This window comes from Tamandua tetradactyla, chromosome 6 (assembly GCF_023851605.1).
Source record: "Tamandua tetradactyla isolate mTamTet1 chromosome 6, mTamTet1.pri, whole genome shotgun sequence".
Lineage (NCBI taxonomy): Eukaryota > Metazoa > Chordata > Mammalia > Pilosa > Myrmecophagidae > Tamandua > Tamandua tetradactyla.
The window spans coordinates 173,851,284-173,916,420 of NC_135332.1; the positions used below are offsets into that span (position 1 = coordinate 173,851,284).

The following is a 65,137-nucleotide window of genomic DNA, read 5'->3' on the forward strand; positions in this document are numbered from 1 at the left end:
TTAAATATCATAGAAACTGATCAGTGACTGGCGTGTCAGAAGGTGCTTGGATAAAGTTTTTTGGCTAAATCAGTCAATGAGAAAATAAACCAATTAAGTAAAATGCTTCCCATTTTATGGGTGAGAAATGAGATTCTGAGAGGTAAGTAGCTAGCAATCGTCAGCATCTTCATTTAAACTCAAGTCTTTGATTTCAAACTGTATCCTCTTCCCATCCCTCCAACTTCCCTCCCTTGTCCAGTAAAAGTTCTGCCAACTAACTCTTCAGATCACCTGGCTCTCTTGTAATCTATATGAAACACTGGCTGAGGGCCGCAGAACCTGAAGGTTCCAGCTAGCAGGCGACATGAGCTGCACCCACATGCTTTTGGACCCGTCCTTTGAGCCGTATGCTCGTCAGGAATTATCAGCATATTTTTCTCAAACCAGTTTATGTCATTGCCGCCCTTCCGAAATGAGAATGACAATACTCCTGGCCTTACAGGCTTTACAGTAACGATTAACATGTGAATTCAGGTCAAGCCCTGAAAACAGTACCTGGCCCAACATCAGCTCTCAGAGTTAGCCAAGTTTACATGTCTACAAATTTAATGCAATAGTCTAGAACCTGTGGAATCTGGGTATAAAAAGAAAAGCATTGTTTCTATGGAAGCGAAGTTGAATTGTTTGGAACATTTTAACAAACGCAAGTTCATTTTAAAGTTTTGTTGTTAAATCAACTGTGGGCAAAACAAACATTGGAGGGAATAATTACAAAATGTCAAAAGTCTGGAATTAAATTGTTTCAAAAGTATCTTTAAACCTCTGATCCACTTTAAAGAAACTAAAACTGGAAACAGGATAATACAGTGTAAGTATATCTTTTGGAAGAAGGATGCAAGCCAATACATAAAGAAATAATCCTTGGATGTATCTTTTTTTTTTTTAATGATTCTTTTCTTTAAGAATTATGTTAAAGGCAGGACTTCTAATACAGATGCTCAAAGCAGTAAATGAGGTAATGAATGAAGGATGAAATGAATGGTTAAATAAATGGGCCGGTTTGGTTCTCTCAATAAATGGCCTATTTTACATCCCAAGGGCCACAGTGCTAATCAAGTATAAAACATTTTATTCTTTTGTTACTGGTCTGATGGCTTGTTAGACCTTGCAAGTAAACATTTGTGGGGACAGCTTCTTTTGGTTTTCTCTTTCTTTTCAAGTTCTCAAAACTCTCTTCTTTTCTCTGCCATCATTTTCCCATTCTCTTCACCTGCCTGAGTAGATGAAAGAACCTTAGTGAAATAAAAAGCTCAATGAGGTGAAAACACATCCCATAAAAACTCCCATTAAGAAATTTACTGAAGGGGCTTGCACTCTCCTAACTTAGATGGCCATATTTTATTCCTCCCAAGGAAACTGGAAACCCTTAATCCAAAAAGCATGCAATGAAAATCAAAGAACAAGCAAGCAGATCAGGTTGCAATCCTTTATTTTCCAAAGACGGTTAGAGGGGAGGGATAAGAAGAAATTTATAACTAGTTATTCCAGAGTCTTGTAAGCATAAAAGTTAAATCATGCCAACTTCTGTTTGGTTTACTCGACCTCAGCCTGATGAACAAAGCCAGATTCTGTTGAACGGGAAATCTGCACAGACTTGAAAATAAAAGAGCTCAAATATAAATAATGAATTTAAAATATAGTTTTATAAGTAATATGTAAATTTGTTGGCAGATTTTTCTCTTCATCAGATGAAGCAAAGTGAGCAAGAGAAGAGAACGTGGGGTTTAGAATTGAACGGAACTGGGTTCAAATCCTGCCTACCAGATGGGCAACAGGGGCTCAGTGGCAGAATTCTCACCTGCTGTGCTGGAGACCCAGATTTGATTCCCGGAGCCTGCCCATGCCAAAAGAAAAAAATATCCTGGCTACTCCAGAGTGCTCCTGTGATCCTGGGCAGGTTATTTAACCTCATTGAGACTTAGTTTCTTCATCTGTTGAATGGAAAATAATAATATCTACTTGGAAAGGTCACAGCATGGATTATGTAAATTATTGAATATAAAAGTACCAATACAGGGTTGGTCTCAAAAAGATACTCAGCAAATGAACTGTTTCTTGGGGAGTCTTCATTTCTTCATTTAAAGCAGGGGTTTTATTTCGGCCATCACCCAGATCCTGGGATTACTGGTGATAACTTTGTATAGGCAGGTCTTTGACCTTGCAAGATGTATTCAGTCCATTTTCTAAAATGTGTCCATATGTACTGTGCTGGGCATTTTCCATTCATTAGCATATTTAATCTTCACAACAACAAATGAGGAACCTGAAGTCTGAGGAGGTTAATTAACTTGCCTAAAGCCAGGCAACCAATGAAAGGTGAAACCAGAGATTGAGAGGAGGTCAGCTCAACTTCCCCATACTTTTCTGGATTCCCCGTCAAAGAGATTGCAATTGAGAAGACGAAGGAAAGAACCTCGTTTTTCTTTTTCCTGACAAGCAGTCATACTTGCATTGGCTGTGCTAGGTTGTGATTTGAATTAGGTCTCTTTGATATTGTTTATCAGGGAACATTACTGCATGTGTTTAGAGAGTCCTGAAAATATTTATACCCTTCGACCCAGTAATTCTTCTTCTAGGAACCAAGAAAAGAAAGGGGGATTTACATACTACAGACATTCATTACACTGCTATTAAAAATTTACAGAAATTGAAACCACCCAAAATTTCCAAAGAGAGGAGAAAGGTTAAATTAATTGTGACATGCCTTTTGAAGTAATATTACTAGCTCTTAAAATAATGATTTCAAAGAACGTTCAATGACACACAAAAACCATACCCATGAATTAATGTTAATATCAAGAATCAATGTATCCTAAGAGTTAAGCACTTTAGAAAAACAGACCTGCATTTAAATTCTAACTCAGCTGTCCACTGCCAGACCTCAGCTTAGTTGTCTTCTCTGAGTATGAGTTTCCTAATCTCTAAAATAAGGACAACAGTAGTCTTTCTCAAGAGTTTTTGTAAGGGCTAAAAGAACTGTGCTTTTTAAACTATTAGCACAGTGTCAGCACAAAATAAGCAGTAGCAAGTAAAATTACTGGAATGACTGGAATAAAGGAAGATATAAAACTATATGCAAGTTGATTTCTTCTATGGGAAAATCCATCTTAACAAACCACATCAAAATTTTTATAGTTATCTTTTGGTATTCAATCGCAGGCAGTTTTTTCCACAATAATTTTCAAAAACGAGTTTTCTAGTTTAAAAAGTTAATCCAGAAATTTGTTAGCCACTTAATTTCATTGGCTGTATCTGAAGTTACAGGAGAACAGGTTCATAAATTCAACCTCGTAAAAATTTTCAATTTCTCCACCACAAAAGTCATCGTGAATAAAAACAAGCAAACAAAAAAACCTGTGGATTCTTGGGGAAATATTTGCAGCACCTGTGTACTAGTTATCTAATGCCGCATAATAAATTATCCCAAAACTGAGCAGCCTAAGACAACAAGTGCCTATTATCTTGTGTTCTAGTTTGCTAGCTGCCAGAATGCAACACACCAGAGATGGATTGGCTTTTAATAAAAGGGGATTTATTTTGTTGGTTCTTCAGAGGAAAGGCAGCTAACTTTCCACTGAGGTTCTTTTTTATGTGGAAGGCACAAGATGGTCTCTGCTGGTCTTCTCTCCAGGCCCCTGGGTTCCAACAACTTTCCCCGGGGTGACTTCTTTCTGCATCTCCAAAGGCCTGGGCTGAGCTGCAGTGCTGAGATGAGGAATGCCAAGCTGCTTGGCTGTGCTACATTGCAATCTCTCATTTAAGCACCAGCCAATTAAGTCAAACGTCACTCATTGCAGCAGACACACCTCCTAGCCGACTGCAGATGTAATTAGCAACAGATGAGGTTCACATACCATTGGCTTGTGTCCGCAGCAACAGAACTAGGTATGCTCACCTGGCCAAGTTGACAACTGAATCTAACTAACACATCTTGGTTCCTGCAGACCAGGGATGTGGGAGCAGCAGAGCTGGATGGGCCTGGCTCAGGGACGTCAGGAGGTTGCTCTCAGCCCGCTGGGGCTGCAGCCATCTGAAGGCCTGACCAGGGTGGAGGGGCCTCGTCCCAGAGGCTCAGGCGCATGGAAGCAGGTGGTGCTGGCTGTGGGCCGGGTGTCCCATCCCTCGCCCTCCGGGGCCTCCTTCTGCACAGTACCTCTCCTGCAGCATAGTCTGGGCTTCTGTGCATGGTGACTGCTCCAACAGAGGACAGCACTGGCAAGAGAGGAAACTGCCCAGGATGGAATCCCATCCCTTTAGAACCTAATATGGGGAAGAGACACCCATTGCTCTAGTGTGCTCTGCTCACTGCAAGGGAGACAACAAGAGGTGAAGAGGACACGAACACAAGGAGATGAGGACCACTGGGCACCGTCACAGAGGAGGCTTATCACAACCAGGGCGAAAAACAAATAAAAACCCTATATAAAATCTGACGAAAAAAATGGGAAAAGGTTGCCAGCACTTCAGAGAAGAATACATGGAAATGGTTAATATGTGTAAAACACTTCTCAACTTCATGCATACTTAAAGAAATGCACATTAAAACAACGATACACCAGTATCCACTTAGCATATCAGCAAATACTAAAAAGTCTAACAATATCCAGCATGGATGCGCAGGTGAGGAGCAGCTATTTCCAGCCACCATTAGAGGCAGCCTCCATGGAGGACGATTTGTCAATATCTTTCAAAAATAATAATGCACATCCCATGCAACTGAACAACTTCACTTCCTGAAGTTGACTCTGCAGATATATTTGCAAAGATGTATGTATAATGCTATTCATCCATGCCACATTTTAATAGAAAATTACTGAAAATAATGGAAGATTCACCAAATAAAATCAGAGAAACCTATGCAGTCATCACATGTGGATCATAAGAGCTTTTTTGTTACATTATGAAATGAAAATGGAAGGGACAAAGATGTATTTTAAAAACAGGTCAGGTTTACGTGCTGACAACATTTCGTACGGGTTACCTAAGAAAAACGTAATAGCAGTTTTTTCTGGAAAATAGGATAATATTCACATTAGCTAATTTTTTTAATCAAATGCATTTATTTATGCTATAATTTTAAATGTTAATTAGGAAACAAATAAAAGTCTCAACTACTAGAGTACATATACTAAAAAAAAAAAAACTCATTTATTCATCGCCCACAGAGCTGCAGGCATTTCTATAAGCTGCCTCTGGACCTCATGTTGCTTTCTGACCACCCATGCAAATCCCCTCCCAGGCCCACTTGGCCTGGCCTGCCCTCCTAAAGTAAAAGAAAATGCTGTAAATTTTTACCCTGAAATTACCACTTTGAGTTTATCCTCTTTCAGCAAATGAATTTTTAAAGTTTTTTTAATGTTTAAAAAAAAAAGAAGGAAAAAGAAATGCCCCATTCCTATTCCAGACCAGGCTGGGGACCCCTGCTTGGCCCCCCACCTCCCAACAGGTGCAGCACGGATGGCCTCGAGTCCCCAAAGGACCGGGAAGCAGTACAAGCCCCCGGGACTCCCTGCTTCTTGGGAAGGAGGCCTGTGCGCCTCCAAGCCGATGGCCATTGCATTTCTACCTGCCTCACTCTATACTGGGAGGCGGCCGCTTGCGGATCCGGGGACTGAATGCAGCAACTCAGATTCTCTCTGTGGAGTCTCAGCAGCTCCTGCTGTGGCTGACAGCGATGGGCACGGGCGGTGCCTTCGATAGACACGTGTTGAAAACAGCAACTGGGCTGGTTTGGCTAAGGGTACCTCTGCGCAGGTGCCAGCCAAAACTTCCCCGTACACAGTGGGACCCAATATGGGTGCTGGAGCAATTGTTCCCATGGGAAGGAGCCTTTAGTTCCTCCCCTGTAATTCCTATCAGCACCCCGCTCCCCAATTCTTTGGTATGGACAATAGTTGGATGGTTTGCAAATTCTGAGTTATGTTAAATTCCCCTGCCTCCTTTAACCCTCTCCAAAACAGATATCGAGATGCCTCTGATCCCGGGCAGGGGGCTGAGGATAGCTAGACCCATTATGCATGCGACAAATTCGAGGTGCCCTCTGGACACCGCAGAGGAGGGCAAGCGAAGGGATCCCCTGGGGGCGCGGGCAGAGGCGGGCGGGGGAGAGGGCGCCCGGGAGCGGGTGGCTGAGGCCTCGGGGCTGGGAGCAGACGCAGCCACGTGGACCCTCACTTTGTAAGGAATGAAAGCGGCAGCTGAGGAGAGCGTGGGCGGGCAAGAGGAGAAGGGTGCCGACGTGAGCCGGAAGGGGCGCCCCCTCCTTCTCCACCAGCAGGCACCAAGGGCCGGCTTGAAGTTGCCCCTGCCGTGGGAACACAGGGGTCTGCATGCGGCCTTCGCCCAACGCCCTTTGCTCCAGCATGGATCCTTGCAGACAATGGCGCGAGCGCGGCTGCAGCGTCCCGGGCAGGGCCGCGTGTGCCCCGGGCCGCCCCCCGCGGCTCTCATCTCCTGCCCCCGCCGGGACGCGCTGGTTTCCCTGGGGGTTTGGCAGACTCCCCTCCTTCAGCTGCCCTGACAGCCTGCGCCGGCCGCCGGCTGGTGCGGAACAACCGTCGTCTTGTGCCGGGGCCGCCCCGCGTCGCGCCCAGGCCGCGGGAGGACACGCGTCTTTGTGGCGGCCGCCCCGCCGCTCTGCGCCTCCCCCGCCCCGCGCGGGCCCTGCGGGCAGCCGGCCGGCGCCTCAATGGCCGCGTTGTTCGCTTCTCTGCGCAGAGCCGCCTTCTAGGCATCCCGAAACGCAGCCGCAGCCCAGGCCGGGCAGTTTGGGGCCAGACCCCTGGGCTAGCTGGCGGCCGCCGTGCCCCGCGCCCCGCACCCCGCACCCCCCTGCATCCCGCACCCCGCGCCTTCCAGCCGGTCCGCAGAGGCCGCCTAGACGCAGCTCCGCAGCCGCACCCAGGACGGCCCTACGCAGCGCCCGGCACAGCCCTCCCCACTTAGCCTTTTAATACCCTCCTAGCACCCTCCACCAGGTGGATCGTTCTGTCCTCTTCGTCCTATCAGATGAGGAAAACGCGTCTCAAAGAGGTAAAACGACTTGCACGCAGCCACCTGGCTAAAATGTTAGAATCTACCCATTGGCACCAGTCCCTTCGGAGATGGTCAGGGTCCCCCGCAAGCCCCCGTATTCTCCGCTAGGCCCCAAGAAGGGACCAGTTTCCACCAACTTAGATGCTGGGCCCCACACCCCACGGCCGGCGGAAAACCAGGAACTCGGCCGACACCCGCAAAGCTGTCCTTCCCACCCTCAATTCAAAGTTCCCTTCAAGTGAAAAATGGAGTTAGTCGCCAGGCTGAGCGCGTAGGGAGTGGAGGACTGAGCAGGACACGGCGGTTTTGCAGCCGCAGCAGCTCCACAAAGCCGAGTGGCCCTGAATGGTGACCCTCCACGTTCAGCCAGCAGGCACCTAACGTTCACGTGTTCTTACCCGCAACAGCACTTTATTCTAGAAACCCTCACAGCTTCCTTGTGTGCAGGGTCGTTGGTGGTGTCAGCAGAGAGGCAAGAAGCGGCCCAGCTGAACTCCCCTGAACAGTACAGAATAGCAACCCGGTGTGGCCAGTTCCCCGTTTATCCACTGGCTATCGGGAGAAGAGGTGTGGGGCCCATAGAAGGGTTTTATTTGGTAGATACAGTTTCATTGGTTTTGTTGTTTGTTTGTTTTTAAGTGAACTAGGATTTAAAAATTGGAAGCATTCATATTAAAAACCCTTCCTTATATATAGCAAATCGCTCCAGCTCTCCACACTCCCCACCACTCCCTGTTGCCTCCCTCAAGACTTCATCACAGTGCCAGTTCTATGATATGATGTTTTATTGTTTGTGTCCTTATAACAGAGAAAATATTTCTCTCCATGTGTATTATTTAAGGTGACCCCAGCCACTGTGATTAGCAAACTGCCAAGGGTCAGGGGCTTAGGGCAATGGAAGTTTTCACCTCGGTCTTGCAATGGCCAGTGGCACTGACCATCCTCCCACACCCTGAGACCCCAGCCCCTTCTGCCTTGGGGACCTGCCTCTCCCCAGGGCCTCCACAGTGCACCTTCAGCCGGAGAATGTGGAAGGAAAGGTGGGGGGTGGGGGGGGACCCAACCTGCTTCTTAGAGTCCTGGCCCAGAAGGAACAGACATGTCACCGGAGAGGACCAGTCCCTGCCACACAAGATGTGAGGTAGGTGGGGGAATGTGGGCTCCAGCTGGATGGATCTCCAGAGTATGGGGAGAGCATTTACCTTTTGTTGCTCACAGTCTCTGCCACACCATAGCACCATGATAAGAATGGGAAAATAAAATATAGACTGCTAAGAGCTATATGATTTTTCCTATGCTCACCTCTTGTACTTCCTGTCCCGCCCTTGTGGGCACTTTACTTTGCAGCACCTGGGCTGCACTCTGTGAACAAAGCAGGTCCTGGTTCCACAGGTGGTGGCTCAGGCCTAGGAGTAGACAGCTGCAGCAGGCTCCCTGGTGCTACCTCTTAACCACCTGGCTCTCCTCCCAAGTTCCCGTCCCCTCCTGTCTGTGTTTCTGTGGTCCTCTCTCTACTGCTCTCATATATCCATAAAATTGTGTATTTTGGTCTGAAATTATGTTTGTTAGTCTGTCTTCCCCAGGAGACTGTGAGTTCCTCAAGGGCAAAGATTGCCTTATTCACATTCAGTAGATGATTGCTGATGAACCACGAATATTTATGGAACACTTAGCTGTATTCTAGGCATATGGTGCTGGATATTTCAGGCTACAGTGATGAGCAATCCGCAAATTCCAAGTAAGTCTTGTGCATCCACCATGTTGAAGCACAGGCTGGGAGCTGCAGATATTTCAGAAGCATTCTGGCCTCAAGGGGCTTTCCATCCAGCTGGGGCAGTGAGACTCAGACCAAACAAAAACTAGTGGAGGACAGGCAGGTGCCAAGCTAAGCTGGGTGCGCTCGCTCAGAGTCCAGTAGAATCTGAAGGAGGCAAAATAAGAGGGAACCATTCTTCTCTACACAGAATCCACCATGGATTTTCACTGCTGCCAATTCCTTCCACCTGCCTATCAACTTCTCTCCGTTCAGTGTCCTCACTCTTCAAGGAAGACAAGGCAAGGGGAGAGCTGGGGAGGAGGGTGTTCCTTAAGCTCCTCTGATGTGATTGTTAACACCTGAGATTGGCAACTTCCTACTTATTCATTCCCCATCATGACCACCTAGGGTAAAAAGTCCTTATTTCCATTTTTGCAGATAGAGTAGCTGAGGTCAGAGAGGTTTAGAACTTCCTCCATCCCAAAGAGACAGAAGTGAAGGAAACCACATTTGGTACCGGGTCCATCTGCCACCAAGCTCTAACTCTCAAGGCTACCCCACAATCCTGTTAAGAAAATAGAAAGGACGAAGGCGCTATGGAAAGTATTTTTAAACACTTTATATCTGAACAGCATTGCAGTTGTTAAAAACAAATGTGATGCTACTGCTGAATAAAGAGAGCATTAGAAAATAGGAAAATAGCATTGAAGGAAGGGGGAAAGCTCTGGCCTCGAGACCCACATTCCAAAACTTATACCCCCAAACAGCCTAAAATGATAGTGAATTTTACTCTTGTTCCTGCTTTTTCCACTCAAGTTGGCTTTGTGAGTTGTTGATTTTATCAGAATTGAGTGAGAGTGTGTTCAACACAATGTTGGATTCACTGGGGAGAAAAAAGCAAAAGCAAAACCTCAGTTCTTCAGTGCCAGGAGCTTACAAAGATATATAAAACATGAGGGGCTCCAAGGAGTTACTCAGAAGCCATTTTGCAAATGCATTTCTTGAACAAAGGCCCAATGTTCCTTTCAGGGACAAGCGCGGCCCCAGTTTCCGGCATTTTTCTTTAAGTCATTAGGACCGTGCCAACAAACAAACATATACTGCTCCCGGGAGAAAGAATCTCATTCAACACAGCTTACAAGAGTTTGATTATTGGGGAGGGGGTGCTTCATGGCACGTGCCTCACCAGCCGGCCCCCAAATGTACAGATCTGATTAAAGGGCTTTATTGATGGCGGCCACAGACAGATAGGGGCTTGTGGAGAGCTGACATCCCATGGCTCACTCAGCTCCCATCTTCACCAACACGGAGACCTACCAGAGAGAGCCGAAAAGTCCGCTCCATTCCTTGGGAAATGTATTTCCTGAACACGTGAAATACAAAAATAAATTCATGTCTAACATAACAATGAAGGGGTTTCAGTGGAACTGGAATGAAATGGCATTGACTGGCAATAGAATGAAATGATGGCTGAAGCTTTAGCCAGATACGTGTTGCAGCTTTTAATGAACTAGAAATATTACAGGGTGAGCCCTGAAAAACACAGGTGACGGATTAAGACAGGCTGTAGTTCAAACTCCAGCTCGGCTGCGTGCTAACTATGTGAACTTTGGTAGGTAGCTTAGCCTCTAAGCTTCAGTATTGTCATCTCCAGAACAAAAATAACAGCACTACCTCCTAAGGTCTATGATACAGTGCCTGGCATAAGGGTAAACCCTTAAAATATGTTACCAATTTTTCCTTTCTTCCAAGGAAATAGTTTCAGTACACAGCATGATTAAAGGAAACCCAGACTAAAGCAGCCTTAGTAATAGTAGCGATTGGAAAGGGATGTGTTATTCTATTCTAGCAACAGCAGCAGTTAGTAAGGAACAGGCTTTCTACTCACACCTTCACTTCTCATTTCATGAATTCATCCAACCACCATTTATTGAGCACCTACTATGTAACAGCCCCTGAACTATAAATGGGACTATGGTGGCCAGCTAGCTCAGTTGCTCTTAGCACCATGAGAGACCCCCTCTCTGGGCCAGGTTTCACCTGTCTGTCCATCCTAATACTAACCACCAGGCAACGCATCTCCTTGGTGGCAAAGGTGACTGAATAAGGTAGAGTGCTGATGAAGCCATGCACACCCCTCCCCACTCCTGACAAAACCATGCAACAATATCATGTCTGCCCTGGGCCAATCACAAGGGCTGGTACAGTTGCAGGGAGGTCCCCAGGGGTGCATAAGAAAGAGCTGGAGGCTCACCCTCTAAAAGCGGTGGTGAATGTGTGGGAAGCTCACCATACTGCCAGCAGAAGGAAGCAGGGCCATAATGGAGGAAGAAGCACTTTGCAAAGAGAAGATTTCTCTGACCAATTCCACCTGCAGGCCTGGGGAAAGGCGTCAAGGACATAGTCTTTGAGTTGAGACTTGAGAGCCTGAGAGACTCAGGTCAGGGGAGAATGTTGAGGAAAGCCCTCTAAGTAGGAGAAAAGACTCAAAAGAGGCAAACATTTAAGGTACTGTGGGATAAAGGACAAATGAGCCATTTGTCTCCTTTGAGAAGCATCTCCACCCCACCCCTAGCTCCTACCTGAGGTAGGTGTCTGTCATTGATGTACCCTGCTTTCACTTCTCTCATAGCACCAATTGACTGCCCAGAACTAGAATTTCTGTTTAATACTCTGGCCCCACTCTCCTGTCCTCCTCCCCGTCTCACACTCACATACCACCTTGAATTGGAAGCTTCATGAAGATTAGGTTTGTTTTCTATGTTCTCTACACCAGCACCAAGGACATTGCTGCTAACTCAAATAAGCACTAAAAAAATTTTTTAAAGACTGCAGAATAAGTGAATCAATACCTACTTTAATGAGTGAATAAATTAGAAAATACTAGGTGCAGAGTGCTGCTGCTATCTGAGATAGAGAATGCAAAAGTAGGGCACTTCAGGAGAGAGCTTCAGGTGCAGAGGGGTCCCTAGGCACTTCTATGAATGGAGTCAGTGGTGTTCAAAGCCAGACCTGGATGCAGGTACAGCTCTGGGACACCAATATAGAAATGGGAATTAAGTCAGGTGAGATATGTATCCAGGAAGGAAAGAAAATAACGAGAGCCAGTACAGGCACCAAAAGAGAGCACAGATTCTAGCAGGAGTTTGCAAAGACCTTTCAGAACACAAAATCCATCATTGGTGAGTCAGGGCATAAATGAGGAAGGAAAGACTGACCAGCCCTGGTCAGGAAACACCAATGGGAAAGCATGCTTGGGAGGAGCCCATGGTCTCCGGGCTCCCCAGTCCTGGTGGAAAATGTTATCTCCATAGAACATACTCTCCCTTGGGCCCTTCTCCGACCCTGGCCTTTCCCCCACTATTTGTGTTGCAGTTGTGGTTTTCCTTTCTGACTCTTCTCATTGGAACTTTGGGAGAAAAGGGGAAGAGGCCAGGATGTCACGGAGGGGCTTGGGTGGGCAGAGGGGAAGGTCCCTAGGTGGTCTCGGGGGAGGCAGCATGGCCCAATGGGAAGACCAAGACTTTTCAGCCTCCCACTTCCTGATGATCTCAGCAATTCCATAACATTTCCTTATCTATCAAGTGGATGAACACACACACACACACACACACACACAATTTCACAATGCTCTCTAGAAGATGCAAAGAGATTATGAACATGAAAAAATGTCATATTATGCCTGGAACATAGTAGATACCCAGTAAATGGAAGCCTTCTTTCCATCGGCTATGCCTAAACCTGTTCTGGGCCTGTTTTTTGTAAGAAAGAAAGGCTAAAAATCAGCCCTATCTCTCTCACATGGCTATTGTATGAATCAAGATAAAAGCTCCAAGTTGTTATACAATGGAGGTGTCACTCAGCCTGAGATGGCTTTTCCCTGCCTAGTTCTCCAAATGGGGAGCAGATGTAAGTAATACTAGTTGGGACATTAGTTCTCTCATCTACTTCAGGCTTACTTTTAAAATAAGAATATGAAGAATAAATGATGGAAGGATCGAAGGATGAATGAATGGATAAAGGGACCAGAATTCATTTCTACAGCTAGAGAAACTTCGGATTCAAGTTGCTTCAGTCTCTGACTATTTCCTAAGAAACAGGGGGTCATGGAAATAGAGGCTTGGTGGACTGAGAACTATGAAAAGACTCCCCCTTATTTCATGTCCCCACAAATTAACCATTCTTCATGAAGTCTTGTTTAGAAACAGTTGTGTGGCCTGAGAAAGTTGGGTTCAACTTGCTGTGCAGAATTTTGTTAATGGAGTTGTATAAACATAGCTCTTTATTAATCTAAATTACCGGCCTTCGGGGTGAGTTTATTTTGTTTGTACATGCAACTTTCAGTCCCTGGGAACCCTGAAGGACAAGTGTGTTCCAGTGAGAACAAGCCTTTTGTGAACCACTTAGAAATGGACTCTCGGGAGGTGCTACATAAACAAAGTGTAATGAATTGTTCCCTCTGTCAAAAACGAACAATTCATAATGTGCCCCTAAATAGAACCAACTGGTCCTCCTGTCAAACACTCTATACTTTGATGTCCACTGCATTGGTTAGAAAAAATAAGAAAGAAACAGTTCTTTTTGGTGATTTTTTTTTCACAGTAAAAAGATAGAATGAACTGTTAGTTCCCAAGCCACAGACTCTCTCCCTGGTGAGCTGCTGGGCAGGCACTTTGGATACATCTGAGTTAGACTTCCTTGACTATGAAAACCTGGATAATGCAATTAAAATTGACAAACTATGGAAAACGTGGCCATTTGGTACAGTGTAAATAATAACGATAGTAATCCCTAACACTTAGACTGTACTTACTACGTGGCAGGCACTGTTCAAAGCACATGCAGTATTAACCAATATAATCTGCACAACAACCTGTAAGGCAGGGGGCTATTGTCAACCCCATTTTGCGAGTGAGAAAACCAAGGCAGAAGGAGACAAGTGACTTGCCCAAAATCACTCCGCTAAATAAGTGGTAGAACCAGGTATTCAAAACAGGGGAGTCTGAGCCTTGGGATCATTCTTGAAACACTCTGCTATGAAGAGCACTAGACTAAGAATGAAAAATATCCTTTTAGTCACTGTATGACCTGGGGCAAGTAACAGGTAGGTCTTAGTTTTCTGATGTCTAAAACAGAAGGCTTTAGTGAGATGATTTCATCATCAGTGGGGGGTCTATGGTTGTAAGCAACTGTCACCCACTTTGGCTAATGTATGTGAAGATGAAGAGGAGGAGGACGAGGAAGAGGAGGAAGAGGAGGAGGAGGAGGAAGAGGAGGAGGAGGGAGAGAAGAAGAGGATGACTGCGAAGAAGAAGGGGAGGGGCAGGGAAAGGAAAGATGAAGAAAAGGAAGGCATTGGTGAAAGAGGTGGGCAGCTCAAAGAACGAGCAGAAGGCTGGAGGCGGTAGAGCCAGGCTTGCAGACAGGAAGCTCTTCAGGACAAGCACATCAGCACGGCATTGCTTGTCTGATTGAAAGCACTACTTAACTGTCTAATGCAGGTGCCACCACACAAGCAAATGAGAGCCCAAAGGTTTCCCTCTTTGTGCCACTCATTTACGTTTCAAAGTCCTAGTGCAGCCCTTGCTTGGCCTGGCTTGAGTCCAGTAACCACCTCCTTGCCAGGGGGAGGGCTACTGATTCAAAATCACACCAAGTCTGCACACTACAAGGTAGGTGACCAAAGAGCATCTGGGTCCTATTAGGAAGCTATAGGTGCTGCACAGTTAATAAAATTTTAGAAATCTACTACTACTATTACTACTTCTTTCACATAAGTCATAGACTTAAAATGACCATGTGTATAAAGTTTGAATTGGGCCAAATTACAGTCAGAGGGTCAAAAATTCTGCAGGTTGTTGTAGGCAGGTGGTGGTGGGGGCTGCAGCCGCTGCTACTTTTTCCACTGTTATCGTTATTCTATACCTAGAAGTAATATGACTTTGTGACGTAGCCAGGACTAAGTCCAGAGAATTGTCTATCAATGCCACTTTCATTTCAGTGGGTGAATGTTCCTCCTTTGTAAGTGCTCCTGCCTCTCAGAAATATTGGTCACACTAAATTGCGTCCTTTGATTTGATTCTTCCTGCTAGGGGAAGAATGGAGAATAAACTAGAAGGTAGACCAGGTAGATGATTTTTACAGTATTTCAGATGAGAGATGATACACGTCTGCACCAGGTCAAAAATAATAGGAATGAGGAAGAGACAGAACCTTTCCAATAGGCACTTTAAAGATTCATTTCACAGGACTTGAAGGCCTGGTAAGTAAAAGGAAAGTTAAAGATGTCCTTGAAGTTTCTGATAACAGATGACCAGGTGGACGGAAAGGTAATTTACTGCAGAAATACAGGAACAGGTAGCAGTTTAAAAGAGAAGATAATGGACATAGTTTTGGACATGTTGGATTTGAAGTCCTTGGACACATTCCCAGAGGAAACATCTAGAAGTCAGTTGGGTATTGGAATCTGAGGCCCAAAATTAAGTTTTAGAAGGAATTGGGCAATAATCAATAGTAATTAATAGCAGCATTCGTTTGTCATAGGTTTGTTTAAACTAAGAAGAGTTTATAAGGTGATAATGGGGTTATGGGGAGGGGGAGGAACTGAGGATAGATCCCTAAAATATAAGAGGAAGGGAGAAGAGAAGCCCACAAACGAGTTGGAAAGGAGACATGAAAAGAAAACAAGGAGCGAATGTCTTAATGGCCAAGACATGAAGAGAGCCCACTAACACTAAGAGCTGAAACTCAGAATACAAGGGGAGCAATGAAGGTAGAAGAAACGTCTTTGTAAAGGCCCTTGTGGGAGAATGGGGCACTGCATAATCAATGGCTGGTGAATCTAAAGCACAAAGGGCTAGAGCAATCACAGAGAGATGAGGCTGGAGACAGACAAGGCCAAACCCTGCTAAGAGACTCTGGGTGTTTCAAGCAAGAGAATGATACAATCAGAATGTTCTTGAACAAGCTGCAGGGTGGAGAAGTTTCCTGGATCGTCAAGAGTGGACACAGGGGGAAACTCTTGCATAAACGTTGGAGAGGTAGAGAATGTAGCTGATAAAAGTATGAGCTCTTAAGTGAGAGTCGAGATTTTATCCCAAGCTCTCTTACAGGTAGTAGGCAAATTACCTAACTTCCTGGTGCCTCCGTTTTTACAGCGGAGATGGATATACAGATACTTCCTATCTCCTAAGACTGTTATTAAGATTAAATGCAAAAAAAAAATTTAAAAAAAAATGAAAAAAAAAGATTAAATGCAATGATACATGTAAAGGCTGAAGACAGTGCTGGCACATAGTGTGCGCTCAATACATCTCCCGCTATTGCACCATTGCAGTGATAAATGATGGTTATTGAAATTGCAGCAGAAAAGTGGAGCAAAATGGGTGGATTAAAGACACATTTTTTTAGGGGACAAGAGCACAGAACTTGGCAATCCAAAGGTCAGATAATATCATGGAATTTGTCTCATTTGTAAGAAAGTAGTAGAAAATAATATTGACATGACTGCTTGTAAAAGATGGTAGTTTCTGAATAGAGTAGCTTCTTAGATAGTGTTACAAATTCAGATTTTGTATAATGAACATGAAAGTGGAAGCCCAGATAAATAAACAGGCAATGGGAAGGTTTGCATTTCTTGGGATGGATGTGAGAAGCAAATTGTAACCACATCTGTAAAAAGGTCCATTATGTGTGAAGCATTACCAATTGTTATGCCTGGATTTTTGGAGAGATTTCCCACAACAACTGCAAAAGATACGAGTGATGAAACAAAAAAGCTTTCAAAGCCAGCAGCAATATCTCATTCTTCTCTTGACATTCAGGTCCAAGAATCTGGGATATTTTATTAGGGAAGATTAAAAAAATATATGTGAAAGCACATAGCACAGTCCCTAGCTCATAGAGGCTGAATAAATATTGTTTTATTTCATTACATTCGATGACAATAGTTACTTCTTTGTTGGTCAGTTAAAGTTTCACACCACTAAGGAACAAACTGGGGCACTGAGAATTGCATTAGCTAGAAGTATTCAAAATACGTCACTTTACTAGAGAATATAATAACTCATTACTTACCACATTCATTGTCATGGGAATGGACTTGATTAACAATAAAAGTTATATGGGCTGCATACTTGGTTTTGAACTTCTTTTTTTACTGTCAAGTTGTAAAAGTAGGGAAGGAGGAATACAGAGAGGAAATGAACTACTATCAAGCATGCCACATCCCAAGTGCCACATGTGCTAAGTGCTCTCATCCAATATGAATCTCTTGATTATCTTGTATGGTAAGAATTATGGTCCCATTTTACAGAAAAAAATTATTATGTCCCAAGGAGGATAGGGATTGAGGTAGCATAACTAGAGGATGGCAAAGGAGGGGGTTCAAACTCAGGTCCATCTAACTCTTAACTGCTTTCCCCTTCCACTGCAGTGGTGTCCCCTACAACTCTTGTGGCTCTTGAAGTGTGCAGAAAACATTCCCCCCTAAGAAAAAGGAAGAAAAAACTTATGTTACCAAATCTGAGTTTCTATTAAGTAAAACCATAGCTTTCACTTTCCTAGCAATAGTAGAATCAAAAACGCCCTGCTTAAGCAGTAGTTCTGGCCACCATGAAGTTGAGAAATTATTTAGAAAGCATCAACGTTCTCCTGGTCCTCATCATGTGTTAAGATGGCCCCAGGTCCACATGAAACTAAATGATTCAGTTATTAATTTTGCAGGATGATTTCGTTCTTCATTAGGTTTGGGGAAGCTTCTCTCTTGGAAGAAAGGAGTAGAGTGCATGGTGACCTCAGTAAGTAGGAGAAATACAGTGATCAGAAAGAGGATGAAGAATAAGAGACAATTTGAGAGTATTTAGACAAAAAAGCAAGTAGGAAATAGAAATTAACAACACTTGAGAAAAGCACAATGATTTGGAATTTAAGGAAGTAGCTGATGTCAAAGACTTCTTTATTATGTTACCAAAAATGAATTGCATGACCGTTCATCACCCATGTATTTGTCTCTCTCACTTCATTTTTAATTCCTTGATATTAGCCTTTTGTTTATCCTTGTATCTTAGCACCTGGCACAGTGATTGACACATGATATATATTTAAAATACGTTTTTGATGGCATGAATGGATAGACGAAAGAATGAAGAAGGAAAGCAATAGATCAAACAAGTATTTTAATAGATTGCTGAGATTCAAATACCAAGACAACTGGACATAACCTGATGGTGGAAATTGGTCTGGGCTGCCTACCCCTGTCTTTCCTAACAGACTGACTTCCATCAGCTGTCCAGTAGCAGGCTCACAATTTAGGCCATGCCGATCAGCAGTCCTCCCATCCAGAGAGTTGGTTCAGGGAAGGTCTGTGACATTAGCAAATTCAGAATGAATTTCAGGATTTAAAAGGAGAAATCTCTGGGAAATTTCATGCCTGCTGGATGAGACAAAGGATGTTACTCTGGGATTTGTCTGTATCCATCTTAGGAACAAAGAGAGAAGCAGACAGTGTGTAAAGGCAGGCAGGGAGATGGGGGTAAACAATAGGTCTTTGGGATGGAGCTATCTCAGACTCAACCTTTTTCTCTGAATGTTTCCGTTTGTTTGTTTGCTTTTATTTTGTTTGTGATATAACACATTTTAACTAATACTCTCACTCATGAAAGGAAATCAGACCTGGAGCAAGAGGAGTGGAGAATGGTCCCGAGTGATTTCCTCAACTCAGGTGGTGTTCACACTTCCTATATTATGGGCTGGTAGGTAACTGATAGTATACATCTACTTAAAGAATCAGGAAGGTAAAATGGAAGATAAGATGTAGGTATAAGCAAGCTGTCAAGAACTTCCATGGCCACTAAATTGTTCTTGTCCATCTTTGGGGAATCTGGCTGGCTTTGGTGCAGCCCTCCCCTGCAACCTAACTTTGCGGCTTACTGAAGAAGACAATTACCTGCTCTGAATGGTCAGATCTAGCTGACTCTCCTACTCCCCAGGTTTTTTCTAAAAACGACCCTTATTGCTAAAACAGCCTATGTAATTTCAGCTGTGCCAGTGTTAATTTTGACAGAATGGACCGAAAAATGTGGAATCGAGGAATTGAGGAAATGAACTGAGCGCTTAAGTGTACCATTTAAAAAGGGGGGTGGGGAGAGGGTAGAGCATTACAGGGGCTGGGGGTGGGAGAGGATTGAGCAACAGCTGCCAGCTGAAAATCTGATCTAGGGTAATGTAATCAACTTGGATTTGCGAAGTCCATGTGGTTTCCAGCCAGGATAGAACCTACAGAGCCCATAACACCCCAGTTCAGAAACATGCTGTCTCCCAGCCAGGAACCGAGGATTCCAACTCCAGCTACTTCATGCAATGAGCTCTGACATGTACCTGACTTTTCAAGGAGTTTCTGAGATGGGTCAGAGCAGGCAGCACATCCCCCATAGCGGATGCTGCGCCCCTCTTCTAGCTCCTACTATGCGATCAGCCTAGGAAAGCATAGGGATGACGCAATGAATTCCAACAGGAAGGGGTAGGAGCAGGAAAGGACAGCACTCAAAAAACCCCAAATCTTTTCTAAGTCACTACAACAACTGGAGGGTTTAAATTGAAATTCCTATCTGTGGGACGGTGGCCAAGCCAGGAGACAGCATAATTGCAGGAGATAAGACTTGGAGAAGGATAAATGAGAAATAAGGCCCCAAAGCTACAGATTTGAGAGGAAATAAAGATGACATACACACAGTGACATTTCTTTGATCAAGAATATATGTCAGGATTAAAGTATGTATATTTGTAAGGAGCTATATTCATATATATTAAAATTTATATAAATTTATCAATACAAAAATATATTCAATCTCTCTATTTAATTCAACAAACATGTTGGCTGAGCCTCCTACATACCAGGCACTGAGCTAGGCACTGAAAATAGAATAGGGTTACTCAACCTCAGCACCATTGGCATTTGGGGCTGGATAATTCTTTGTTGTGGGTGCTGTCATGTGCATTGTAGGATATTTCACATCACCCTTGGCCTCTACCCACGAAGTGACAGCAGCAAGCCACCCCCCACCAGGTGGGACAACCAAAAATGTCTGCAGGCATTGCTAAATGATACCTGGGGAGAGAGCAGAGAAATTGTTCCTGGTTGAGAACCCCTGGAATAGAGCAATAATTAAGACCAAATTATCCCAGTCCAATGCATGTGCTCTTGTGTTAAATTATCCGTGTTTGGATCCTGGCTCTGCCATTTTTTGACGTGTAACCTTGGGAAAGTTATGTAAATATATCTAACTTCAGTAACCTCATCCATGAAATGGAAATAACAAGATAGAATACTCTCCAGAATTATTGTAAGATTTAAATGAGAACTATATAATATATTTGACACAGTCACTGGCCTAAATTAGAAATGCAATAAATGTTTAGCTGCTATTTCCAAGGAGCTCACGGTATAATGCAAAGCAGTAATAGCAAGTACACAATTAATTATCATAGGTTTCCCTAGCGTTGTACTGAATATTTCTCCCAGATTTCCAAAATCCCATTCCACATCGTATTCATTTAGGTGGTTTCCTCCACCATGCCCCATGAATTACACTTGTCATAAATTAGACTTGAGATGTTGTACCAAGCCTCTAGTCTCAATCATCCTTCTCTAATGCATCCTCCATCCTGCCTTCAGAGTTTATTTCCTGAAGGTACATTTTCCTCACTAAAATCATCATTGGCTCCACATTGCTTTCCTGGCATTCAAAGTCTTCTACAATTTGGATTCCCCATCCTTGGGCAAAGGATATGAGTGGACATTTTTCCAAAAAGTAAATATAAATGGCTTAAAAGCACATGAACAGATGCTCATCGTCAGTAGCTATAAGGGAAATGTAAACCAAAACTACAATGAGATACTACCTCACTCCTATAAGAATGGCTACTATTAAACAAACAGAAAATTACAAATGTCCCTCCAGAGTTAGTTCAACTGCAACCTCCTCCAAAAAGCTTTACTAGATCTTCCCAGGTAGAATTTACTTCTTCATCAGCCACACTTCCCTTGTATGTTCATGCAACTGTAAATTATTTTCTCACAATCTACCTTGTTTAAAATTTCTTCATGCCTGTATGTCTCCTTCGATAGTAGAAGAGCTCCTTGGGAATAGAGACCAATCTTTAATCATTTCTGTATTCTCCATGCCCAGTCTGCCACGGTAAAGTAATGACATGCTACACATAAAAGAAATAAATAGAAGTTTAACAATACAAGGTAAAATGGAGTCCAGACAAGATCAGCTCATTATAGCCAGCATTTTGTCGGCCATTGGTTCTCAGCCCATTAGACCCATCACTTAATCAGCCTCTCTTGAGGGAAGGGATGCCAAGTATCAATAATTTATTTTTTTAATTCCTGAGGTGAGTTCAATTGAAAAGAACTACAGTTGTAAGTACTATCTGAGGATAGTTTCCCCACCTGGGATGGCCAAGTTTCATTAGTTAAGCCAAATCCAATTAATTGGTAGTGGCTTCCTGGAGCACTGCCTTGAGAAGGATTTTTAGGTTCCCTTGGGTCTCAGCAGAAGAGAGGATAGTGATTGATTGGCAATATGTGCCAAGCATAACTAATCAGAGAGCTGCAGCAGTCATACCATTAACTGACATCTCTGTGATTGATGCTTTAATGAGAAGGAACTGGATGAACCTAATGACTATCATTTATAGATAGATGATGGAGAGAGAGGTGATAGAGACAGAGGCATATAGACATAGGCTCAGACATATATATAAGTTATATACAGTATCTTCCACTTTTAGGGTGTCCGTTCATGCTAAATGCTGTGCTAAAACATGAGCAGACATGGCAGAGTAGTGTGAGCTGTCTTCACCCAAGCTTTGTGGAATAAGAAAAGGGTCCCCCAAAAATGAATGAACTAGGACTGCAATTGAAGCGGGAAGAGAGAGAGAGATAGGCAGAGGGATGAGAGTCCTCAACCCCCAGCCCACGCGGTGCGGCGAGGTCCCTAGGGAGTGGCGGGATCCCCACTCAGGAGCTCCCACAGCAGGCCTGGGTGGACTTCCCACAAGGCCCCGCGGCCGGAGTTCCCACGGGGAGCGCAGGACTTGCCTCCCCTGTGCGCGCTGCTGCTCCCCACCCCTGAGGCGGGCCGCCGCGGGTGCCTGGTTTTGGCGGAGACCAGGGAGTCCCCCACCCCGGCGAGGAGAGGGGGACGTGGAGTGGAACCAACTTGGCAGCTGGACTGTGAGAGAGTTTTGTGGGGTCCCGGTCCTGCTCCCCCTTACCAGCAGAGGCCCGGGGATCTCGGCATGCACAGACGGAGAGTGGAGCCCAGGGGGCCAGCCCGGCCTGGCGCCACTCTCTTCTTTATCTTGTCCTGGTGCCTGGGTTGGAGTCGAACCTGCTTGACAGGTGAGCTGCTGTGGCTGAACCACTGCAGCCTTTCCTGCCTAGTTTTTGAAGGACCCTCAAGTACATTTTTTTTCATTCTTTTTTCTTCTTTGTGTGTGTATGTGCATGGGCCAGGAGTCCAACCCAGGTCTTCCGTGTGAAAGGTGGGCGTTCTGCCAATGAAACACCCATGCTTCTTTTCTGCCTAACTTTTAATACACCACCAACTTGAATTGCACCCTCTGCATGAGATCCAGGGCTTGGTTTGGTGGGAAGTTACTGAAAAACCAAGTGCAAAAGGGGCCTTCAAAGTAAACCCAAGTAAGTACAAAAGTTTAGATGAGTGAAGGGGACATGGCAAACACGGCATCATCTGCTAGCTTCTTCTCCTGGCTTCCTGTTTCATGAAGCTCCCCAGGAGGCAGGCACCGGGTCTCCAACATGGCAGGCAAGAACTCTGCCACTGAGCCACCAGCAGTGGTATGATAGATTTAAGATCCTGAATGTAAAAGGCTTCCAGCCACGAATTATTTATCCAGCCAAGTAGTCCTTTAAGGTTGAGGGAGAGATTAAAATCGTCAAAGAAAACGAAGTCTGAGAGAATGTGTCAAGAAGACAATGCCCTACAAGAAATTCTAAAGGGAGTTCTGCTGGTTAAACGTCTTAACGTTTACACCCAAAGCACAAGCAATGAAAGAAAAAATTGATAAATAGGAGCTCCTTAAAATCAAAAGCTTCTGCACCTCAAAGGACTTTGTCAAAAAGGTGAAGAGGCAGCCAGCTCAATGGGAGAAAATATTTGGAAACCACATATTGGATAAAAGTTTGATATCATGTGTACGTAAAGAAATTATACAATTCAACAACAAAAGAACAAACAACCCAGTTATAAAATGGGCAAAGGATATGAGTGGACATTTTTCCAAAAAGTAAATATAAATGGCTAAAACGCACATGAACAGATGCTCATCGTCAGTAGCTATAAGGGAAATGTAAATCAAAACTACAATGAGATACTACCTCACTCCTGTAAGAATGGCTACTATTAAACAAACAGAAAATTACAAATGTTAGAGAGCATGTGGAGAAATTGGGACATTCATTCACGGCTGGTGGGAATGTATAATGGTACAGCCATTATGAAAAACAGTTTGGTGATTCCTCAAAAGACTAAACATTGAGTTGCCCTACTTTCCAGCAATACCACTACTTGGTATATAAGTAGAAAAGCTGAAAGCAGTGACATGAGCAGACGTTTGCACACCAATGTTCATAGCGGCCCTTTTCACAATCACCAAAAGATGGAAACAATCCAAGTGCCCATCAACAGATGAGTGGATAAATAAAATGTCACATATATAAATGATGGAATATTATGCAGCAGTAAGATGAAATAAGGTCACAAAGCATATGACAACATGGATGAACCTTGAGGACATAATGCTAAATGAAATAAGTCAGATACAAAAGAACAGAGATTGTATGATTTCACTAATATGACTCTGGTAAAGGTAGCCTCAGAGGCTTACACTGTAGAATACATGGGACCTAAAGGTACACAGAAGCTGGAGATAGGGGAAAGGCTACCCAGGGGTTGAACTTAAATGCAAGGGAATGCATAGAAGTGATGGTAGCTAAGTAGTGGGGTTATAAGTAACTTTGCCATATTGAAGGTGAATGAGATTGAAAGGGGATGCATAGTGTCATGTACCCCACCAGTTAACCCTACAATTATAAATAGATCTTATCACGAACTCCTTCAAAGGTTGAATCTTGTGCAAACAGTCAATAACGGGGGGTATAAGGGGAAAACCAAAATGTCATGCTATGGCCTATAGTTAACAGGAAGACAGCAACATAAGGGAAAACAATGGTGGGGAAGGACCGGAGATTTGGGGAGATTTTGATTTGATATTTGATGTGGCTGAGTTTACGCGTTCTTTGTTTCTTTGGGACAACGAAAATTGTCTAAAATTGAGAGTGCTGCTTATTGTCCAACCAAGTGAAGATATTGTAATCAGGTTTTGTTTATTTTGGACATTACCCATGATGCCCAATGGATGGAGGGGGGCCGAAAGGTACAATGACTGAGAAACCTAAAGGTGAACTGTAATATAGATATATACATGAGGGAATACTGTGCAACTACAAAAAAAAGAATGACATCGTGAGGCATGCAACAAACTGAATAAACTTTGAGGACAATGTGTTGTGCAAAATAAGCCAGAAACAAAAGAACAAATAAGCTATGGTCTCTTCCAGAAAATACTTATAAAAAAATTGGAGCCTAGATTATAAATTCTTATAGCAGTCATACTTAGTCCAAAATTGTAAGTGTATTTCTAGACTCTGCAACACAGAGCTATGTGTGTATAAGCTGGTATTTCCCAGGAACTTTGAGTATCTCTGTGACACCTAAGACTCAGAGTTGGAGCTCTGCAGTTCTGGAAGTCAACACTGCTACATACAATAACAGTTAAAGTAACCAAAAAAGAGATCAGGCTACAGTTAGAGATAAAAACAGAGCCAATGTGCTTAGGACTAAAATAAATCATAATACAGGCTAAAATATGATAGGGTATGTACTCTAGAACTTAATCTATTGTATGACACCAAAGGAAGAAAGGGTTTTTTTGGGTCTAGAACCTAAATTTACTGTAACACACAATACAAATCAACCTGTCTCTATAGTTCATTTAAACAACCCAAACACGTATAGACCAGAACTAGAATGAGGTCTTGCAATTCTGTACAGCTTAATGTAATACCTGGACACATCCCAAACTACAATGGGCTGATAATTTAAAAGTATTGGTAGAGTCCCTTGAAAGACTAGAGAAAAAAATATGGGGCTGTTAAACTTTCCCATCTGGGAAACCCCTGGTACTCTCTCAAACATTAGGGACTCAAGAAAATAGGCCAAGCCTTTAATTTTGATGCTTGTCCTCATGAAATTTATTTCTGTAGTGGAGAAGCCAAGATTACCTATAATTATGACTAAGAGTTGCTTGCAAGAATCCTCTTTAGTTGCTCAGATGGGGCCTCTCCTTCTCTAAGCCCAACTCTGCAAGGAAAATCATTACCCTCACCCCTACCTGGGACATGACATTCAGGGGTGAAAGTCTCCCTGACAATGGGGGCCATGACTCCCAGGGTTAAGCCTGTCCGTGGCACTGTGGGCTCAACAATGTCTTCTGGACTAAAATGGTGAAAAGAAACATGACAAAATAAGATATCAGTAGCTAAGAGAGTTCAAGTGAAGTTGAGAGGCTATTCTGGGGCTACTCGTATGCAAGCTTCAGCTAGATATTGCTAATTGTCATGGTTTGCCAAACCCCAACTAATATCATTCCTGTTAAACCTAAAGAACACCTAGGGCTCTACCTAAGACCCTATGAAAGTTCCTTGCACTAAGTTTACTTTCTTGAAACCTATAACCTCTAGAGGGTTCCTAAGACAGATAAGTTCTGAAACCCAGAGGGGCCAGTCTCTCCAAGAACATCAATTCGTTCTATCCTCCATCCCATATTGTTGACATGAAAAAGTTAGAATGGACATAACCCAAATAGATTGGAAGAAGGATCAAAGGAGAAGGAGGAGCTGTAACAGAGAAGATAAGATTTAACAATTGAATATGAATGTGGAATCATTATAATGATATTTGTTTTAGCTTCCAGTTTTTGGAGCAGCAAGAAGGAAAAACCTGAAAATGTGGAATGGTAACCCATAATAAACTTTGAAATCTGTCCTGTAACTACTGGTTACAAGGTACTTTGAAAGCTATTGCTATAAATATATATATATATATACACACATTATATTTCACAACAAAAAAAATGTTTAAAAAAACAGTAGCAATATCACTGAACACCACTGACACGGGCTCTGACCTCAACAGTATGTGCACTCTAGGGGAAGGCAGGTATTTATAAAATAATTGCACAGATCATTTAAAAGCAAGAAAGAAAATTAGAGGATGCTCCATAAGCCTCTAAAAGGGGGGTATTGACCTAGTTTGAGGACCAGGGAAGGCTGCCCCATGGAAGTGACATTTGAGCTGGGGTCTGGGTGTTGAGTGTGATTTAGCCAGGGGAAGAATTGAGGAAAGGGTTTTGAGGGCAACACGGGAAAGGGTTGGAACCCGGGCTTCCAAGCATAAAGCTGCGTGCTCTGGGCAAGTCACTTCAATGTTGTGAGACTTGTCTGCAGACAGGGGACTAATGAATCACAGTGCACGGGACTGCTGTGAGGCTGTAACCAGACACCTCTTGTTCCGTGTGTAGATCTGAGTGAGGTGTCGTGAAGCAGGGAGGGGTTAGTTGTTCCGCAATGAAAAGTATGAGCACTTTGGAGCCAGAGAGATGTGGGTTTAGGTTTCAGTTCAGCTATTTATTAGTTGTGTGGTTAGATAGTCAAATCGCTTCACCTCTCTGAGTCCTGGTTTCCAATCTACAAGTAGAGATAGGAATTCGTTGTAATAAGAGGCCCAATGATTAAAAGCCGGAGCTTCCAAGTAAGACCAACGAGCTCAAATCCTGACTCCACTACTTTTCAACCATGTGGCTTGAGCACCTTAACCTCCCTGTGCATCTGTTTTCTCAACTATAAAATGGGAATAATTTTTGGGTAATTTGTGATGATTCAGTGAGGCAATGTTCATAAAGGGTTTAACACAGAAGCTCTTACAAAGAAAGCACTTGGGAATTACTGACTCTCCTGGTAATTTCTGACTGGTGGACTTTACTTTGTGTTATGACTCCCATACAGCACTATTTACTCATAGGAGTTAACTCGGATTATAATGAAGGAAAGCTACAAAAAGCCTTGAGCTTTCAAGGACTTGTAAGCTAAGAGATCCACAGCAGAGCTGCCCCAGAGCATTCCCGCCCTAACCAAACAGACCTCCTGTCCTTGGCCCCGGCTGGCCACTGGACATTCTGAGTTTCATTTTTCTCAAAGCCAGGAGCCCGCACTGCACCTACAGACACAAGGCGATGAAACCAGCCACCCTTCCCGAGGGCCTAGATCTGATTTTAAGGTGAAGTCAGAGGAGCCCTGGGGTCAGATGTCCTTGTTGATTTTTAAAAAAAGGGGGTGGGAGGGCAAGGATAAAGAAGTATTTGCAAGGTCCCCTTGGGGCACTGGGGAGAAAGGAGAAAATATTCAACTTCCCCATTGGGAAAATTTCTGACATTCTTGCAAGCAGTAGAGACAAGCAAATCAAGAGGCCGAGCCCTCAATCTTAGTGTTTGTTCCTATGAACAAAGGATAGGCTAAGCCTACTTAAAATTAGGGCTAAGAGTCACCCCCAGAGAACCTCTTTTGCTGCTCACATGTAGCCTCTCTCTCTCAGCCAACTCTGCAGGTGAACTCGCTGCCCTCCCCCCTTCATGGGGCATGACTCCCAAGGGTGTAAATCTCCCTGGCAAAGTGGGAACCAGCATCAAGGGATTGAGAAAGCTTTATTGACCAAAAGGGGGAAGAGAGAAATGAGACAAAATAAAGTTTCAGTGGCTGAGAGATTTCAAACAGAACCGAGAGGTTATCCTGGAGGTTATTCTTAATGCATTATATAGATGTCTCTTTTTAGTTTATGATATATAGGAGTGCCTAGAGTGAAGTACCTGAAATTATTGAGCTGTGTTCCAGTAGCCTTAATTCTTGAAAACAATCGTATCATGATACAGCTTTAACAATGTGACTGTGTGATTGTGTAAACCTTGTGTCTGATGCCCTTTTATCTAGGGAATGGACAGATGAGTAAAAATTATGGATAAAAAATAAATAATAGGGGGAACAAAGGTTAAAATAAATTGGGTAAAAACTGGAGTGAAGTACCTGAAATTATTGAGCTGTGTTCCAGTAGCCTTGATTCTTGAAAACAATCGTATCATGATACAGCTTTAACAATGTGACTGTGTGATTGTGTAAACCTTGTGTCTGATGCCCTTTTATCTAGGGAATGGACAGATGAGTAAAAAATATGGATAAAAAATAAATAATAGGGGGAACAAAGGTTAAAATAAATTGGGTAAGTGGAAATACTAGTGGTCAATGAGAGGGAGGGATAAGAGGTATGGTATGTAAGAGTTTTTCCTTTTTTCTTTATATTTCTTTCTTTTGGAATCGTGCAAGTGTTCTAAAAAATGATCATGACGATGAATACACAACTGTATGATGACATATAGTTCTATATGTCTGTGAACCACTGATTGTACACCATGTATGGAATGTTTACGTGTTAAGATTTATCAATAAAAGTATTTTTTTAAAAAGAGGGCAAGGGGGGGAAAGTTGTAAGAGATAAAGATTTCGTCTGGTTTTCAAGACCTGAGCCCAGCTCAGAGTAAAGAGAAAATCAAGAAACTTGAAGTATTTCCATCCAACAAGGACTATGCATTTTGGTACTCAACAAATAAATGCTTATTAAATTCCTGAATAAACGAATGAACAGAGAGGATGACGAAATAACAGTAATGATCTGTGTTAGCATTTTACATAGATTCTCCTATTGGATCCTCAAAACAATTCTCCAGGTTGTAACTGTTAGCCCCAGTTCGCAAATCAAACAACCATACTTCACAAAGCAAGTGGCAGAGCTGTCTGACTTCAAGGCTTTATTCTGAAAAACAAGACAGCCTCTCTCACCACGTGCTTCATGGATACTAATAGGCAGTGGTTAACAAACGACCACAGAGTCAAACCCCAGTGTTGTAAAGAACTGCTTCAACTGCCATAAGCAGGTTTCTCTCCTGCAGTACTTTTCGGTTTTTAATATCAAAGTGCACACTGCAAATCTACAAAGAGGGATATTATACATCATATGACCTCAGGACCTGTTCTTCACAGAACGTCTTACAGGACTAGTCTTAAGTGGAACATATTTTGGGATATGTTGTTTTACATTATTCGACCTCTCTGACTTATGAATGAATTAAATGGCAGAATGAATGAATGAATTGAGTGATATCTAGCAATAAAGCCTGGATGTCAGACTTGGAATATGGGACGTGCAGTGGGGTAACAGGGAGACACCCAGCATGAGTCCACAAATGGACAAGGAGAGGCAGAAGTAACAGCGGAGGCTCTACCAGGCCAGAGGGAACAAGAGTCAAAAGGGTAAGAAACTCTGTCCGTACAGTCGGTGATAGGAGAGGGTGGCAGGATGCATGGGGGAGGAGGTGCATTCTAACAGGACTGGTGGCAATTCAGGGGGGTGTCTCCTCAGAACAGCAGCAGACAGGAAATGGCAGGGTACTGTTATCTGCCCTGGGCCCATTCTCCTAAAGTGGCTCTTTTTCAACAGTGTTTTAGGAGCTAATTTTATTTTTTTATTAAAAGACACTAAATCAAGTGGTATAGCCACTTAGACTTTGTGAGACACACGAGAAGGTAGTCAAGTCACTGCCCCCCACAGACCCCCAGGCCCGCTCCCAGCTCCTCTCCCTGCAATGTTGAATATGTTCCTGCTCCCGAGCAGGAAGCTTCAGAAAAGGAAGAGGGAGAAGGTGTCAAAAGCAAAGTCCTATGAAGGGGAAAGGAAGTAAATGGATTATTGGGACATTGTATTTAATCAATGAGGATGCTTTCAGCTGCAAATAATAGGGAAAAAGTTCCAAATTAGCTTAAACACTAAGGAGAAGGCTGGAGGAGGGGCATTAACTGGTTAATTCAGTGAGATTCTGAAGGACCCAGGTGACTTCCAACTTCCCACAACACCAAGTCCAGCTGGTTCCCCTCAGGCTCACACCCTTTAGGGTCCCAAGATGGCGGCTGCAATTCCAGGCATCGTCAGCAGAAGCAGCAGCACACCCTAAGTCCCTTCTGAAGATGAGGAAAACCTGTCCCAGAGCCCCCGAACAGATGACCATGCATGTCTCATTGTCCAAAATGCCCACACCTAAAGCGATCACTGAGAATTGGGCAGGTCCCTGACGACTGGCTTAGACCAATCAGGAGCCACTCCCCAAGCCTGGGGCCAGTACCGAAACCAGCCTGCTTGAAGGTCATAAGTTCTGTTAGCAAGGAAGGGGCAGTGATGCCAGGGACAATGGCAGCCAACAGTGTTTGTTAGGTTTGGAGCAGAGCTGACGCCCCGTGATACGAACAGGGGCACAAAGCAGGAACTCAGACACCAGGAATCAGGAACAAAATCAGAGGAACCCACTGTCATGGTAGACTAAGTGCCAAATGGGCTATAGAGAAGGAACCTATCTACCAGTCTGCAGACACTGTTGCCCAGCCACGGATGAGAGGCTGGTGGATGACTGCCACCCTGAGTTGCTGCCCAGAAGCAGAGGGCAAACCCACCTTGTACCCCCAGGTCAGTACAAAGACTGCTTCGCGTGTGTCAGAAGGCTTGTGTCCCAGTGCTACCATGCCCGCTTACTAGATTAATGACACTTGACAAGTTACCTCTGAGCCTTGATTTCTTCATCTGAAAAATTCAAGTGATAAAAATGCCTACTCCTCAAAGCTTCACAGGACTCGCAGGAGATCATGTAGGGCACTCAGATAAACATGTGCTTATAGGACTAATCCTTCCTCTTCTAGAAAAGGTCCTGACCACCTCAGACTGAGCAAAGGAGACTGAGCATAACAAAGTGGAAGACCCCCAAATCAAAGCAGTCAGGAATTCAATTAAAGGAATCACACCGAATTCACTTATCAACATGAACATTCCTTGCTTTGGGGACCTCAGAGTCCAAACCAGCTTGCCCCTTTCTAGTGTTCTTTCAGACTTTCTCTCCATTCATATTCTTTTTTCCAAAAACAGAACTACTTCCTTTGCCGTTCCATGCTAAAGCAGTAATAACTATCCAGCATGTCAACTCTTGAGCTAAAAATTATAGTTTTTCATTTCTGCTCCAAAGAAAACACCATCCAGAAATATCACAGTATTCCAAAGGGAACGTGTAGTCACTTTTCACATCTCTCAGATACGTGTGATACTGTCTCCCAATTTGTAGATGCTGCAAATCCAGCTTTTAAAGTAATGCTGGCCTTTGGAGGCAGGACCCCTGCACTTCGACTTTAGTTGCCAGAGCAAAATGTTTCCCACTCGGGTCTGCTATGAACTTGTGTTGCGACCTTGACCACGTCACTGCCCACCTCCGAGCTCACTTTCTTCTTCCAAGAAATCAGGGATCGGACTAGTCTATTCCTCGGATTCCTTCAAGTCACCACCACTTGGTGAGCACCTACACTGCACTAGGGATTTTCCTCTCTTTTTTTTTTTCTCAATTTTTTTTCTCAATTTTTCCACAAATTGAGATAATTGAGTCTCAGAGAAGGGAAGTCATGGGTCGAACCCCAGTTTGTGTGACCATGCGCCGCCTCTTAAATATTTGACCCTAGGGTCTCAAAATGCCTGCTCTGTTTTATTTTTAATAATCCACACACTTCTGATCTCTTATAGATCTGGATTGTGACCTCGGGACTGCGACCTGGGCTGTGGCGTCCAGGTGTGAGTTCATGCGACTGCCCACAAAGGGCAGGAGCGGGGTGGTTGGCCAGGAGGGTGGGGAGTGCACGCTGAGCCTGGAGCTGCTGGAATCCTGCAGCCTCGCCCTTCACCCCATTTTGGTGACAGGCAGGAGATTTTCAGCTGTGTCCTCTCCCTACCCAGTCATTAGAAGCAACCCAAGCCCTTCTGAGAACTGAGGGTGAGAAGGGCACCGCCCCTCCCCAGGCCACTTCCTTTCATGGCTCCACGAAGACTCCTTGACACAGGTCATTACAGGGGATTAGGCCTCAGAGTTCAGGGGTCCCTGGGGCTAGGGCACCCCCCACAAGGCCCTCCTCTCTGGCTTTTCCCAAGCTTGCTGGACCACCGTGTTCTCCCCTCCTGGCCTGACCTCCACAACAAAGAGTTTGATGAGGGGGGACATTTTAAGGGAGGGAAATGCCCATTCTCAACTCAGACAAAAGATAAGATTAAATGGTTCAGGGAGAAGGCCCCTCCAAGGAGCGGAGGGGGCCTCTGTGAAATTAATATACTTCCTAAGGCCTGCTGAGAAAGCTGCCCCTTCTCTAAATCCATATTCATGAGAATGTCAGCCCGGGAAATTTGCTTAATATCAGGAAGAGAAAGGGCTCCAGGAAAGAATTGAGCTAAGAACTTTGTATTTCTCAAGTCATCCATGGGACTTTGCTTCAGACACAGGTACTTGGCAAAAGACACTGATTGAACTTTTCTTAACATCCTTAAGAATGGATGCGGTAATCTGGGAATCTGAATTCTAGCTTTGCAAGCTGCCACCAGAGCAGAAACTCGACTACTTGGCTGCCGTGTGAGTTTCAGCAAGTTACTTGCCCTCTCTGAGGCACGTATTCTTCATCTGTATCTCCCTTGCCCAGTTGTTGGGGTGAATAAGTACATGATAAGGTATGAGAGGTACTTAATCAGTACCTAAACTGCTTGTTTCTTCCCTCCCTCTCTCCTTCCTTTCTATTCTTCCTTCCTCCCTTCCTTCCTTCTTTCTTCCAATAGAACACACATTACAGTAACTGCTCTGAGCCAGTTAGCTAGTCAAATGGAAAGGTTGCAGAAGTATTACACTATTACACCACCTTCATGATGTCCAGTGGTGAGACAGTTTTAAATGGGTGATAATAGCAGTGGAATTTAGGCCCAGGGGAGGGAATCCATTAATACCCATAAATATTAAGTACCTTCCCCCTAAATGCTTTGGAGGATGCTTCTGGGGCTCCCCTAACCAGTCCCCAAGTCTCCAATTATTATGCAAAAACTCCCTGCATGCTACCAGGGCAGGGTTGGGCCCGGGACTCTGGTCCGAGCTCTCCCAGTATGAGCCTCTGGCAGAGAGGTAGAAAGTCACAAACCATGATTCCCAAGTCTGCTATTTAATTCACACCCAAACAGGAACTGTCCTCCATTATTATTTTATTTTTCTGTCTCAAAAGAAGAAACAGATGAAAATTTAAAAAGTAAGATCACTCTGGTGATAACACAAGTCTACAGAGCTGCAATATTCAGCTGTCAAAAATAGCTGCGTGGAAACATAGACCCAGAGAGAAAAGGTCATTGGGGGAGGGAAGCAGCAGCCCATACCCCACCCTTTTTTGAAATTAAACCATACAGAACCCTGAATGGGTTGCTCAAATTCCAGCTCAGACTGTAGACTGAGACAGACGCTTAAAAAGGAAAAAAAAAGTCATGCACAGCTGACCTGACTGTTGGTGATGACATCTAGAAGGGCAGCATGGCAGCATGCTGGGTACGAGGCCCAGGACAGAGCTGCGGAACTGTTTCCTGGGAGACCTGGGCTTGTCCTGCGCCTTGCCAGGATGTGCATTGCCCCTCGTGTGAGATATGTGAGGTCCTGGGGCTGTAACATAGGAGCCGGTGTTTAAAAAACATGCAGCTGTGCTGTCCAATCTGATAGCCACCAGCCATTTATTTATTTAGAATTAAGACTAAATCAATTCTATTTATTTAGAATGAAAACTTAACATTCAGTTCCTCCATCGCACTAGCCACATTTAAATGCTCAGTAGCCATGCGCGGCCAGTGCCTGCTGGACTAGGCGGTGCCGAGGGAGAAAGTTCTATTGGGAGGCATTGATCCAGAAGGCTGCGTCTGCAGAAGGCTGCGTGGCGGGAGGGATTTCACACTGTAAACCTCTGTTCATCTCTTCTGCCACATGCACATATGCCTTATTTATGATTTTGAGAATAAAGAACAGCACGGAAGTGACTGCCATTGAGGACAGGTTAGTGGTTACCTGCAGATGGGGTGACACCAGCATAGACCTCTGCAACCCCGGCAGGGGAGCGCGGATGAGGTGGGCTTGTCCATTCTTAATACCATATCCAAAGCAATGAGTACAGGTACATGTGTGTTCACTTTCAACTTCTTTCATAATGGTTAAGTGAGTTGAATGCACTTTGTGTGTGTGTGTGCTTTATTTGGCAATACATTTTACTAAGACTTTTTTGAATGAATAAATAAATGGTGCAGCTGCCATCTCGATAATAACGTGCTGCCCTTAGCATGATTAAATCATCCCAGGCTTGGTGTATTAGGGAGGCAGCGCAAACCTTGTGTGCCTGCTCCACTCCTGCAGCAACCCATAACAGCTGCTCGCCCCGATTTGCTGCTCGCATCCCTACATCAATTCCCATGGTGAAGGCTCCTGAGTAACCACGGCAGAAGGGGGCAGATGGGGCCAAAGCTCTTTTCTAGGGGCAATTTGACAGCATATACCCCCCAAATTTTTAAAAGTGCGTATACTTTGATACGTCTGTTTTAGTTGACTTTTTACCCTTTAAAAATAGCAGTTCAAAACTTTACCTAGAAGGCTGTCAATCACCTAAATGGCCCAAATTAACAAACGAGTTAATTTCTGATATATCCAGACAGCCAAATAATTGTAAACAGCTAGCAAAAGTCATTTTGTAGGTGAAGAGTTGGTGCTAATGTTATTGAGAGGGAAATCACGTCTGCCAGAATCGTACATACAGTGCGATCCCTTTGTGGCCAATAGAAATGCATATTAAAAATACCTCTGCTAATATATGGAGGTCCTTCTCCTCTAGAGGCTGGGACTTAATTACCTTCCTCTGGATTGCAGGCTGGACTTAGTGCCTCACTTCCAAGGAAGAACGTATGGAAAGGAAAAAGATAGTTAACTTTACAGTGGAGAAACTTGGCAGAGATCACTTTAACCAAGCAATCAAGAATAAGTCCTGTTGGTAGCATGCACCCCTGACAGGAGGTGATGAGAAAGGCACTTGACCTCTATGGTACTCTTCCCCAAAACTCTCAATACCAATCTCCTCAGAAGACATCAGACAAACCCAATTTGAGAGGCATTCTACAAAGCACCTCTTCTACTCCTCAAAGCTGTCAAAGCCATGTAAATCAAGAGAAGATGGAGTCAGAGTCTAAGAAGACATGACAGCTAAATGCAAGGGAGAATCCCAGATTAGACCCTGGAACTGGAAAAGGGTATCTCTTGATATCCTTTTGAAAACCTGTTGAAATCCAAATAACAGCTGTAGCTTAGTTAGTTAATAGTGTTGCACTATTTTAATCCCTTCATTTGACAGGTGTAGTATGATTCTGTTAAGATGCTAACAGTAGGGGAAGCTGGGTGGAGGATATATGGGAATTTTCCATATTATCTGTGCAACTTTGCTGTAAACCTAAAATTATTGCCATATAAAAGAAAGTTTATATGCCCTGCAGTTGTTTCTAGATACTAAATTTTTGTACTTTAAAAAAATGTTATTCTCTAAATCTTCTAGAGTGCATCTGCCTTATTTTTGTAATCAGATAAGCCCTTCACAACATGAGCAGAAGTTAATTGGGACCCTCTCTTCTTCCACTACTCAGAGTGCTGTGTGGGTGTCCCTAAGCATCTCCAGGCTAATTGCATAAAGCAAGTCAATTTGGTCATTTTCTGAATTGAACAGCTGACTGCAGATGTCAGAGCCTTTCCCTGGTATATACAATTACAGACCTATGAGACAATATCTCAGTCGCTCTCTAGTGATGAAAAGTGGGGTTCCGGTGCTATATTCCTTTACTATGTAGAAGAACCAGACTGAGGTAGGAGATGATGAGGCTGACATGAGAGGAAAAGATGAGGAAAGCAAATATATGTTCTAGTCATATTTTGCCACTCGATTGTGTGAGCCAACCCCAAAACTTCCCTTTTGGCCTAAAATTATTGGAGTTGGGTTTCTGTCACTTGTAACCCAAAGATTCAAGGCTTGACTTTTACACAGGGAAACCCCCCCGAACTTATTCAAATCCGTGGGATTCAAGCTCCCAAAGTCACATTTGCCTGGTCTTCAACAGGGCCAATTCTAAAGTAGAATTGGGTTGTTATCAAATAAATGATGAGTTGAATTAAACCAAAATGAATTGGGCTGGATTAGATTGAATTGAAAAATTAAGTATGAGTTCAATAAGAGAAATTATCACTGAATTTTTTTCTAACAGCAATATGGAGTAGACCTCTCTTTGCATTACCGTGAGAGCCTTGGCTGCTACATTATCCCCAGTGACCTCCATGGTGCTTGGCACATTGTTGGAACTCAGTGGTAAGAAAATGAATGAACATATATTCTCTTCTCAAGCCATCACTTGCTAGAAATACATGTTGCACCCAATTGTATGGGATGCAAGAATTATGCATCCTTCAGCTTAATAAACTATGACTGAAGGAAACATAATGCCTGAGAACTTGTTCTGCAGCTTTACTGTTACTGCCTATCAGCTGTATATGTGAGATAATTGTAGTATGATCCCTGCAACCCCCTTCCTATCGGAGGGAATATTAAAGTCCCAAATGATTCTATGAATGAAAATTAATGGATATTCAACTTTTTAAAATAGGTGAGATCTCAGTGCTGCAGATGTCAGCCATTAGACAAAAATGCTCTGGACTCGTTCATTGGCCTCACTGAGAAATCAGGTGAGAGAGAGAATGAGAAAAGCTAAGAGAATGAATGAATAGGCACAGAGGAGCAATTAAATACACATAAGAGGAGGTGCAAGGATAGTTCAGGGGTAAAATTCTTACCTGCCATGCGGGAGACCGGGGTTCAATTCCCAGCCATATACTTCCCCACACCCAAAAAACTTTCAGCAAATGGTGCTGAAATAACAGGATAGTCACATGGAAGAAGAATGAAATGTGACCCCCACCATACAGCACGCAAAAAAAGGAATACACATGAGACCCGACATCCTTTCTTAGACCTCAGGGTAATATTTTAGGAAAGATCCTTTCTGAAAAGTCAAGAACCCCCTATCAGCGCCCCTTAGCCTCTGTGTTTTATCCCTTTAGTTTTGGCTCCACACGATTCCCTCTACCACCTTGAGTAATGCTCATTGGTCACCAACTATGGTCCAAACATCGTTTTAGGCAAGTCCCCCAACAAGACTATGAACTTGACCTTATCATCACCACATGTCAGATGTAAAAACCAGGGAAGTGAAAGACTGAGCTTGTCTATGCTCAGACCAGAGGGGTGCAGTTGGGATTTGAAAGCAGGAACTACGATATACTGACTCTCAATAAATTTAAGAAACTCTATAGCAATTAACTCTTCACTTTTCAATATTCCCCATAAAACTAGAAGCTCCTAGAGGACACAGACCATGTTTAATTGACTGCATGCTTTCCAACATCTCAATCTGCTACATAGCATGTATTCAGTGAGTGGCTGAGAGCTAGAGCCACTTAGCTGTACACAGCATTTACTGAGAATAGAAATCAGAGATGCAAAAATATTGACTGTTTACCTCTGAATCTTCACATCCCAGAACTGCATCTGCAAATTATGTGATAAATTCCCAAAGAGAGTAAATGGAGAGGTTTACTGAGTCTTTGTGTCCTTGATCATTCCGGCACATCAGTTAATACATAAAACCTGGAGTGAAAGGCACAGATGGGCATGCACCTGCCTGATTGGGCCGTGTGTGACTAACCAAACTAACACCAAAAGCCAATTCCTCATCCCTCACCTTTCATTTCAAGTTAAAAAAAAAAATTAGTGTGCTACCAATAATCACATTTCTGCTTGTCTTTCCCTCAAGCTACAAGAAAATCAGAACTTTGTGTTACTGTTTTTTTGAATTTATTATTTATTGCCAAACCACTTAGGCAAAAACGAAGGTCTGACATATCAGAATAAGTGACATATAGACAAAGGAGCTTTAAAAATAAAACCAGAGAGGACTAGAGATCATCTAGAGAAAGGAAGCTGACAATACTGTCGGCCTCTCTGTCCAAACCTAAAAATAAACCTGATGTGGTCATAGCCCCTTCTGTAGGTGCTCTTTGGCATTTGTATGTGTCTTGTGGTTCTCGAAAACTTCTACTGTTAAGGCATAGTAAGTGAACGTCTCTGATCTCCTCTGTAAGATCAGAAGGCGTGCAGGGGTGGGACAGGGCTTCCTTGCATCTGTATTCCCTGCCATGCAGCCCTTCGTAAATGTCTGTTGGCTCAGTTGGTTGAATTGAACTGAATTGTCAAATATCTATAGCTGTACTTCAGACTCCTCCCCACTCCGTTCCTTCAAACCACCTCATGAAAGCTAAGCCCAGTCCACTACAGCACCACAGCCTTGGCTACAAGTCTGATGTCAATGTTATCTCTGAAATTTCCACCACAACCTTGAAAGGCAGGTATCACTTTATCCTTTTTGAAGATCAAGAGACTGAAGCCTAAGGGGTTAAAATTTTTTTCCAAGGCCACCCAGATAAGTAAACGATAGAACCAGGGTTAGAATGATGATCAGTATCAATGCAGAGCCTGCAGGGTGTCCATTTTGCCTCACTGGTTTCTCATTACCAGACATACAGATATGCACATGCCAAAAAACATAACACGCAAAAGCCTACAACAAAGACAAGCACGAGACATACATCCTAGCATCAGTGCCAGTCACAATGTCCTGTGTTCCTTCATTCATTAAAGTCATTTGACCAACGTTTGTTAGGCACCACCCTGTGCCCGACCTACCCTCAGTGCTGGGAAATTAGCCCTGAGCAAAACAAGTAAGCATGGAGGAAGACAGAGCAAGAGGGACAAACTTTTTCTATAAAGGGCCAAGGATTAAGTATTTAAGACTTTGAAGATGACATGATTCCTGTCCCAACTACTCAGCTCTACCCTGGCAGAGCCAAAGCAGCCATTGACAGCAGGTAAACTGATGGGCCTGGCTATCTTTATAAAAATAGGCTGAGATTGGCTTGCAGTGGTTTGCCAACCCTGAGATAGACAATAAATATGGAAATAAATGGAGTGACAAAAGTATCGGAGACAAAGATAAGTCCTATGAAGGTCCAATATGGTAGACAGTGACTCGGGAATGTGAGGTCATCTTAGAGAAAATTTTAAGGGAGAAGGTGACCAGAATTCTGATGGAACAGACAGGTCAGGATTCCAAAAAAGAGCTTTCCAAGTAGTAGGAATTGCCAGAGGGAAAAGACTTGCAGAACAGAAAGAAAGCCTGCCTGTCTGGAAGAAGAGAGACAGGCGATCAAACGAAAGGGCGCAACAGGACCAGATCACATCGGGCCTTAAGGGCACATGAGGAGGTGGGTTTTTCTTTGAAGGGTAACAGAAAGTATGCGGAGGACCTGTAGTAGCATTGGGACATGTTTTAGTTTACTTCAGCACCATATGGTGAACGGACACTAAAGATTTAAGAAGCAAACCAGGAGGTGATTTAAACTAGGGGGCTATCAGGGGAGGGAGTAAGAGATAATTGGATTCAGGATAGATTTTGGAAGTGGTGGAGCCATGGCAGGTGGCTGGAGGATGGGGCATGGGAAGGATTCCAGCATGGGTTCACTTGGTCTGATGTGTTGACACAGAACAATTACTGGACATTGAGGAGAATCCATGCAAATCACAAGTGACCCAAACAGAAAGCTCTATTGTTTTGCGTGCTCTGAATGTTGATCCTAACTGACCTAGCAAGGTGGCTCAGCTCAGGACACTCTAATATTAAAGTGACCACTGCAGACGCTGCCAGGTAATGTCTATTGCATCACACAGGTTTTTGAAACATGAAAACCAGGCAAGTAGGAAGTATCTTAAGACTGTTCCAATGTCGTTTCACCAAAATAGCAAAATGTGAGGAAACAAAAATACATGGCCCACTCAGCTGAGGCTGGTATGACCTAGTGACAAACACTTGGACATTCTAGAATGCATTCTCCACCAGAAATACCTGCCCTGGCTCCAAAGGACAACATGTATAGAAGAACTTAAAGGTGTTTGTGAGGCATGTGAATAGAAGACATTTCCTGGGGGAGGAAGCAGGGACTCAAGAGACCTGGGGTGGGGAGACAACCTGGGGCTCTCTGAGGAAATCAGTCGCCAGGCTAACGATCTAACGGCTGAAGCCCAAGCCAGTCCCCCTGCAAGAAGCTTGAAGACTCCATTCAGGCACACAGACTTTCTATTCACATTATCAGAAATGCTGTCAGGCACACAGTAAGGGTTATGTAATAGGAAGCAATACTTTCCGGCCATTTCTCCATCCTCCTGTTATATAATAATTATGCCAAGATGAAGTGGCCAACGTCTAAGCCACAGAGGAGATGCAACCATGTCAAGAAAATTTATACCTCACACTTCCTTTTCTTTTTTTTAGTACACACTCCCTACCCCTTCCACTCCCCCTCCCTCGTGCCTGGCCAACATGCCAGTTTCCAGGTAGGTTTTTTTATTTCTCATTAGGTGAACCTGTTCCATTCATGAAAAAGGGAGAAAGACACGTTCATTCATTCATTCATTTCTCATTAAGTTAATCAGTTAACAACAATTCTATAATAGCCTACCACATAAGAGATTCTGTGACATGGTAGAAAGGGAACACACTTCACTCATTGGATTTGCGTCTTCCAGCCAGGTGACCTGAGACAAGGGGCTTAAATGTTAAGCTTCATCTGTAATGTTGGCTGAGAAGGCCAACCTAGTGAGGAGCTCATGAAGGTTAGAGTTAATGAGGCAAACTCCTCTTCGTAGCTATTATTCTCCTTAATATTATTATGCATTTGGTATCAAGATCAGCAAAACAAAACTGATGGAGTGCAGGATGGGCCACAGTGGCTCATCAGGCAGAGTTCTCGCCTGCCATGCCAGAGACCTGGGTTTGCTTCCCGGTGCCTGCCCATGCAATGAAAGAAAAAAAAAAGAGCCCAGCTCTTATACAGTTCAAACCAAGTGCAGGAGACACATTTAAAAAGAAAGCAATAATTGTCACTTGGTGCAAAACGTACATTGATAAATATAAGAACATGGTGCCCTTGGAAATTTGTGTAGGAGTATCTAACCCAACCTGGTCTCTTTCATATCAAGTGGCAGCATTTCATGGCATGTGTGCAACTACTGGGCCCCCAAAATAAGCAGCCTTAGAGCTGAACTAAAATGGGGACTTGACCTCAGTTTGGTGAGGCATATAGTACAGGATGCGCAAATTGTCAATCCCAGGAATGCAAGGTTGCCATAAAATTCAAAAAATAATCAATGTGATTCATTATATTAACAGAATAAAGGAGGAAAACCATATAAGCAACATAATTGATACAGGAAAAGCATTTGACAAAAGCAAAACCTACTTATGATAACAATGCTCCACAAACTAGGAATAGAAAGGAATTCCTCAGGAGATAAAGAGCATCTGCAAAAGAAACCTACTCTGACATCATATTTGAGAGTGGAAGACTTGACCCCTAAATGTGGGAGCAGGACACTGATATCCAGTCTCACTATTTCTAGTCAACCTTGCACTAGAGGTCATAGTCAGTGCAAGGCAAGGAAACAAAAGGTAAACACTTTGGATAGGGAGAACTAAAATTGTCTATTTACTCATGACATGACCATTTGTAAAGAAAATCTTAAGGAATCTATTTTAAAAAATGCTACTGGTACTAATAAGTGCATTTAAGAAGGTCACAGGATTGAAGGTCAGTATAAAAAGTTCAAATTGTATTTCTGTACAATAGCAAAGCAACTTCAAGTGAAGTTGTTACAAATACTACTTACAATCATATAATCATAAAATACACAGAGATAAAACATATGCAAGACCTATATATTGAAAACTATAAAATACTGCTCATATAAATGAAAGAAGACAAATGTATAAAAAGATATTCATGGAAAGTTTCAATATCATTACGATGACCAGTCTCCCCAAGTTGGTCAATAGATTAGCATAATTCCAATCATAATCCTAGCAGGCTTTTTTTGTTTGCAGAAATTGGCAAGCTAATTCTAAAATGTATATAGAAATACAAAGAACCTAGAATAGTCAAAGCAATCTTGAGAAAGAACACAGTTGGAGACTCGTGATAGTTGAGGTCAAGAAATATTAAAAAGTTACAGAAATCAAGACTGTGGTCAGTAAAATGAGGGTTAGAATCAATGGAAAATAATAGGGAGTTGAAACTGGGTCCCTTTATAACTAATTGCTTAGTTGTCTTTTGGCAAGGTACCATGGTAATTTAATGGCAAAAGAGAAGTCTTGTCAAAAGATGGTGCTAGAACTGGATAATCATATGGAAAGAAAATGGCCCCAATATTTATTGCACACTATTCACGAAAATTAACTTGAAATGCATTATAAACCTAACTATAACAGCTAAAACTATAAAACTCCTTTCTGTATAGGAGAAAATCTTTGTAGTATTCGGGTAAGTCAAAGATTGTTTAGCTAGGACAGACAAAAAAAGAAGTTTAAAGAAAAATCAATTAATTAGACTCCACAAAAATGTTTAAATTTCTCCTTTTCAAAGATACCACTGAGAAAATGAAACGGTAACCCCCCCCCCAAAAAAAATATACAACACCTATTTTTGACAATGGATTTGTATTTAGAATATATAAAGAACTTGAAAGTTCAATAAGAAGAAAAATGGCCAAATAAATAATAGGCAAAACATTTAAACAGAGACTTCACAGAAAAAAAAATAAGTCAAATGCCCAATAAGCACATTAAAAAATGCTCAAATATAATACTCATTGCAGAATTGCAAATTAAAGTCACTACAAGTTCTGATTACACATCCATTCAAATATCTAGAATTAACAAGGCTGACAAATACTAAGTACTGCCAAGGATGTGAATTCTCACATTGCTGGTGAGAAGGTAAAATGATATAACCACTTTGGAGAACTGTTTGGCACTTTTTCAAAGTTAAACATAAACTTATCATACAGCCCACTATTTACCCAAGAGAAAGGAAAATATGTCCATACAAAAACTTGCGCATGAGTGTTCATATCAGCTTTATTTATAGTAGACAAAAACTGGAAAGAACCCAAATGTCTATGAGTGGGCAAATGAATCAACACACAGCACTATAATGGAATAAGCTACTGATACATGCAACAAAACAAAATACTCTCCAAAACATCCTAGGTAAAAAAAAATCAAACATGAAAGAATAAGTACTCCATGATTTTATTAATATGAAGTCACTAACAAATATAAACCTTATCTATAGTGACAGAAAACAGATCAGTGATTGCCTAGCCAGGATTGACAAGGAAGGGACAAGAGGAAACCTTTTGCAGTGGCAAAAGTGTCCTGTGTCTTGATTTCCTGGTGGCAAAAGGGCAAATACATCTTTCAAAACTCACCAGACTTTGCATTGAAAATGGATGTTTTTTTATTGTTTGGAAATTGTTCTTCATTAAATTTTATTTAAAAGACTTTTTAAAGAGGTGGAGGGAAGGAACTTTCGTTTCGTAGGGCATATAGCATGAAAGATGTACAAACATCCAAAGGATTTAGGGAGAATTGAAAGATCAGGACAGAAGTCTCAAACTGATTGACAGTTTTACCACAAAAGAAGCCCTCTAAACAGTTTCTGTGAATTTAAACCAAGTTGGTTAATCAAGCCCTATGATGTCTGTTATGGATCAGAGTCCTGGCACAAAGTAGAAGTCATACTCAAAAGAAAAATGGAAGAGTTTCATAAATGGACTCTTTATAAACATAAGAGAACTGGATAAGGAATATATGATCAAGGTCCTAGTAAATTGCTGGTATGATCTTTAGTGCTAGCACAGTAAACTTTTCAGACTAAAATTCACATCTGCTCCCACCTCTCAGGGGCACTTCCCAGAAACATAAATGTTCTCCGTTTCTGCCTTATTTCAAAAACTAAATTATTCCAAGACCCAAATATGTTGGAGAAGGAGCATTCTTTGTCATCCTGCAACAGGAAGCCATTCTTAATCATTCTTAATCCATGTCCTCCCACCTTTGATTATTTGCCTAGATTTACTCTTGTTGACCAACCCAAGACATAGCCAAAGCCATTGGTCTGCATTTGCCCTCAGGCCAGGTGTTAATATGATGAAGAATGTAAAAGTGTCCTCCCTGAAGTATTTGAAGAGTCCCCTAAGGGAAATGGTGAGAAAGGGAAAATTCAACTTCCCCAAGTGGAGAATTCTTCATAATCTCACAGGCAATGGGGACAGCCAAAGCAATAGGCTGAGCCTCCAAACTTGGGGTTTGTTCATATGAAACTTAACCCCGCAAAGGATAGGCTAAGTCTACTTAAAATTAGGCCTAAGAGTCACTCCCCAAGAGAACCTCTTCTGTTGCTCAGATGTGGCCTCTCTCTCTTGGCCGACACAGCAAGTAAACTAAACTGCCCTCCCCCTCTCTACATGGGACATGACTCCCAGGGGTGTGGACCTTCCTGGCAACGTGGGACAGAAATCCTAGAATGAGCTGGAATTCAGCATCAAGGGATTGAGAAAATCTTCTCGACCAAAAGGAAGAAGAGCGAAATGAGACAAAATAAAGGGCCAATGGCTGAGAGATTCCAAACAGAGTTGAGAGGTTATCGTGCAGGTTATTCTTATGTATTAAATAGATATCACCTGTTTAGTTAAGGTGTAATGGAGAGGCTGAAGGGAACTGCCTGAAAATGTGAAGCTGTGCTCCAGTGGCCATGTTTCTTGAAGAGAATTGTCTGATGATATGGCTGTCGCAGTGTCACTGTGTGGTTGTGAAAACCTTGTGTCTGATGCTCCTTTGTCTACCTTAACGATGGACAAATAAAATATATGGATTAAAAATAAATAAACAATAGGGGGAACAAATGTTAAAATAAATTTAGTAGATTGAAATTCTGGTGATAGGTGAAGGGGAGGGGTAAGGGGTATGGTATGTATGAATTTTTTTCTATTTCCTTTTTATTGCTTTTTCTGAATTGATGCATATGTTCTAAGAAATTATCATGATTATCATGTGATGAAATTATCATCACATACGACTATGTGATGATAGTATGAGTTATTGATTATATAACAAGAATGGAATGAACATATGATAAGAATGTTTGTGTTTGTATGTGGTTATGTATCATAAATAAAAAATAAATAAATTACAAAAAAAGAGAATATTTACAGATAAGTGAATTGTAAAAAAAAAAAAGTGTCCTCCCTGGAAACAGCATAATTGGCCCTTCAGTAAAAGTCATGATGGGATCGTGTGGTACTAATAGTGAAGAAGGGAGAGAGGAAATCAGATTTCTCCAGTTTTCACTATATGTTAGACTCTCCTCAGCAAGTCTCAGCTCAAGCTTCACTTGGAATCCTTTCTAAATCTCTTCTTCTTCCATCTGCAATTAATTCTTCCTTGTATATGCCTTTGCTGCTCTCAGTAAACCCAACAAGACAACTGTGATATGTGGTTAAACTCATGTGTTAAAAAAATAAAACACATAGCTCAGTGTTTCCTCAATTCCAGATGTTGTCAATTTTGTATGGAGGGTGATCAACACTATACTATTAATAATAATGTTATACAGGTTGTAAGATGTATCCCAGTTTCAGAAGCACTAAAATATGGGAGAAATCAATCTTTGATAGAAGAGAGAAGGCAAAGCCTTATGATTTCAAGTTTAGAAAAATAATATATTTGAACACATATAAAACCAAGAGAATAATGAAATAGAAGAAAATGTTAATGGTGGTTACATCTGGATTATTTATATTTTTGAAACTTCACAAAATTTTCTCTAAGGAACAGGACCTACCCTTTCCTTCAAGATGCTCAGAGCCGGCAGAGGGAACAGATGCATAAGCCAATGTTAAGAAGTATTCCAAGTGTGTGATAGAGTCTGCAGCCTTCGGGAGTGGACAGTGGTTACTTCTGCTGGAGGTAGAGAGCCATCAAGAAAGGTTTCATCCAGGAAAAATGCTTGAGTTGAGCCTAAAAAGGTAGATGACCTGCCAAGGGAGGGGAAAGCATTCAAACGGAGGCACAGCGTGAACAACATCATGCCTTTCTCTAGAATTTACGAACTGTGTAGAGTTCTTCCACCAGCCACACTGACTACCAGGCGGGATGGGCTCTCCTTGGGGTTTGAAAGATCTTCTCCAACGTAATTCTGAAGTTCAGAATCAGGGGCCATGTGACCTAAAGTACAAACCTGTAGAAAAGCTCACAGCATAAAGCATGTGTATATATTTAAAAAAAAAAAAAAAAAAAACCTATAGAATGAATGAAGGGAAGAAAGAAGGAAAGACAAGAGAAAGGAAAGGAAAAAAGAAAAGAAAAGAAAGACACACTCAGGATACAGTCCTTCCGTCTAACTGCTGTCTTCATGCCCTCCCTTCACCTCCTGTTTTTAAGAAAATCTTTCCTGGGAGAATTGTCATTAATACCATACTTCATTGCCACTGAGCTAGAGTTGAATGCCTGAGAGACTCTTGATATTTTAGAGGGGGGTCAGAAGCAGAAGAGCTGAATTTTTCTTTCCTCTCTGCTGCTTGCTAGCCTTGTGATTACAGATAAATGGCTTGAATTCTCAGAATCTTGAATGTTTTTCCTTCATCTGTAAAAGAGAGATAATTATATCTTCCCTGACCTTACAGAATTGAGAGGCTCCTATTAGCTAATGTGTTAAAGCCATTTATTATACCTAAAATTCTATACAGCTACAAGGGATTACCACTTTATAAATCAAGGGAAAGCTACAAAGAATCAATAATTTGCCCAAGGACATAGGAAATGGCAAAATGAGACTCTTTATCCGAGTCTTCAACTCTGTCGGGCACATTACCTGGGGCCTGCGCTGAGGTGGAGAGGGGGTAAAAAGGGGTGGGGAAAATGATGAATAGTTAAGAGGTTCAGAATCTCACTTCTCTGCCTCATCTCATAACTTTGCTCTGATGTGTTCTCCTCTGCAGTTGACGTCTAGAGCCAGGCGACCAGATTGACAGTCAGGTGGTCATAAAGCCATGTATAAGAGCCGTCTCTTCTTCCAGGATAAGCGGGCCCAGGTCTGGGAGAATGGCCAGGCCAGGCTTGAAAGGCCATCACAGGTGTGCATGGCCCATCCATCCCTCATTATGATTAACTCTTCCTTTACAAACCAGGACATAAGCATTCATCTTTTTGGCTCCTTCAACCATTAGCACTCAGAGCTCACCCCAGATCATAAATCATGGCACAAGGACAAGAGGTACAGACAAAAGTTGTCACTTGTGTTGATGTTGTGTACAGAGGATGATGAATGAATGTCACACATGGTAGCTCAGCTTCTGACTTACCTAAGTTCACCAAAGATGCTGACTTGGCTGTTCGTCACAAGCCATCCTTCCATCTCTTCCCCCACCCCCAGTGACTTCATTAATAGCTTCAGCTTTGAAAGTCTTCTTTTGAAAGGAAAGAAAGGAAAATATTTGTAGCATTCAGCCAGATGACACCAGTGGCTCTGATAAGGCTACGTTGTTGGCTTCTCATTCTCTGATTACTGCTGCTTTTATTGAATTTGAAATCTGTTCATTTATTCAACAAATATTTATGCATATCTTCTCCAGGTGCTTTAGATACATCAGTAGGTAAAACAGACCAAAACTCCTGCCTTAGTGTAGCTTATATTCTAGTAATGGAAGACAGATATTGATAGTAAATTATAAAGTATGCTAGAAAGTGATATATGCTATGAGAAAAAAGTAGAGCAGAGAACTGGGCATGCAAATTAGAGTAAGGGGTCAGAATTTTAGTTAGAGCAATCAAAGCAAGCTTCATTGATAAGATGATGCTTGAGCAAAACTTGAAAGAAGTAAGTAGGTTGGGCAAGTGGTTTACTTTAGTTTTCTTGGCTGTTAAAACAAATGCCATACAGCGAGTTGGCTTAAAAACAGGAATTCATTGGCTCACAGTTTCAGAGGCTAGAGGAGTTGCCTCCTCCCGGGATCCACATTTTCTGGCTGGCCAGTAATCTTTGGGGTCCCCTGGCTGTTCCATCATGTGGCAATGCGCATGGTGGCATCTTCTCCTTCCTTGTCCAGGTTCCATTGACATCCAGCTTCTTGTTCCTCCTATAGTCTCTCCTTCAGTGGCCTTCTCTATAAGGCTTCCTGTAACAGGACTAAGACTCATCCTGATTCATTTGAGCCACACCTTGACTAAAAATCAAAGCATCCCATTTGCAATGGGTTCAGCACAGGAATGGGATAAGGTTAAGAACGTGCTTTTTGGCGGTATGTAATTCAATTTGCCACGTGGATATTTGAGGGATGACTGTCCTAGAGATTTGGGATCCCTCTCATGGAGGCATATGGTGGAATTGCTTGGAGAACAGCAACGAGCCAGCGCGGCAGGGGAGGCGTGTGTAAGGGTTAAGGAGAGGCGAGGTGAGGTCAGAGAGGGAAGAAGGACCAGATTACATCATGACTTTTTCTTGGTATGACATGGGGAAGCATTGGAAGGTTTTGATCTAATTTATGTCTTAAAAGAATCACCCTGGCTGCCATTTGAGAAGCGGTGATGGACTGGAAAGAGGAAGGCAGAAGACCATTTCTGAAGCTACTGCAGCCATCCAGGCGAGAATGATGGTAACTTTGACCAGAAGATTCCCAGTGGAGTCCTGAAAAATGGCCAAACTCTTGACATACCATATTTCATTGAATCTAAGATAACACTATTCGTAAGACACATTCCTAATGTGGAGATATGAAAAGGTAACATACTCTGTATCTGCAGTATGAAGATGACATGGTATTTTAAAGTAGAGCCAAAGGGCTTCCCAGTGGAAGTAGGTATGGGGGTGGGACCAAGATTTGGGGCCTGACCTAATGGAGGGATGAGGCTGCCCTCAGCCAAGGGGGGTGACAGCAGCAGATGCAGTCTGGGTGGAGTGGCGAGACATAGATCAGAGCTACAGTTTGGGATATGGCTATTTTGAGATGCCATCCAGGAAAACAAGCAAGGATGCTGTATAGTCTGTTGAACATACCAGTTCAGGAGAGAAGTTTAGACTAAAGATATGAGTCTAGAGACACAGGATACAAATACTCCCTGAGGCCAAAAAACTGCATGAGATCTCTCAGGAGGGAAGTGTAGAGACAGCCCTAGGTCTTACAGGGAACTGAATCTGGGAGGAAAAAAGAAACTGAGAAGAAGTAACCAGTGAAGCAAGATAAAATAGCAGAAATCATTGCAAATGCCCAAGAGTTCTGGATGGGTTTGGAGAGGGGGGAAAAAATCTACTTATGTGCATCTAAAATAGATGCAACAAAAGTGACTCATATCTAGGCTGATGGCAAGTGTTGAAGGAGGCTAAGGTGGAAATGACCATAGCAAAGAGACAGTAAGAGCAAAGGAATTAGAGTAGAAAAGATAAGAGCAACCACATTCATTATCACACAGTTTATATCTTTAATGTGTTTCCTCACCCAGCCACCGTGTCCAAGGTAAGATTTAGGTAGTTTGTGAGAAACTAGCTGGTTGATATAGAATATCTTTAACTTCACAAAGCATTTCACCTCCAGTTCTAGTACATTCCCTATCACTTGCTCAGCATTTGTGGCAAGACTTTCATTAATTGAAACCAAGGTCACTGTGAGTCGATGTTCAAAGCGCTGGGTTCAGAGTCGACTTAAACAGATGTGGTCCTGTCACCCTTCACAAGCCCAGACATGATGCCAAGCATTGACAGACTCACATGTCCAACATTCGCAAAGCCATTGAGTCAGCTACCTTCACATCCACAAAACAGAGAGAAGAAGGCCCTGGCACACCATCGCCAGGTAGCCAGGGCGGCGGGCGCCAAAGCCTCAGACGTTAAGCCAAAGCCCATACAGCCCAGGGATTCATCCTCTCCTCTCTGGGGCAGGCAGAGAAACAAAAACAACTGAAAACCAGTTTTCCCATCTTTTATAGAAGTTGAACTGCATGGCCACGCTGGGAAGCAAGTACAGTTGTCATCCCGTGGATGAGCAAGCAAAGGCTGCTGGGAGGTGAAGTGCTCCCCCAGGGCACACCAGGAAGAGGCTCGGCTGGACATCAGGCCCAAGTGTCCAGATCATTTGTGGCCAACAGTGGGGTTGGAGCTTGGGGGAAGCTCCAAAAAGATAAACGGTAAAGGGCTTGACACAAAAACAAGAGAAACTATCACCCGAGAAAGGAGGCAGTGCAGGCGGCAGGAAGCAGCTGGGAAGAGACAAGGCTCCAAATTTGCAAGGCAGCAGGCTCTGGGGACAGATAGGGAGGAGCATGGTGAGTCCCAGCAGGGCAGAGAGGGGGAACCCTGGCCACGCACGTACTACTTCCAAGAGAAGGCCCCGGAGGGTGTCTCAGCACCTGGGGGAACAACAGAAAGACCCCCCTGACCTGGCTACCGGGATGCCCAGCAGTCCTGGCATGCCCAGGCGATGGCCAGAATGTAGGACTTTCAATGGCAAAACCAGGAAAGTCCTGGGCAAGCCAAGATGGGGGGTCACCCCTTCAGAGTCCCAGCACTGTGGACCCGGGTGAATCACCTCCCCTGTCTGGCCCTCTTCCCGCTAAGGTGGGACGTGACTCTGGCAGGTTCATCACGAGATCTGAAGCGAAAAGCCCCTAACATGCCATCTGCACTTAGAAGGCCTCTGACAGATGGCAGCTACTATTATGACTATGATGCTTTGAAAATGAGATTTTCAACTGTATTTTTCTTGCCCTTCTTGCAGCTGAAATGCCTCCTTCAGTGTGACCTTCTCCAGAGCTGGGTTTGCAGCCAGCTGTTGTCGATCGTCCTAAATCTTCCTACACACCATCAACTTTAAGACACTGAGTCTCTGCCAGAAGCAAGTGGAAACCCAGCTGTAGGCTCCTCCATCCTTTGGCTGCTTCTTGAAAGTTTCTATAACTTCCGTGATAAGACATATCTTGCATACATTTTATTGCTGGATCAGTATGTGCATTTCACCCAGTTGACACTGGAGCTAACACTGAAGCCCACCAACTATCCTTGGATTCCAGGACTTGGAGCTCTGAACCCACCCTTGTTTATTCCAGACTGTGCCCAGACCCGCTGCCTACCTGCCCACACCCCAGCACATCCCCCAGGGGAAGAAGGGGTCTTTGGTTAATCTGTTTACATCACAGTTACCGACCCCCAAAATTCAAGGTCCCTCTAGTATCCTGTCTCTGAACATCAATTTTATTTCCAGAGCTATTTGATGTATTAGGCCACAGCTCAGATTAACAGGAAACTCAGACCCTGTGCAGAAAACCACTGTCTCTCCCTCTCTGGGTAAAGTCTTCACAGGTAAGTGCTGCATTACACAGCCAGCCATTTGCTCTTTAAACATCCATCATCATTGTGTGTATTACAATGTAATGTAATTATCTATGGGTCCGTCTCCCAAACTCCACTGAACTCTTAAAAGGCCGGAGCCATGTGTCATCCCCAGCGACAGAGACTAGTAGTACAGCAGTTTCAGTACCGCTCCCTGCCTGCTCACGGGGGCAAGGTTTCTTTTGGGAGTGTTGAAAAATGTTCTGAAGTTGACTAGATATTCTCAGATCTCTGTTGATGTGCTACAAACCATTGAATTCTACATTTTAAATGGGGGAATTGTATAGTGTATAAATGACCTCTCAGTAAAATTGCTTTAAAAAAAAAGAACGCAACTGCCTACATTTGAATCCCAACTTCACCATTTACTGCGTGATGTGGAGCAAGTTACAAAAATTCCTCTGTGCCTCAGTTTCTCCATCTGTAAAATAGGGTTTAAGCAATACCTCTCTCAAAGATTTCTTGCGAGATATTCAATTGGTGATTATGTTTAAAGTGATTAGAACACTTCCTGGAACATATAAAGCAGTTGTTAAGGGCAGGTTCTTGTATTTCTTTGCTGCATCCCCAGGTTAAGTGCCTGGCACCTCGTGGAGAAATGAAGATTTATTAAATATGTGACTCCACAAGTACATACAGGAATCCGAATGTGGGCCAGTGTAGCTGACACACCTTAGTGAGTAGAAATTTACTGGACTAATGACATGGCTTGGAGTTCTGATGGAGCTTGAACAAATCATTTTCCCCCTTGACCCCAAGATGCAGCTCCCACATTTGACAAATTAGACCAACAACTCCTCTTCTACCAAGCTCAGAGGGTGGTTTCAAAGATGAAATGAGTTCATGTACATGAATACCCTTTAAAAACTATAAATCAATTTGCAAATTTAAGTCCCACCCAGAAATTGGCTTTCCCCTTAGGTGGTCCATGATGCTCTCTCCCCACAGAGTCCTGTTGCTCCCCATGTCTCTTTGACTCTTTCATTATCGCAGGAACATGTGCCAGGTCTCAGAAACAAGGGTGGGTCCACCCTGTCCAGAGAGGAAAAGTGGAACTGGGCCCCGGGCTCCACTTCAGTCCTGCCGAGCCTTGCTGAGCTGGGCTATGACCTGCCCTTTTCCTTTTCCTCTTGCCTCTTGGTCGCTCACGAGCAAGTAAACCTGGGGAGCAGCTGTCAGGCCCAGCAGTGGGACTCTTCCAGGGCGGCAGCACCTCCAAATGCCCAGGTGGGAAGAGGCCATCACGTGGGCCCAGCCGCCCCAAGCGCCTATTCAAAAGCCTCTGCTGCCATCTACCGACACTCCAGGGATTCCGGCTGCAAAAAAAACAAGGAGGGACTTGAAAACCTTCGTAGATTCCCCAGAGGTAAAAACCTCAGCCACTGAGGCCTCAACAGGTACAGGGGCTCTTCAGTCACACTTCCACACACGGCAGCCCACAAATCCTGGTCCTGATCTCAGCTCTCCACCAGCCTCGCAGCTGGCTCACAGGCACAGGCCTCTGCTATCACCCTTTCTTTTCCATGCTCTGTTCCACCTTCTCCCTTTTGCACCGAAAGCCAGACAGCATCTGCGTTGTTTCCTTCTCCGTCTAGAGCCCATATGTCCCATGCCCCCCCACCCAGCAACCCCTTTCAGGGAGCAAATGTAAACCATGCACTCAAGGGGAGCTGCGTTTTCAAAAAAAGAACATGGAGGGCAGGGCAGATTCTATTTAGCAGCCACTCTAAATGCCCCTCCCCCACCCCTCCCCATCATATTGTCTTATGATAGACAAGGAAACCGAGGCTGGGGTGATGGACGAATTTCTTGTGCCAGTGGTTTCGAAAGTGCCTATACATTGGAATCACCTGGGATTCTTGCAAACCCTCCGAGGCCCAGACCTATTAAATCACTCGTCATTCTTTAAAGCTCCCTGGAGTGATTCTGCTGTGTGGCCAGATTTCAGAGCCACCGATTCATGGCCCCCCAACTAGGAAATGAAGCAGCAGAGACCAGGTCTCTTCACCCCTGGTCCTGGCTATGCCAGTGAAGAGAAGTCTGCCCCATATTCAGCTCTTTGTAGCACATGCTAAAGGTATTTGCCATTGTCACTAACTACTTCCAAAGACATTTCCCCCTTTGTTATTTAAGTTAATGCATTTTTTAATAAAACTGTGACTTTCAAAATTGAAAGCAAATTTTCATTGCCAATAATAATGATAATGATAAGCAACCACACAAAAGAAATACACTTAAATTCAAGAAAACAAAATAAAAATGTACATCGAGACACAAAACTGTCATTTGCTGATAGCAAAGTAAAGTTTCCCTCCGTGCTCCTGACAAAGGAGGAGGAAACGAGACCAAAACGTGCTTTAGAGTAGGGAGTGTTTGCACTCAGTTGGTGCCTCTCCATGTGTGCACACCACTTACTCTCTAGCCCTGTCACTGAGCTGGGGGAAAACTCCGGCAGGATCCTCTGTGTTGTAAGAGGGACCACGTCCCGAGCCCCGGGACTGCGGGTTCTCAGTCCGATTTCAACAGCATCCCCCAGCCCCCCAGGTCTTACCCAACAGCTGGGGAGCTGGGGAGCCGGGGGCCCATTGGTAAGAGTAACAGACATTCTCCTGGCCTGCCCTGGCCCGTCTCTATTGGCCAGCCCAGCTGGGAGCAGGACTGTCAGCTCTCTGCCCCTCAGCCTGCAGCCCAGCTCCAGGGCCCCCGTTTCCTGCAGGTGAATGTCATCGGCGCTCACCCAGACCCCAGCTGGTGGCAGCGGTGGGCAGCAGCTGTGCTGCCGGCTCTGCCTGCACCTGGCCACGCCCCTTGCATCCCGCTGACCCCCCAACAGCTGAGGGGGCTGCCTTGTTTCACAAAGAGAGGGTTAGTTAGCAATTACTCGGGGAAGACACAACGCAGGTCTCTCTCTTTTTTTTTTTAATATTTTAGAATTGGCCTATTCAACAGCCAATGGAGTAAGCTGGTTTTCCGAGTTTGTTTTTTTATCATCACCTCTATCCCTTTAAAGGAAGAAAGTTTAATACCTAGTTAATATATAGTAAGAGCAGAAAAGCAAAAAGAAGAAAATGAAAAGCAATCCCATTGTCCCACCATCTCTAGAAAACCACTATTAATCCACGTGATCATCTTTCTCTCTTCATTGGATGCCTTATTTTGCATTCTATACAAAAGTGAGTTTATGCAAAACATGTTGCTTTGCTTCATTTGTTTCACATAGTAATGCATAATGACCTTCTTTCCAGCGTTAAACATTCCTGCACAACATCATTTGGAATGAATGTAGAATATTCTATATACAAATTTCTAATTGGGTTGTTTCCATTTTTTTTCTATTTTAAATAATATTGCAGCAAATGTCCTTGTGGTCAAACCTGTGCCCACACTCATGATTATTTCCTTTCCAATAGTTCTGTAAAAGAAGAAATGATGTTCCAAGATGTCCATTAACAAAACCTACACAGGCAAGTCTGAAGTCCCAACGTTTTCGTTTGCACCTCATCAGCACAGGTGCCAGTGCCGGCTGTACCACTCCCTGGGCACACACCCTGACCCTGTGCAATCTAAGAGACTCAGCTCATGCCATATGCCCCCTTGCTCTCCGCCCTTCAGTCACGCTGCCCTTCTTTCAGTTACTAGAACCTTCTATTCTCTTTTCAGCCTCAGGACCTTTGCACATGCTCTTGTTGCTGCTCTCGGGAATGGTTTTCCCCTGCTTGTCACCTTCTGGGTCTTTATCATCCTTTAAGACCTAGATTAAATATTCCCTCCCCGGAAAGACCTTTGCTGGGTTCCCATTGTCATTTTGTGTTGCTTTGTGAGCACTTAGCACAATTGCAGTGAAATTATTTGTTTCTCTACGTGTTTTTGCCTGCCTCTCCCCTCCCCGCAAGTGTAAGCTTTGTGAGCTCAGGCACCCTGCCTGTCCTTCATGTCAGTTACCAGCAGCAGTGGAATGCATGCACGCTATAAAAACTCTACACGTAGCTCTCGAATAAGTAAATGATACATAAGGAAAACAGAATTTCATCTTCTGAGTATTTTCACAGGGTAATACGTTGAAAGCTACATTGCAATGAAAATCTAAACACTTGGCTTCTGCCACTTAGCTGGAGACTTTATATTGCTCCTTTGCTACCTATGAAATGGGGAGGAAAACACTGATGTAACACTTTTCCCAGGACTGTTTGAAAGTAATAAGTGTGAAAACAGTCAATAAAATTCAAATACTACAACAATGAAAAAAATGACCTCTTCTTGAATGTGGGTAGGAAATTACAAGCCAATCCCCTTTAAAAAATAAAATAAAATAAAATAAACTCTTCCTTACTCTTTCCAGGAAGCAGCCAGCATTCACTTTGTTTGCCAAAACTGAAGGAATGACTCTCCAACCAACCCCAAAAACCCACGTTCAGGAACATTAAGTGGATGAGCATTTTCTAGACCCCTGTTCCTTCTCTCCACAACCATCCTCTCCAGGGAAAGTCAACCAACATTGTCCAGAAACTTCCCAGCAGGATGCTGTCTCTCTAATGTGAGGGCTAAAACATGCAAGCTATCGCTTTAGACATTGCTTTTATTACAATAAATATACCATCCTTGAAGAAACGTATCTAAGTTTGTAGAACTTCTTTCTGCCTTATCACTTCACTCTCAAGAATCTACTAATTTGATCTAAGAAGAACAGATTAAGATAAGATGAAGAGAACCAATGTGCTGAGTCCTAAACGTCAGTCCCCCACTTTAAAGATGTGAAAACCAAGGCAAACGAGTAGCCAGTCAATGGTAGAGCAGAGATGCCCACCCAGTTCTGCTGGTTTCAATCCTGAATTCCTTTGACCATTTCCGAGTTTCCTGTGCATGCCTGACTATAAGACTCAGCTTGGAAATCAGGTCTCTAATGCATAGGGCATTTTGTGATAAACTGAACTCCAAGTGAGAACCTCAGAGGAGCCACCTGAGGTCAGGAGGACAAAGCTGAGCAGAATTTTGCTCTGACAGAGGCCAGATGTGGTTGAAAGCGGCTTCTTGCTCTGTCGACAGTCTTAGGTACCAAGATCGGAAAGAACTCTGGGCTGGATGCCAGGAGGTCTGAGCCTTATTTCCTCCATCTCCATTCACCAGGTGAAAAAGCCATGGTCACATCATTCAATTGCTCTGAGCCTCAGTTTCCTAATACATGTGCTGAGATAATGCAACCTCCCCTGTCCAGCTCAGGAGGCTCTAAATAACAAACGAAACGATGCAGCAATAGACAAATGTAAGGGATCCTTGCAAATACTTTTATGGATCAATCCACTGTAATTGATCTAACACCTCCAAACATATCAAAGAATTTTAAACAGGGGAGGAAACTGTGAAGCCTAGTGACTTTAGAAATAGAGAAACTGACTTCGAGAGAAGTTAGGAGGCTTGCTCAAAGTTTCACAGCAAGTTAGGTGCCCAGCTAAGGCGTGAAGTCAGGCTTGGGATTCAGCACGCAGTGTTCCTTTTTTAAGGCCACCTTTAGAGTAAAGAATGCCCCAAACGCGTTCCCAAAGATCTGTGGGTTGTGATTCACTTCGGTTTACTTTTATCAGGTCAATAAAACAAGCTGAACATTTGCCACTTACAAAGACTACTTCAGTCATCGAGGTCCAGCTCCGATTTTTGTTTTAATCGAGACTTCTTTCAACTTTGAGGGCTTCTTTATGTCTTCCCTCCCTAAAAAGAACTGGCTGAAAAGAAAAGGGAAAAACTTAAAGAAACTTGTAACGGGAATTCATCATATCCTGTGCACAGATCCCACATCCCACATTCTCCTGAATCTGACCTGAAGTGGTTTGGTCAATTGATCACATCCTAGGAATTTGGAGATGTGCCAGCACCGGGTGAATTACTTACAGAGTCACAGAGCAGGGCAGCTCCGTCACAGGAAAGTCACTTCCAGCTTGGAACGGATTGCAAATTCCTGCCTCCTGAGTGGTGTTTCAGATGACTGGGAGCTGGTCTGTCTGGAGGTCATCACCAGAGCGGCCAAAGGAAGTCATGGGGGGGGAGGGGGAATCCCAACAGCCCTGCCCCCATGGCTGAGACCCACACTCACAGAAAACGAGAACCTTCTGAGCCTCTGCCAAAAAATCACGCTTTTGATCAAAAATATCAAGTTTCAATTTTCCCTCGTTTTGTGACGCCCAAGGCATGTGCCCTGAACAGGGCAGGGGCACTCCCACCACCGCCTGGCGCCTTCCCAGACCGGTCATGCAGCATGAACGCGGACACGGGGCTTCGCAGGTATTTGTCAGAACCTCTGAATGCTCAGTGCGTGACAAGTGCGGTGCCGAGTGCTTTCCACACCCAGGTGCCTTGACACATCTAAGCCTCACTAGCCTAAGAGGGAGACGCAGGTGACCCTGTCTTGGAGGCAATGAACCCGGGGCTCGGACGGTTAATAGTGTGCACAAAGCCAACCACTAGGAAATGGCAGTGGAGGTCTGCTGGACTCCCAAGCCCGAGTTCTCAGCATGTCGGTACGTGCGAGTCCCCCTGTCCTTCTGCCTTGGAGTGGAGCCTCCTCCAAATCAACAGGTTGCAGTTACGCAGCTGGGCTCCCTTTGGTTGCTTCCAGAGAGGCACATGCTCCCCGGTCACTCTGAGCTTCTATAGCCTCAACTTTTGGAAAATTGTCCTTTTTGTCAAAATGTTGCATCACCCTTAACCCCTCCCGTCTGCACCCCACAGTCCTCCCTACTACCCAAACTCTCCTCTGAGAAGTCGCTTGCAGACCCCATTTCCAGGAAATAGGTGCCCTGAGGTCACAAAGGGATTCCTGTCTAACTTCCAGCCTTCTCATTGCGGGTTAAGCAAACTGTGGCTTGCTCCATACCAAGTAAAAGGGGACGATTGTCCTCTGTTCCATGTTGCCCTCTCAGCTAGAATAGGTGCCAACAGCTGGCAGTGTACAATTTGATTAATTTTTTTTTCCTAAAACCCTTGGGCTGGAAGGGACTTGGCAGTTTCATCTTTTACTTCTTCCTGCCTTCAGACAGGAGCCCTCTAAAGTGAGAAAGGTAGAAACTTCTTGTGAGCTCGGTAGAAGAGTGGGCGCCCCTAGCGACCGACCTGAACCTGTGGGTTGTTGATGGCCAAGGTGGTCTGAGGGGCAGGAACGGAGAGGCTCATGCAAAGCTCATCTCCCCAGCAGCCCCTGCACAGCCTCTGTGCACCATCTCCAGGCACGAGCCACACACACTACAGAGGTACGTGGCGTGGAGGAGCACAATGTCCTCGGTAGCCGTCTCCTCGGCCCACTCTTCTCCGCGCTGTGCTAGGGCTGGAGAGGCAGAGAGACGTGCTCTCCCCAGCCCAGCCCTCGGGTGCAGCCCAGGACGTGGGCGCCGCCTCCGGCACAGGCCCTGGGCATCTGCTGGAGACCCCCAATGTAGGAGGCACACTGAGGCTGATCCCGCCCAGCTCGGTCCCCTCCAGCTGTGTGACCGGGCGCCAGTTACCTGCGTGGTTTGAAGCAGGGTTTCCTCATCTCTCCGGTGGGGTGATAAGACTTTGTTGAGGGTTGAACGTTGCCCACGCCCCCCTGCTCCAACCTGTGAGTTGGATCTTATTTGGAACAAAAGGATCTTTCCATAGGTGATTAACTTAAGGATCTCGAGGTGAGAACATTCTGAATTGTTCAGGTGGGCCCTAAACTCAATGGCAGGTGTCCTCAAGTAAGAGCCACAAGAAGAGAAGGCCGTGTGAAGATGGAAACAGAGACTGGAGTGAAGCAGCCACAACCAAGAAACACCTAGAACCTCCAGGAGCCAGAAGAGGCAAGGACAGGTTCTCCCCTGGAGACTGACTCCTTGAGTCCAGACTCTGGCCTCCAGAACCGTGAGGGAAGAAAGTTCTATGGTTTCCCAACACCAGCTGTGCGGCCATGGCTGACGGCAGCCCCAGGAAACAAATACACCCCTCGTTCATGGTGTGCTAAGCAAGAACCGGAGTAAATCCTAGTGCCTTTTCTACTAGTGCCTTTTCTACTAGTGCCTTTTCTACTAGTGCCTTTTCTACTAGTGCCTTTTCTACTAGTGCTTTTTCTACTAGCGCTGGGCAGTTCTTGCCCATGCTGGGATCGGAATGAACTGGCATCCCTGCTCATCCACCGCCCCCCGGGAGCCACCCCCTCCAGCAAAGATTCAGAGCAAAGGTTCTGTTTTATGCTTTGCTTTGGGGTTGTTTATTTGTCGGGGGGCTGTACATATGCCTATTTTTGGTGCATATTTCACAAAGTAACAGCCCCAAATTTGATTCAAGTAAATCTGAATGCCCAAAGAGAGTGTTTTGAAAACATTTCATGGATGATTCTTATGCACAAACAAACTGGTCATCAACCAGGACACACTGGCCGGTGTCCTTTCTGCTGACGGGCGGTTGGGTCACGACAGAGAAGCGTTGTCAGAGAGAAGCACAGACCTCCCGCCTCCGCTGACTGCAGAGAACCTGCTGCACAGCCCAGAACCAGCTGCCGAGCTGGGCTCGTGCACTGGGGGCTCCACCCGTGTGCAGGAAGCCAGGTCTCTACGGAGGGGCCTCGGCACAGATGCCGGGGAGCAAGGAACGCTCGGAAACAGCCAGCACGGGCAGACCCTGCTCGTCAACCTTCTTCCCACACAGCTGCCATTGTTTTATGTATTTTGTAAACTCCAAACATGTTCTGATGATTTTGTAAAACAAATTTTAAAGCCACTGATATAAACACTTATTTCCCAGGCAGGAAATTGAGGCCCGAGGTCTAATGATGCACCCAGAACCTTGGAGACTGGACCATCAACCAGGGCCCGTGGGCTCCAGCAGCACAGCCCCTGCCCCCTGCCCAGTGCCTCTTTGCAAGTGCACAGCCCCTGCCCCACTCAGGGTGTGCCTGGAACGAGACAAGGTGCCGGCCAGTTTCAGGCAGTGCCACCAGCATCTCCCTAGGGTGGGCCCAGTCATTATCTACACCAAGGCAGCCCAGGTCCCAGGCCACTGCTGCAGGAGACCTTCCCTGCTAATCAGAGCTTCCTCTCCACCGTACCTTTTCCTTTCCTGAGCGCCGACACCCAGGCCTTATCTCAGATGAGGAAATGTCCAGGGCATAGGCCGTTGAGGTGGTTCTTGGAACACAATTGCAGGGCATACGTTTTCACAAAGAAGAAAAAAGGAGAAGTCACCAAGAATCACCGCACTGGTTCTCAGAGCAAACCCCTACGTGCTCCAAGCCAGGCCTGGACCTGGAGCCTGGTGTCAGCCACAGCTGGTCAGCGGGCAGCCAGGGAACGCCCAGCGCCAGGAGGACTCAGTGAGCCCTGGGCCGCCCTGGCCGGAAAACAACGGCGCTGAAAAACGTGAGCGCCGCACAAAGCTGGCATTGAGGGGCTGATCAACATCCTTGGGTCAAATTAGAAAAATGTGTGCAGGGCTTCCCCTCTAGGAACCCACAGTGTGTAAGGAGGGCCCCAAGTATGTCTGAAAAGCTAAGCAGGTAAAAAAAAAAAAAAAAAAAAACAGGAATGCCAAGATCTACGTGGTCAGTGAATGCCTAGATGCATGGATGCATGGCAAGACTGATAATGACTAAAGTTCAGGGGGGCGTCCAAACAGGAGGGGTTAGTAAGACATGACTTGGTACCTATCATCTATCTATTATTTACCAACCATATGCCACAATTTGAAGATTTTACTTTCAAACACGAGGTCTGTATAAGTTTGTCCATTTCAAAGAAGGGGAAATGGGAACCTTGAGTGCTCAGGTGTCCTCCCGGGTAACTTAGTTCTGGAACCTGAGTGGGAATTGACCTTCAGTCCAACTTGATCCTCGGCCATTTCCTGAGCTTCCTAAACCCTGGAGGATGGGTAGGATTTGAATAAAGACAAAAGGCAGGGGACTCACTCCAGGCGAGAGAAAGAAGCCCATGAAACCACAGAGGCAGGAACACCAAAATCATAGCCAGGCCAAATAAGAGAGAGATTTAGCTGGGATAGAGATTTCTGGAAAGGGTAATGCTTACTGAGTATTTACTGTAGTAGGTGAAGTTCTAAGACCTTTCTGTGTCATCTCATTTAACTCTCAAAACAACATAGGATGAGTAACTCAAGGAACAGAGAGGTTAAGGAATTTGTCCAAGATCGTACAGCTGAGAAGCGGCAGGAGTAGAATTTGAACACAGTCGACATTGAAATTCTATGTTTTAATCACCATATTAGACTCAAAGGAGTTTGTCATGGACAAGCGGGAAAAGCTAGATTCAATGTGGGCTGTGCCTTGAATGTCAGGTGTTTGTGCTTGATCTTTCTGGAGAAAAACAAAGCAATTATGATGAAATAGCCACGCGTAGGTAAGTGAGGCCCATGGATGAGAGAACTCCCTGGGAGCTGAGCCCAGCCAGGTGAGAGGCGGCCGCAGCCCCTCACCCCGTGTGTCCCCTGCCCCCTGCCATCTCTCCTTCTTTTGCAGTCAGGTGCTCAGGGCATAGGTCCTCTTGGCTGTGGGAAGGAAGGTGGACTGGAAAGAGGTGAGGCGAACAGAGCAGGTGTCACAGCTGGAGACAGAGCCTGACGTAACTAAGGCACGACATAGGGGACAATCAAGGAGGCTGGCAAGTAGAGGTGGACCTGAGAGTAATGAATGGTGACGAAAGAAGGAGAATGCATGGAGAAAGGTGGTTCCTATTCCTGGTCATGGCTGAATTTAGTCTACAGTGTCCCCATTTTCTGATGGGGAAGTCCAAACAGGAGGGGTTAGCACGATATGACTTAGTACCTATCATCTGTCTATCATTTACCAACAAACCATATGCCAGAATTTGATGATGTTATTTGAATACACTTGGCATCCCCCCCTCATTAGATGGCAAATTTTTTAAGGAAAAGGACTGGGTCTTTCTTTCTTTGCATCCCCCGGTGCCCAGGGCAAGGACATCCACTGAAGACATGGGAAGCAGGTATCAGTGATTTGTGGGATGAATTGACTCTTATAAGGCGTCTCTCTGGTGCCAGCATCTCCCTCCATCCTTCATGAAGTTGTGCTAGGGCACCCACCCCCTTCTTCATCAAATGCAGTCCTTTTCCTCCTCGAAGGCCCCACTCAAATGCCATCTTCTCGAAGCCTTCTGCATTCTTGCCACGATCAGTCCCTCATCTCTGCCAGCCCCCTGCCTCTGTGCAAGAACCTTCAGTTACATATTCATGTGTCTCCTTCATGGCATTAGCCAGTCCTTGAAGACCAGAAATAAATTACCCTTGGAAACATCTTAATAAACACCAATGAGCAAACAAATACAGGAATGCCTGAATGGGCGGGCACATTGATCAATGAATAAATACATGTACAGAGAAATGAGAGGATGGAGGCGTGCAGGGGAAGAAGCAGTGACTTGCATGTCAGAAGCACCACATTCTCCAGAGAACCTTACTCCTGACTCGCTGTGTGACCTAGGAAAAGTCGCTTTTAAAACAAATAGGTTAGACTAAGATTGCCCCAATTCCTCACCCTCCAATTCTGGGAATGAAGCACTCGTCCTTGGACGAACCCCCTAACAGATGCTTTGTGCCCCCTCGCCTAGAAACAGTTACCCCCAACCGTGTCTTATCTGAAGCGACCGTTCCCAGCCCCGTCTCCACCAGGGGTTTTGCTATCACACAAGGGACCTCGTCAGGGTACTTGGGAACAAACGTAACTTATCTGGGGTCCAGCAGCCCTGGTCACTCTCTGCTGAGCCGTCCTGCCCTCTGCAGACCTGGATGGATTAGCTGACCACGTGGCCGCTGCGGTCTCCCACGCGAGGAAGGCCTAGGAAAACGGCCTCGGCCTTCTCAGAAAGGCGTGCAAGTTCCGCCGCTGTCAGACCCGCCCGGAGCCAACGCCTAGCCTTGGACCCTTCGGCCAAGTTCAACTTCAGGCCAGGCCGGGGGCTCCCAGCAGCTCAGGCACAGGAACCACAGGGAAGAAATGCTGGGCCGCTGCCAGAAGCCGACAACAGTTCCCAGCTGCTCCCTGCGCCTCCTGCCAGGGAAGCAGCCAGGACTGGGGGGTCAGAAGGGGGGTCAACCAAGGGCTGGGTCTCGGGCCAGGGCGGGGCCAGGCAGCGGGAACAGGCGTCCCTCTGTTCCGGCAGCTCCTGCACATGGCCCAGGGCCCGCAGCCTGGCTCCCGATGCCCGGTGGAGGTGAGGCTGGGAAACCCTCTCATCAGAAAGTAGGTCCACAGCGGGGCTCCCGCAGTGGAGCCCAAACAAGACCTGCCTTAGAGACCCTTTCGCTCCCAACGCTTCCCCAGCGTGCGCGCAGCACCTCTGTCTGGCCAGCTCCTACTCGGCCGTCAGGCCTCGGGGTCAGTGCCCCGGCGTGGAGGCCCCTTCCCTCCACAGCCTCGACTGTATGGCCCCAACACTTCCATCATGCCCTGCTCTTTAGCCTTCTGGGAACTCACCACAGCCTGTGTCCAGCGTACGGCGTCTACGCAGCCATGTGTGACCCCTGTGCCTCAGTCCCGCCGTGGGCAGCCCGTGTCACTTCTCACCACCATCCACCAAGAACCTGCACATGGCCTCTTCACAGCAAGCGATCAACAAACAGCTGCTGAAGAAATGACCAGGCTCGTGAATGAATGAATGAATGAATGAATGAGTGAGTTATTTAATACAGCAGAGTATTATCATCAGAGACCTAAAAGAGAAACCTTCTATTTATCAAGACCTGTGGACCCCATCATATATGGAATCTTAATTGTTTCTTTATGTTCATGTAAAAGAAGTATGGAGATGAAAAAGACAGTCCTTTGCCCTCACGGAGTACCCAGGGACTGGGGGAGACAGACATATATAATCTTTATGTCACGACACCGCGTTCCCGGTAAATCCTCCTAGGAGAGCCGGGCTCAGAGACATTCCGTTCTTTGCCCAAGTCACAGGCTTGTGAGCGGCAGGGCTGGATCAGGACTCCCGCGTCCCCAGCACAGAGCGCATCCCTCTCGCTGTCCCTCCCACCCGTCTGGACCTGGGCTGGTCATGGAGTTCTTGCAGCTGGAGCAGATGGGTGCAGAGTTCTGCCATCCGCACCCCCGGCCAGGCCAGGCCCCGGGGCCTGGGAGGTGGTCTCACTTCCGGGCCCTGCTTCCCTGCAACCCCTCAGAGCATGCTGAGAAGGAGGTTTGGGCGCAGGGAGCACCTCCAAGCTGGCTCTCCCCATCTCCCCTGGCTCAAGGGACGGCAGAGGACTGTGCCAGTGTGGCCGGCGGGGGAGGGAAGGCCATCAGCAAGAGCTGGGCCATCGGCTCTGCCCGGCGCTGTCCACACCCCAAAGGAGATGTGCTGACACCCGCTCCACCTGGGACCTCTGAGCCAGGAGCACCCCGTGGGAAGGCGCCTGCCTGGAGAGCTGGGCTTCAGGTCGCAGGGCCCTCTCTGCCTGCCGCTGTGCTGTTTGGGCTGGGTTATTTGGTCACTCTTTGAACCTGGCTTTTTTGATCTGAAAAAAAAAAATAGCTTCTTATGATTGTTGTGACAACTGAATAAGACAAATGGTGCAGGGCAGTTGGCCCCGGAGATGCATCTGTGTGCTGGTCTCACCCCCATCCTGCCAGCCTTCTACCTTCATTGCTCCCACGTACCCCACCTGCCCCCCTCAATCTCTTATTTTCCAGCTACCCCTCAAAGCACCGAGTCATTTGGCTTCTGACCATCTCTTCCAGGGAGCAGGCCCCTCTCCCCAGGGGTCGGCACACAGGAGACCCCAAAGAAGGAGCAACTGCGTTCCTGAGAGAGTCAGGAGAGGCCTTGCCAGCGGGCAGCGGGGAGGCAGCCGGGAAGACCG

The 65,137-nt window shown here is 44.6% G+C and overlaps 1 long non-coding RNA gene across 1 annotated transcript; it reads left to right on the forward strand.

Annotated features, from left to right (window-relative positions):
- Positions 1–31,967: 31,967 nt before the first annotated feature.
- LOC143686511 (uncharacterized) lies at positions 31,968–52,136 on the forward strand. Its single transcript, XR_013177215.1, has 8 exons — positions 31,968–32,388; positions 36,196–36,296; positions 36,592–36,670; positions 46,932–47,206; positions 48,486–48,584; positions 49,912–50,109; positions 50,700–51,280; positions 51,882–52,136. It is a non-coding gene; the product is annotated as an uncharacterized LOC143686511 (long non-coding RNA).
- Positions 52,137–65,137: the final 13,001 nt, after the last annotated feature.